At 36.6% G+C, this 72,089-nt stretch overlaps 1 protein-coding gene across 2 annotated transcripts; it reads right to left on the bottom strand.

Annotated features, from left to right (window-relative positions):
- Nucleotides 1-26,440: 26,440 nt before the first annotated feature.
- Nucleotides 26,441-41,978, bottom strand: UGT2B4 (UDP glucuronosyltransferase family 2 member B4). 2 transcript variants are annotated; one of them, XM_045392542.2, is made up of 6 exons: nucleotides 41,211-41,978; nucleotides 38,234-38,382; nucleotides 33,972-34,103; nucleotides 31,187-31,274; nucleotides 29,804-30,023; nucleotides 26,441-27,407 (listed from the first exon to the last, which is right to left on the bottom strand). In XM_045392542.2, exons 1-6 carry the CDS (start codon nucleotides 41,929-41,931, stop codon nucleotides 27,131-27,133), a joined length of 1,587 nt encoding a protein of 528 aa, XP_045248477.2. In that variant the 5' UTR covers nucleotides 41,932-41,978; the 3' UTR covers nucleotides 26,441-27,130. The 2 variants fall into 2 exon arrangements, with proteins under 2 accessions (XP_045248477.2, XP_065401197.1); XM_065545125.1 differs by lacking the exon at nucleotides 29,804-30,023.
- Nucleotides 41,979-72,089: the final 30,111 nt, after the last annotated feature.

Here is a 72,089-nt window from a genome sequence, read left to right as displayed (position 1 = left end):
AATAGTTTTATGAGTGTGCAAAACATTATGTTTTTAGAATTTGATGTCTACTAAATATTAAATGAGCTGGACATTTCTCACTTAGGTGTTCTGTATAATTATCTGGTTGTGTGCTTTTTCTAGCAAATAATTATTATGTACTGAAACCATATGTTTTGAACACAAACTTTCTCATTTCAATTCTAAAATGCACCAAAATATAAGGACCATATAACTATGTATATGACAACTTCAAAATTTTATTTTAGAAGTATACATAAACTATATTACTCTATGTGGTATTGCGTCTTTATAATGATGACAATTTCTTCTCTGTAGGAAATGGAATAATTTGTCTGGAGCTTTGATTAAGTTAGTGTTGTTGTGTTTTCTCTGGAGTCAGTTGTGCAAAACCAACGACATTAGGCACCAATACTCAGCTCTATGTTTAGATACTGCAGAATGATCTTCATGGTAAGGTTATTACAAAGTAAAAATAAAGAATTTCATGAGGTAAACACTGAATAACAGTTTAACACCTAATAAATTTAACAAAACTTTAAAATGTATAGTTTGTTACTTTACCTTTAATTTTAAAGTATATATAATTAATTCATAGGTCATTAATTTTTTTTGATTCTTACTTTCTATTTTTAAAGTGAGTTTCAAGCAATATAGAAATAAATTAATGCCTCTTTTCTTTAACGTAGAAAATGTATTATGTAATAATGCCCTTTTTGTTCACTTTTGTAGAAAAATTCTGCCCTCTTCAGTGAGACACTTCATTGATTTTTTTCCCTACATATCTCTGAAATTCCTTTAAGATATGATAATAAAAACCTTACTTCTCACTCTGTTCCCAAACTAGATCATCCCCAAACTAAAACTTTTATCACTCTTGGTGTTATAAATTGGATCTATGAAGTTATTTACCGTGGAGTCCCTATGATGGGAGCTCCCATGTTTGGTGATCAGCCTGATAACACCTCTCACATGAAAGTCAAAGGAACAGCTGTGGAGGTGAACATGAATACAGTTACAAGGGCAGATTTGCTTAGGTCTTTGAGAACGGTTATTATGATCCTTTGTAAGAATTACTGCTTTAAAAGGCTTATCTACCATTGATTATGTTATACATCATATTAGAAAATGAAGGACCAGAGTGCCTGGACTTGAGAAGTGTCCTAGATCTTGGACCAGTGCCTGACCAAACAGATGAGGGCTATCCCAAACCCTTGAGGCAAGGCTATCCAAGTATATTGGGATGTGTGGTCTGTGGGATCCTCAAAGGCAAAGAGAAACTGGGAGTCAAAGTGCAGGGGAATACAGAAGAAGGCATCCTTGAGGTCCAGAACAGTGAACCATTTTGCTTCCTCTGGTATTTGAGAGAGCAGGGTACAGGAGTTGAGTACAATTGGATATAGAGGAATTACTACCTCATTGATGAATCCAAGATCTTGTACTAGTCTCCTCTTACCGTACGGTTTTTGTATTCCTAAAATTGGGGTGTTACAGGGACGGCTGCATTTCCTTACTAAGCCTTGTGCTTTTAAGTTTTTAACAATATCCTGTAATCCTTTATGAGCTTCAGGTCTTAAGGGATGTTGCCTTTAATAAGGAAAAGTGGTTGGATCTTTTAGCTTAATTTACACTGTGTGGGCATTTTTTTCCCTTCCAAATTGTCCTTTCAATGCCTAGACTTCAGGGTTGATTCCCTCCTCAAGTAGGGGACAACAAATCGGTAATTTATTCCCCATATTCATGTAGATAATAGCTCCAGCTTTGGCTAATATATCCCTACCTAATAAGGGTGTGGGACTTTCAAGCATAACAAGAAAGGCATGTGAAAAGAGCAAAGTCTCACAATTGCAACTGAGGATGTAGGAGAAATACCTGGTTACAGGCTGTCCCAGGATTCCTCGGATGGTAACGGACCTTGAGGACAGTCATCCAGTACAGGAGATTAACACTGAGAAGACAGCGCCAGTGTCCAGGAGGAAGTCAATTTCCTGACCCTCAATGGTTAGACATACCCGGGGCTCAGTGGGGGTGATGACACAAGCTGGCACTTGCCCCAGGCACCCTCAGTTCTGTTACTGGATCATCTGGTTGGGGGCTTCTGTCCCAGAGAACCATTGCACTCTGGGACAGTGCACCTTCCAGTGATTGCCTCGGCATAGCAGACATGGACGAGGGGGCAGCTTGTTTCTCATTGGACAATAGTTTTTTAAAGTGTCCTTGTAAAGCACACTGATAACAAGTCCTACCAGGTTGCTGACCTGCTACATTTTCTGTCCTCTCTGAACTACCAAGATTTGTTTGTTTGAGGGCCATGACTAAGGCTGTGGCCTTTCTTTGATCTTGCTTTTCCTTTTGGGCCTGTAACTCTTGATCCCTATTATAGAACACCGAGGTTGCCAGGTTTAATAATGCCTTCAGATTTTGTTCAGGGCCCAGGCCTTGCTTTTGGAGCTTTCTCCTGATAACTGCGGGTGATTGGGTAATAAACTTATCTTTTAGAATCAATTGACCCTCTAGTGAGTCGAGTGACAGGGGAATATATTTTCTTAAGGCCTCCCATAGCTTCTCAAGGAAGGCAAAAGGATTTTCTTCCTTTCCCTCAGTTGCAGTAGACGTCATTGAGTAATTCATGGCCTTTTTCCTAATTCTCCTTAGTCCTTCCAGAACACAGGTCAATAGATGTTTGTGACTCCAGTCCCCTTTATCTGAGTCAAGGTACCAGTGGGGATCCATACTGGTGATGGCTTGTTGACTGGTAGCGAATTTGCCCCTTTCCTCAACTGTCATTCTATCATTTACTTGACTAAGATACCAGCTATCTCCAAACTCTCAGGCTGCAGCTAAAGCCGCATTCTTTTCATTAAAGGCCAGGGTTTGATCTAATAACACCATGACATCCCTCTAAGTGAGAAAAGGTTTGCCCTAGACCCTGTAGGACATCTATGTACCTATCAGGATCATCTGAAAACTTCTCCAGCTCTGCCCAGATCTGCTTCAAATCAGAGAGGGAGAAAGGGACATGTACCTGGGTTGGGCCAAATTCCCCTCCCCCTACAGCTTGAAGGGGACACAACTGATAGCTTGGGGGTTTTTGTGATCTTTTGGAGATTTGTTTGCTTATTTCCTTCTGGGTGGGGGAGATTAGAGGAGGCTTATCATTAACAGGAAGGGGAGCCATAGGGAGGCTACGATATGGGGGTAAACTGAGAGGTCCTCTTGAGGGATGTAAATTGCAAGCTGTGCATAGTTGTGGATTATCCTTCAATGAAAAGAAAGCTTGGACACCAGGTATTTCATTCCATTTGCCATCCATCTTGCAGAAAAGGTCAAGCTTCAGGATAGTATTGTAATTTATACTTCCCTCAGGTGGCCATTTTTTCCCATCAGAGAGAGAATATTGGGGCCAGGCTGTAGTGCAGAAAAAAATGAGCTGCCTCTTTTTCAGGGTTTGTGGGTCAAATTGGTCCCAATGGCTTAGGATACATTTCAAGGGTGAGCCTGTTGGTGCTTAAGTGTTTCCCATCTGAAAGACAAAACCACCTGTGGTTTTGGTTTCTTTGTTTCTCCCCCTGCCCAAGCACCCGCAACAGTCCCTGGACCCTGCTGATCAGAATAGTTGTGCTCACCAACACAGCAGCAGCTCACCAACACAGCAGCAGAGACACTAGTTTTTCTCCTAGACAACAAGGAGGACCAAGGAAGGTCAGATTTTCTGTCCCTTGCTGATGCATTCTCAAAAGTCTATTAGAGTCCTAAGCATTCTCCTGTTAGTCTTGGGACTTTACCTGTGTCCTATAAGGATGTTGTGCCCCAAAAGTGAAGTGGAGGACCATACCCTGAGGGAGGGAAGAGATCTCCAGTGTTAGAAGAGTGATGCCTTTTGTCCTCACTTATATGAATAGGAAGGATACAATTTCTGAGTTTCCCCATATCCTAGCTTCTGGAATAGCTTTTGTTAGGTCTGCTTGTCTGAGGAGGGATGCTAAAATTCCAGATAGTTCCCCCTATGATGGAGCTTTGGGCAAAAATTATGTCTGTCTGATTGGTGAGCCCTGGTGCCTAAAGAAGGTAATAGAGTCCTGGAATTTATACTAGAAGTCATTCTTATAAGAGAAACTAGAAAAACACCAGAGACAGGGAGTGATTTTTAGTTCCATCAGAGGAGTTTGAAGTTAGAAAGGGCTTCAAAGATCCCCTGATGGTACCTTAGCTTCAAGTTCAGGCAACGTTTTGGGGGTCCTGAGTTTTCTCTAAGTTCCCACATGCTCAAGTGTCAAATTATTGTGAAGAAATGAGTCAAACTCTGTAAAATATTCAAAGAGATTTATTATGACCCAAATATGAGTGACTGATGGCCCATGACACACCTTTCAGATTTTTAGAACATGTCCCCAATGTTCTGAGGCTACAACTTGGTTTTATACAACTTAGAGAGACATCAGACATCAATCAATACATATAAATGGTACATTGGTTTGGTCTGAAAAGGTGGGGCAACTGCAAGTGGAAGTCTGAATGTCATAGTTAGATTCAAAGATTTTCTGATTGGCAATTGTTAAAAGAATTATCTTATTGTCTAAAGCATTAGAATCAATTAAAAAAACAATTCTGCGTTAAGATGAAGGGCTGTGGGTAGCAAGGTTTTATCACGCAGATGAAGCCTCCAGGTAACAGGCTTCAGAGACAATAGATTATAAATGTTTTTTATCAAACTTAAAGAGTGTATTCTATCAGTCTTTTGTTCTGTGGTGATGTAGTCCTGTCAGCTTTTCCTGAATTACAAAATGGAGGAGTCTGTAATGGAGTATGCCCCATTTCCCCCATTTCCATCATGCTTGGACTAGTTTTCCAGGTAAACTTTGGAATGCTCTTCATGAGAGGAAGCGTTCATCATGTTATTACATTTGTTAGCATAGACATTTTTAGATGTGGGAAAGAATGGCATCTTATAAATAACAGTGCTGTTGAAAAAAATTCTAAAATGTAATGATGCTAAATTTTATTCAAAGACTGTTAAATCTTTGATGACACACTCCAAAGCATTGACAGCAGTGTTTAATATGGTTGTCTATAGCTAAGCCATTTGGTACATGCATACTACCATAATGAGGTATTAATTTTGGAACTACCAGGCAATCTTCATAAACTAGTGCATAATTTACAAGTTTTTAAAATGTATTTTATAAGTGAGTGTTAAAAGTAACTTCAGGTTTGCAGCCAAAAAAAATTATAGGTAATTACAAAAAGCTACATAGAATACAAAAATAAAGAGTATTTCATAAGTATTCAAAGATCATAGTTGTGTTTACATATTAGAAAGTTAGTTATTACTACATTTTAGGGGTTGGGACATGTGAACTTCTCTCCTTGCTTGATATTTCATCTCCTTCTTCTTCCTTTTTTTTTTTTTTTTTTTTTAATTTGAAACAGTCTCACTCTGCCTTTCAGGCTGGAGTGCAGAAGTCTGTTCATAGCTCACTGCAACCTTAAACTCCTGGGCTCCATCAGCCCTCCTGCCTCAGCCTTGAGAATAGCTAAGACTACAGGCATGCACCTCTGCAAATTTCTATCTATTATTATTATTATTACTTCTTTTTGTAGAGACAGGAGCTCTGTATATTGCCCAAGCTGGTCTCAAACTCCTGGGCTCAAGGAATGCCCCGACTTCAGCTTCTCAAGTCTTGGGATTACAGGCATGAGCCAGCACACCTGGCCTTAACTCTTTCTTATATCCTCTTTTTCTTCAAGTCGGTGATAGTGTAAATACATGGGTTAGAAGTGGAGTCTTTTGGGGGAACATTTTATACTGGCCATGGTCCACCTTAAGGGCAGGATTCAATCCCCTTCCTTTGTGTAACACCTTCCTTTCAGACATTGGCAAGGTCTAGTCTATCAAGCCAGGTTAGTTTTTCTATTTCTCTAAATCTACCTGGCTGAGTGTGTACCTAGACTCAAGGTGGATGAGCCTCAGGCTTTCTTTCTCTGAATAGTCCACTGAACAACATACTGAATAGGCCTATTTCAAAATTAAGGAAAGTAAAGAGGCTCAGATTACTTGGGAAGTCTAAACTCCATAAGACATTTCAGATTTTTTTTCAATACCTACTTATTGTTATTGTGCTAGTGTAGTTACCCATCAATATATAACACCTTTCTGATAACATTTGTAGTGTGTAGAGTACCCTCAGGAATCCTGTAAACAAAGGGATCAAATGACAGGGCAGAATCTGTTGATGTCTGTTACCTGCCTCAAATACCATAATAATACCAAAATGCCACACTGCACTTCTTCATTATATGTCCTTTCTGATCATAATGGTCATGCCAAACTATTGTTAATTAAAAACACTCTTTTTACCATTTTATCATCTATCATATACATTTTTTTTAAATTGACATCTGAGGTGAATTAAAGTTATCCTAAAAACTAACTTTTCAGGCAGGACATTTTCATCCTTTAACCCTTTGCATAGTTTAAGACTCTTTTCAGTAGTTTTCCATCACTACAGAAATTTATCTAAACTTTGGTGAGAAGTGCACAAGGGCTGTTGCAATCACATTGACCCTTTCTTCTGTAATGTTATTGACCATTGACACCAGAGACAAAACTGCAATGCTATTTTCTCCAGGTCTCTGGGAAAGTTTTCATTTCATATGAAGAAATAATTTGCTCTACCACAAAAGAGCAATAACACAGCAAATATTATTGAAAGAATTGCTGCAAGAAACTAAGGAGAAAAAATCAAGTATCAGCCAGAATTGTTAGCGGAGTGGCTATGGTAAAACACACATGAAATTTATCATCACAACCATTTCTAAGTACACAGAGAATGCTAGATATATTCACAATGTTATGCAATCAACTTTCAGAACTTTTTTTCTTCTAAAATGAAAACTCTATACCCAATATACAACAACTTTCCATTTTATGCTCTCCTTTTCACCTGGTAGTCACTTTCTTTTTCTATGAATTTGGCAGCTTAAATACCATATATGAGGGGATTACATTGCTTGTCTTTTTGATTTATTCACTTAGTCTAATGATATCAAGTTTCATCTACATTGCAGTATGTATCACAATTCCTTTTTTTAAGGCTGAATACTATTTTATTTCATGTATATACCACATAGTTGTTATATGTTCATTCCTCGATAGACACTGGGGATGTTTCCAGCTCTTAGCTTTTGTAATAGTGCTGTTATGGACATAGATGTGCAAATATCTCTTTGAGATCCTGATTTTCATTCTTATTAATACAATTCAGAAATGGAATTGCTGTATCACATATTAATTATACAGTTAATATTTTTTGAGAAACCTCCATACTGTTTTGTAGTGGTGTCAGTTTCTCAATGACAACATCACTCAGTTCCTTTGGAAAGAGCTATGTTATACACCATCAATTTTCTCTATTATTAATCTATAGTTATGTAAGTTTGTGCATGTACGTGTGTGTGTGTGTATTTAAGTATATTATATAGTAAGAAATAAATTGGTATCTTTAAACAATAGTGCAGGAAAGATACTGTTAAAAATGGGAGCCATGTTCTTAATTTATAATAATGTAATCACTAATATAGAATCTTTGGAAGACTACCACTGTTTACTAATCTTTAATTTTATATTGTTATTGTTCTCTTAAATGACTTGTGTTTATTTCATGGAGGTTTTCTAAATCATTACTTTAGTGTAGTCATTATAATTTTATTTCCCTGACTATGCCACTGAGGAAAAGTTACTTATGATTGGGAAGACATTATATATTTCTCTCAACTGTATAATTATTTATAACCTGTCTTAAAATTTGTCAGAATTTCCCAAACCATCCTTCTAAATCACTCCTTCATCACATAAGGTAAGAATTACTGACATCCTGAAGTCTGGTGCATGGTTTAGAATTTCTGTGAAATTGTCCTCAAAATCCTGTTGATAATCCAGAAGTAAACCTGTATAGTTGCATATTTCTGCATTTGTTTATGGGTGACACCTGTTACTCTGATATCTTACTGCAAAATTGACATCTTTATGGAATGTGTTATGTGCAACTGGTTTCAAGAGACTCTCATCATCACCTCGCTATGTTCTATGGGGAGGATACACACTTCAGTGGGAGAGGTCCACCAGGCCTTTCTCCGGAAAAGATCTAGTTACTCTCTTGAGCAGCTCACTTTACACTTCAGAAAACTCCTCCTAAAGACTAATTTTCCTGGATTTGTTTGAGAATTATTCTTACTTGTGATCCCTGCTACATACCAGTTTTGAAGTTCAATTTCTTTCTGTAAAAGAGTAATTCCCATGTTACTTGATGTACTTTCCCTCCAAAAAAATATGGAGGAGTCAAAGTTTCCTTGTCAAAATTGTATGCTTATTTTTTGTTATTTCTTGTGTTTTACATTCATCATTTGATCTTTTCTTTCTGTAAAATAATGATCAAACCCTTTGAAAATAAAAAAGTGTACTCTCTGATATAAATCATGGATTTAAATAAAGCTTACTTTAAAAACAATTTTTCACAGAAAAAAGATAAAAGGAACAATGATTCAACTTTTCACTGTGCCAACTATGTATTGTCCAGAGCATTCTTCAGAAGTGTGATTTTAACCTTATGACATTGGTTTCAAAATGAAGGTCACTATGCTAATTATATCACCCACATAAAACATCCAATTATTCTGTATGATTCCAGTTACTTGTGGCAATATTTAAAGTAACTTGTGCTCAACGTTTCATCTCAATGGTTTCCTGCCTAAAATATTTTAGGGGTGGATCTTCTAGTGTTGCAGTATGTGATCTCTGTTTATAGGTTAATAACTAACATGGACAGTTCATTCTCTTTCTGTGATATCCTTATGAGCATTATACAAGAACTTCGTAAGAAAATTGAAAAATAATGAAAAAGGGAGTAAAGTCACTCCACACACAGATATCCTGTTTAATACTTTATGCTTTTATTCTAGTCTTTATTCCTATAACTAAATGTATATTATTTTATATATATTTGGAAAATTGTAAATCCACCATATATTTATTGTATTATTCTATAAGAACAAGGTGATATTATATTTATTTTCTTTGCTACTATGTTTCCAATTAAACATCTATAATAGCTGTTTTAGTGTTATCAAAGATTCTTTGATAAAACAATTGTAATATTGTGATATGTATATGTTATTTATTGTTTCTTAATATTGGGCATTTAGGATACTTCAATGTTTACTTCTGCAAATAACTGCTCTGTTAATTTTGCTTCTCTCTCATTTTTCTCTGTATAGTTTTATATGGTATCTTATATATCCAAAAGGTATAAGGATTTTTACACTCTTGATGCAATTTGCCAAATGACATTTCTTTGATTAAAAAATAATATTTTATATTAATTTTTAATTATAATGTAATAATATCAGCACATCTTTGAACTTTGGTTTTCTAAGGGAATGAAATGTTTCTGAGAGAATGTCTGAATATCTGGTACCTTGGAAAACCAAGATTCAAAGATGTGTTTGCTAAACAGTAGAAACATAGACTGAGTACTCCTGGGAAAGCTGTTTCCTGATGTTAAGATTACTTGATTCTAGAGCTAATATAATTGTTTACATTTACACCTGTTATTTTTGCAATGGATTTGTTAGGACTTAATAAAAAATGTGTAACTATTACAAACCTCAAATTGTACTATTATTATTAGAGGTTTTTGAGTATCCGAAAGAGACAATGTACTATTTACCAGTATACTATTTACCAGTGAACAAATCCATTAATGAATATGAAATATATATTTTCATTTTCAATAAAGAGACTGAGGTACACAAGGTAAAACAATTTCCTCAGTGCTACATAGATGGAAGTGCTACAAATATACGTGTCTCTCATGAATTTATAACTTTATCAAAAAATTAGGAAGATGTCTGCTGAATTTTTATAATATGAAAATAAATGTATAGTGAAGTGTATATGTAATTGCTCACAGACATCCCTGTTGCTTCAATTCATAGTTGTATAACTTTCTAGAGTGTCCTGTGTGAGTGATGGCCACAGGATTCTAACAGACCCTATAACATCAGCCTTCCCATAATGTCTGTAAAATAATCATTTTGTCTTTTTATTTCATCATTTCACCTACAAAACACAATTTTCTGATTTTATATTTATATAAACTTATCTTCAAAGGCATAGGGAAAGTTAGGACTTTATACTATTAAGTAAGAACATACATAGTTCTTCATTATAAATTGATCTCACTTCTTCTCATTAAATGTTTGAAACCAAAAGTCAAAATAAATTACATATATATTTTGAGTTCTCCGTATATGTCACATTTGGTTACCTAATTCTGACAGAAGAACAGGTATGTGAAAAGGAGGGAATTGCAGTCCTCAACTATACTTCTCCAGTATGTAACCAGGAAAGAAACAGAAACTGTAAACAAAGGATGATTTAAGTAGCTTAGCTAGCACCTCACCACAGGGACCGATGGCATGTGCAAGAAGTACATAGAACAATGACTTTTATAGTTTTTTCATAAGTTTCTTGTTCAAAACCAAAACCAATTTTTTACAAAGATTTTCATAACAATCAGCATGCTAAACGAACTACATATGGTCTGAGGACTTTGTACTTTTACATTTGAGTGCTTTGGGATGAATTGCCACCTATCTTAATAGGTAGACAAAACTGAAAACCTAACTTAGGAGTATGTGCCTGTAAAGATAACTGAGTCTTGGCCAATCTCAGTGGCCATACTTCAATGATTCATACACTGTTGAGTGTTCAAATAAGGCAAATGCCAACCTGTAATCAATCCAGTTGTTGCACACATAACTTCCTATTTCTGTACATCATTTTCCTTTTTTGTCTATAAATCTTCTTCCACCACGTGGCTGTGCTGAAGTCTGCGTGAATCTGCTGTGTTTCTAGGGGCTGCCAAATCTGTGAATCATTCATTGCTCAGTTAAACTTCTTTAAATGTAATTTGGCTGAAGTTTTTAGTTTATCAGATGATGTCACAAGCAGGATCCGAAATGGAGCTTCTAGCGACCCCCAGGAGCTCTTAGCGAACAAGCAAAGTACTTGCAGGACCCGCTTGTGTCCATTGATCTCCAGAGTGGCTGGGGATTGTGTTTAAACTCTCTAGGATTTCAGAAATCCACAGATTTGGGTTTTGTTCTCTCCAAGTTTCATTGAGCAAATTTCTGCTCCAAACTGGGTTTGGAAGTTGTGACAGAAACTGGGCTGGGTTCAGAAATGGATTTGATCTGGGAATTAACTGGCTTAGATACAATTAGAGGCCTCTTATATCTGACTGGGGCAGAAAGCAACTAGTTAAGCATTTATATGGCAGGGATTACAAAATTTGGCTTTGTAAAATTTACACAGATTTTTGTGTTCCACCCTTTGTTTTATTTTTCTTGCATGTTTAGGTAGGAAAAAAATCACTGCTTAAGTTAATCAAGAGAATTTGAGAGTAAAGCCAACATTTTAGGTAAAAATGGGACCTTTAAGTTCCTTCCTTCTTGTGCCTGAGGACTGGGAGGCAGTAAAGTCTTCCAGAAATGACAAAATCTTACTAAAGGTAACTAACAGTGGAACGTTCTGAATGAACAAAAATGCCTTGAAGTACATTTAAAAATGAGGGCTCTGAATAAAGTCCCTTTTGGCTAAGAACTGGTTTGACACTATGCGAAGTTAACTTCTATTTTCTTTGGGTTAATCTGTCTTACACTTATTGCTGACTGCTGTGGGTGACAGGATTAGGCATGTAGAAGACCATGGGACATGGGGAGCTTTTTCCTCCCCAAAAGGGGAAACTTGATAGCTGATGGAACTGGGTCCAGAAGTGGTTCCTTCCAGTGGGTTCTTGGTTATGCTGACTTCAAGAGTGAAGCCACAGACCCTCACGGTGAGTGTTACAGTTCTTAAAGATGGTATGTCTGGAGTTTGTTCCTTCAGATGTTCAGATGTGTCCAGAGTTTCTTCCTTCTGGTGGGTCCATGGTTTCACCTGACTTAGGAGTGAAGCCGCAGACCTTTGCAGTGAGTGTTACAGTTCATAAAGGTAGTGTGGGCCCAAACAGTGAGCAGCAGCAAGATTTATTGTGAAGAGCAGAATAACGAAGCTTCCACAGCATGGAAGCGGACAAGACCACATTGTTCCTGCTGGCACAAGTGGCCAGCTTTTCTTCCCTTATTTGGCTCCACCCACGTCCTGCTGATTGGTCCATTTTACAGAGTGCTGATTGGTCTGTTTTTACAGAGTTTGATTGTGCATTACAAACCTTTAGCTAGACACAGAGTACTCACTGGCGCATTTTTACAGAGCGCTGATTGGTGCATTTACAAAGCTTTAGCTAGACACAGAGCACTGATTGGTGCATTTACAAACCTTTAGCTAGACACAGAGTGCTGATTGCTGTGTTTGTGATCCTTTAGCTAGACAGAATTAAGTTCTTGGAGTCCCCACTCATCCCAGGAAGTCCAGTTGGCTTCACCTCTCAGAACCACTGGAAAAAATCCCCTCATGACAAAAGAGCAGCTGCCTAAACTTTTGATTCAGTGTCAGCTGCAATGGGTGGGTCTAGCTGTGGCTTCTTTGAACTCTTTACCTTCCCACCCTGCTACCAGCAATACTTTTCCTTTCCTATATTTTTCTATTACTTAGGGCAACCCTCTTGCCAAGAGACTACTTGTTGAAACTCCTAGTCAGAGGTTGGATTAAATATAAAAGGGCTCATCTGGGGGCAAATTTAAGTCTTGACAGTTTGATATTGGGTGATAAGCAGAGTGGCTAATGTCTATGTTTTATCACATATATTTTGCTTTGACCAGAATGAAAAAAGGTAATTTTCCTTTATGATGCAGCTTGGCCCCCAGGGTGATGGTGTGGCAAGTTGGGTCACTAGGGCCACTCAGGGAAAGAAAATCTAGAAGTCTGGTATACTGGTGACACAGCTTTGATGACTGGAGAACCACCAGGATCCTTGGTATTGTGCTAGTTTAGGTAAAAACACAAGGACAAATGTGGAGCGGTTTTAAGGAGTGAAAAATTTAATAGGTAAGAAAAAAAAGGAGGAAGAGGAAATAGCTCCCCTGTTCAGAGACAGAGGGAGGGGCAATTTGAACAAAGAGAAAATCTCGTGTGCGGCAGAAATGTGGCTACTTATATTGGGATGCTGGAGAGGCGGTGTCTGTTTTCCATACTGCCCGGGGGATTGGTTTGACCACATATTCATTTATGTAGCCTGTGAAAAACCTGGTCCTACCACCTTAGGACTTTAATATGCAAATGCAGTTCACCATGATGTTTGAAAAGCACGGTGCTATCTGGAAGTGGCCATGACACTTGTTACACCTGGTGACAAGAAAAAGACTGTGAAAATCACCATGTTGAGTGAATCCATTTTCTAATGGTTGGCATTTGTATATCAAAGCTTGCAGGCCCAGCCCTTGAAGACACCTTTTCTGTTAGAAAAGAGATGGTTTGGTCTAATGAGGTGGCTCATGCCTGTAATCCCAGCACTTTGGGAGGCTGAGGATGACAGATCACAAGGTCAGGAGTTTGAGACCAACCTGGCCAAGATAATGAAACATTGTCTCTACTAAATATAAAAAAATTAGGCAGGCGTGGCAGCAGGCACTTGTAGTCCCAGCTACTCAGGTGGCTAAGACAGGAGAATCGCTTGAACCGAGAGGTGGAGATAGTGCTACTGCACTCCATCCTGGGTGACAGAGTGAGATGCTATGTCAAAACAAACAAAAAAAAAAAAAAAAAGGAAAAGAAGAAAAGAGATAGTTTGGGAGTTGTTTCTAGTTTTTTCTTTTTTTTTTTCCGCTCTGTCTCCCAAGGTGGACTAGTGCAGTGGCCTGATCTCGGCTCATTGCAACTTCTGCCTCCTAGGTTCGAGAGATTCTCCTGCCTCAGCTTTTATAGTACCTGGGACTATAGGCACCCACCACCATGCTACTAATTTTTGTATTTTTGGTAGAGACAGGGTTTCACAATATTGGCCAGGTTGGTCTCGAAACCGTGACCTTGTGATCCACCCGCCGAGGGCTTCCAAAGTGCTGGAATTACAGGCGTGAGCCACCATGCCTTGCCTGGGAGTTGTTTCTTATTAAAGGAAAGTTTTCACTGAGAATCTTTACCCTGACTATCTGCCTGACAATTATTTCTTAATAACTCCTGTATCACTGCCAAAAGGGTAATATTAATTTATTACCAGTCAGATTTCTGGCTTGTCTCCCTCTTTTTTGCTGTGCAAACTGGTTAAATGAATGGTAAACATCACTGTTTATCTCCTCTGTGATGTTTTGATTAATACAAAAAAAAATTTGAGATTGATCTTAAGCTGTAGTGAATCTGGTGTGCTTTTTGTGTCTTTGTGTATTGTTCTATCATAAAGAGGGGTACCTTAGGAAAAGGTCTGCCTTTTCCTAATGTGTGCCTAAAACCTTATAAGCCTGCTGTGCAAGATGGCCCAGCACACTTGTCAGTTACGTCCTTGGGAGCTTGACCTTGTAACCACATGGCCATGCTTTCTCTATTCACAATGGCAGCCTAGGTTCAGGGTTTAATCCCTAGCTTAGGGGGTGAGCCTTTCTGATTGATATTTGGATGACCTTTGCCACTTTTAATTTTCTTTTCTTCCACAAATCATCTTATTTTTTTCTTTTTCAGAGAACCTGTAAGGTTACTTTAGGTAAAGTTTAAAAGCAGGAAATATTGGAAGTTTAGTCTGGTATCTCTTCAACTGGAATGACAAGAGCCAAAGAAATGTGCAACCATGAGGATATCATACCTTTTGAATATCATACTGAGACCAGAAACCCAAAATGATGGTACAAAGTGTGCTAAGGCCTGTTTTGGTCACACTCTCAACTAAGAGACAACCCGAACAAAAAGGGGGAATTTTTTTTAACAAAATTATAGGAGGCCATTATTTTTAATGAAGCTCTTGTCCTAGGCCCCAACAGACCAAACCAAACTGAAATGGAGAGTCACCTGTGCTAAATGTGATATAATCAAACTAAGACTTTTAAGGAAACACAGATCCTAGAACAGACCATGTTTTCTTTTTCTCCTTTAAGCAGGATGTTCCAGAATAAAAATGTACCCTCTACTCATTCCTTTTTCCTAACTTTGAGTAACTTACTGTTCTACTCTTTCCCAGTGAGTTTCAAGACCAAATAAGTACATTTACAATGGTGAAAGTGACATCAATAACTAAAGTTTTGGTCAATATCTCACAATTGGGAAAATGACCAAAAAGGGGAAATATTAAAGTGAACTAAATATGGACTGAGAAGGACTCCATGCTTTTATATTTGAGTCCTTGTGAACAAACTGCAACCTAGCTTAACATGTAGACAAGATCAAAAACCTAACTAAGGAATATGTACCTATAAAAATAGCTGAGTCTTGTCAATCCCAGAGGCCATGCTTCAATCATTCATATACTGCTGAGTGTTCAACCTTTAACCAGTCCAGCTCTTCTGTACCTGACTTCCAATTTCTGTACGTAATTTCCTTTTTTAATCTATAAATATTTTTTCCATGACATGGCTGTTCTGGAGTCTCTGTGAATCTGCTGTGAATCTGGGGGCTGCCTGAATCATGAATCATTTATTGTTCAACTAAACTCCTTTACATTTAATTCAACTGAGGTTTTTTTTTTTTTTTTTTTTTTTTTTTTGGCTATATGTGTTGGATTTTTTCCATTGTTTTGTTTTGTTTGTTTTTAATCAAGCATATGCCCATAAGTTTTTCCTCAATAGTGGAAAATACGTTCAAATATATCTTTGGGCACATCTTTTATCTGTGCATTGATTGATCCTTTAAAAACATTCTACAATTTAACTTTAGTAGTGCAGTATGCAGGAAAGAAGTCAAAATTTAATACTATGTGGTTTGTTGAGATCAAGGAAAATGAAAGATAAAGCTCTAGAACAGTCAATTCATGACCTTTCTGGACAAATTCCTCCAGTGCTTACTTCACATTGACCAATGTTTGTGTTTCACCAGCATCTTTCCACAACTCCACTAGCTAAAGTAACAACTCAACTGTAGGGGGAGCAAAACCAAAGTCCATTTCATAGACACTCTGGTTAAATGCAATGTATCTTTTTGAATTACTCTTCTCTGTGCCATTGCTGTTGTTTATATCTAAGGAGAAATCATCAAGAATTTAAAATAAAACTTTTTCACATCTGTATTCAACAGGTTTTCTGGTTATAACAAGATACTTGAGTCTGGATAATTTACAAAGAACAGAAATTGATCTCTCACATTTCTAGACGCAGAGAAAAGCAAGATCAAGGTACTGGCATCTACAGAGGGCCTTCTTGCTGCACCCAAACATGGTGGAAAGTGGAAGGGCAAAAGTAACCAACACTTCAGCCTCACATGATGGAAAAGCAGAATAGCAAGTTCACTCAATGTTGCATGAACACTTTTGTGTGTGTGTATGTGTGTGTGTGTGTGATGTAGTTTTGCTTTTCTTGTCCAGTTTGGAGTGCAATGGTGTGATCTTGGTTCCCTGCAAACTCCACCTCCAAGGTTCAAGTGATTCTCCTGCCTCGGTCTTCTGAGTAGCTGGGATTACAGACAACCACCACCATGCCCAGCAATGTTTTTATTTTTAGTAGAGACCAGGTTTCACCATGTTGGCCATACTGATCTTGAACTCCTGACCTCAGGTGATCAACTCACCCCCAAAATGCTGGGATTACAGATGTGAGCCACCGCGCCCTGCCATGAAGCCTCTTTTATAAGGACTGTCATTAACATTTACAAAGAAAGCAATATCACTTCTCTGAGGCCCCTAGTCTTAATCTGTCACATTGTCAACACCTGAACTTTGGAAAGACTATATTCAAACCATAGCAATGTCAAAGTAAATACATTATGTGAACAATCACAGTTTTTGGGTGGCAAGTGGATAAAGAAAAGGTAGATGGCCTCATGCTTACAAAAGCATGTTAATGTCTCTTAAATTATTAAAAGTGGTTTACCCCCCAGTAGAAGTTAAATTTGCATATGCTAGAAACCTAAGTCATGTAAGAGGATTTTAAGTGGCAAGCCCAGTGGCAAGTGTGCGACTTCCTTGCCTGCAGTCTTCTTTACACGGAACTGGAAATAAAGTAATTATACAGCTGAATCAACATTTATTAGATATCATGGTTTGATTCATTTTGTGTGCAAAAAAATTGTACACATACAATTTACATATTATGTATGTATTATTATACATATATAATTACAATTTACATATTGAAAGTGACAATTCAATGGAGGGGCATGCTGGTTCATGCCCATAGTCTCAGTACTTTGGGAAGCTAAGGCAGGCAGATTACTTGACCCCAAGGTTTCAAAAGCAGCCTGGGAAACATAGTGTAATCCTGTTTCTTCAGGGAAAAAAAAAAAAAAAAAAAAAAAAATTAGCCATGTGTGGTGGTGAGCGGCTGTAGTCCCAGCTACTTGGGAAGCTGAGGATTCCTTGATCCCAGGAGGGCTAGTCTGCAATAAGCAGAGATTGTGCCACTGCGCTTTAGCCTGTGTGACAGAGCAAGGCCCTGTCTCAAAAAAAAAAAAAAAAAAAAAAAAAACCTCTACAATTAAATGGTTCGTCATATATTTAGAAAATTGTGGAACGACCAGAACAATAAGATTTAGAGCATGTTCTCAACCATAAAAGAAATACTATCCCATCAGGTACGGTGGCTCACATCTGTAATCCCAGCACTTTGAGAGGCCGAGGTGGGCAGATCATGAGGTCACGAGTTAGAGACCAGCCTGGCCAACATGGTGAAACCCCGTCTCTACTAAAGATACAAAAAATTAGCCAGGCATGGCGGCACTCACCTGTAATCCCAGCTACTTGGGAGGTGGAAGCAGGAGAATTGCTTGAACCTGGGAGGTGGAGGTTGCAATGAGCCAAGATCACGCTATTGCACTCCAGTCTGGGTGACAGGGTGACTCCATCTCCAAAAAAAAAAAAAAGAAAGAAAGAAAAAGAGAAAAACAAAAAAGAAACAGTTTCCTTAGCTATTTCTTGTACTCCAATCTAGGAAACTGCTAACCTACTTTCTGTCTTCTGTCTCTATACATTGGCCTATTTTGGGATTTTCATATTAAGGCAATTATACAATATGTGATCTTTTGTTTTTGGCATCTATAATTAGCATAGTGTTTTAGAAAGAGTCATCCATGGCATAGCATGTGTCAAGACTGTATTATTTTTACGGCCCAATAATGTTCTGCAATATGGATATATCACATTTGCTTTATGCATTCATCAGTGATAAACTAGTTTTTCATCCAATTTTGGCTACAATGAATATATTGTTTCTTAACACTCATGTATTAATTTTGTGTGGACATGTTTTCATTTCTCTTGCATGTATTACTAGAGGTGGAATTCCTGAGTCCGATGGTAACTCTGTGTTTAACCTTTGATAAACTGGCAAGTTGCATCAAAGAGCTTGAAATATTTTCCACTCATGTGAACAGTGTGTGAGGACTCCAATTACTTCACATCTTTGCCAACATTTTCAATTATTTGTCCTTTTGATAATAGTCATGCTAGTGAGGGGGAAGTGACATCTCATTTTAGTTTTGATTTACATTTTTCTATAATAATATTGAGCATAATGATGTTGAACATTTTTTATGTTCTTATTGTACATTTACATATACCTCAGTAAAATTTCTGTTTAGGTATTTTGCACATTTTTGATTAGGTTATTTGTCTCTTTATAATTCACTTGTAAGATTTCTTTATAGATGTTTCATAAAAATCACCTATAAGATATGTAACTTGCAAATATATTCTCAAATCTCCAGTTTCTCTCTTGACTGTATTGATAGTGTTATTTGATGTGTAAAAGTTTGATTTTGATGTAGTCCAATTTATCAATTTTGATTTTATTTCTTCTGTTTTTGGTGTCATATCTAAAAACCTTGACACATTCGAGATTACAAAGTTATACTTGTATTCTTTCTGCTAAAATGTTTATAGTTATAGTTTTTATGTTTAGGTTTTGATATAGTTTGAGTTCATTTTTGTATATGGTTTGAGGGAAAAAGTTCCATTTCATTCTGTTGCATATAAACAATCAGTTAGCTCATTGGCATTTGTTAAAGAGGTTATACTTTCATCATTGTCTATACAATGACATTCTTGTCAAAAACCAGTTGACCCTATGTGTGGCTGTATTTTTGGATTCCGAAGTCTATTCAAATGGTGCATATGTCTCACTGTATACCTGTACCATACCATCTTGATTAATGTAGATTTGTTATATATTTTCTAGTTTTGTTCCTTTTTTCCAAGATTACATTCATTAGATTTAGATTTCTTATATTTCTATATGAATTTTAGAATCAGCTTGTCAGTGTATGCTGAGAAACCAACTGAAGTCTTGATAGGGCCTTGATAGGGTCTCGATAGGTTCAATCTATGTATCAAGTTGGCAAATAAAGGCAATGCTACTATAATGTTTTTCAAATGAGGAATCTGAGATGTGTTTTCATTCATTTAGATAATTAATTTCTTTCCACAAATTTTAGTAATTTTCAAAATTTACATTTTGTATTTCTTTTGTTAAACTTATCCGAAGTATTTTATTCTTTCTGATGGTATTGTATGTAAAATTGTATTCTTAATATCATATAGAATAGTTTATTGCATTATTGCAATTATGTGGAAATACAAATAATTCTTATATATTGATCTTATGTCTTAAAATTTTTGTTTTTTTGAGCAAATATTTTTATAGTGGATTCATTAAGATGTTCTCTATATAAGATCATGCCATATACCAATAAAGACAGTTTTATTGTTTTCCTTTCCAATATGGATTTGATTTATTTCATGTTTTTGACATAGTGTTGCCAAAAAGCTCCAAATCAATTTTGAATAAAAGTGAAGAGTTGACTTCTTTCTCCTGTTCTTTACCTTAGAAAAAAACAATATCACTTAGGCTTTCTCTGTTAAGTGTGCCATTAGCTTTTTTTTTCTTTCTATAGATACTCTTTGTATTACCCTGTTTTCACACTGCTTTAAAGAACTACTTGAGACTGTATAACTTATGAAGGAAGAAGGTTTAATTGACTCACAGTAGTGCAAGCTTAACAGGAAGCATGACTGGGAGGCCGCAGGAAACTTACAATCATGACGGAAGGCAAAGGAGAAACTAGAACCATCTTCTCATGGTGTCAGGAGAGTGGGAGTGAAAGAGTAAGAGCCACACAGTTTTAAACTGTTATATCTCATGATAACTTATTCACTATCATGGGATCAACAAGGGAGAAATCATCTCCCATGATCCAATCACCTCCCACCAGGCCCCTCCTTCAATTCGACATGCATTTTGGGTGGGAACAAAAATCCAAACCGTAATAGTGTGCCCCGTCTCCTCCCAAATCTCGTGTTCCCTTCCCAAATCTCATGTTCTTCTCATATTACAAAATACCATCATGCCTTCTAAACAACCCCCAGTCTTAACTCATTTCAGCATTAACTCAAAAGTCAACAGTCCAAAGTCTCATCTGAGACAAAATAAGGCACTTCCACTTATAAGCATGTAAAATTAAAAACAAGTTAGTTAATTTCAAGATGTCATTAGAGTACTCCCATTGCATAAATGCTCCTGTTCCAAAAGGGAGAAAATTGCCAAAACAAAGAAACTACAGGCCCCATGCAGGTGTGAAACCCTGCAGGGCAGTCATTAAATTTTAAACCTCCAAAATAATCTCCTTTAACTCCATGTCTCACTTCCAGGCCACATTAATACAGGAGGTGGGATTTCTTTTTGGTTTATATCCATTGCTGGTGAGCTAGTGTGATTTTGGGGGGTGGTAAAGAACCTTGTTTTGTCGTATTACCAGAATTGTTTTTCTGGTTTCTTCTCTTTTGGGTAGGCTACGTCAGATGGAAGATCTGGGGCTCAAGGCTGCTATTCAGATTATTTTGACCCATAGGTTGTTCCTTTGATGTAGCAACTGCTGTGGGGGATGGGGGTGTGGTTCCCAGGTTAATAGAGTTGTAATCCCAGAAGGATTATGGCTGCCTCTGCTGTGTCATGCAAGTTGTCAGGAAAGTGGAAGAAAGCTGACAGTTACAGGCCTCACCCCGTGCCCATGCAACCCAAAAGGCCAGTCTCACTATCACCATGCTCTTCCCAACAGCACCAAGTTTATTTCCAGTCAATGAGTGAGCAGGGCTGAGAACTTGATCCAGGCTACCAGCCTCCCAGCTGAGAAAGCAAGCAGGGCTTTCACACCTCCCCACCTGTTGAATCTACACACCAATTCACACAATCTCTGGAGTTCTGACCAGGAGACTTTGCATTCTGTTGGAATTGTTGCAAAGTTCAACTGCAGATTTCCTTCTCCCTGTGGTCTTTTCCCAGTTCCTCTGCCAGCCCTCCCCAAGGACCCCTGTGAGACAAGACAGAAATGGCTTCCCCAGAAACCCAGAGATTCCACAAAGACAGAAATGGTTTCCCTGAAAACCCAGAGAATCCACAGGGCTTTTCTCACTGCTACTGTACCCCTGTATTTCACTCAGCTCTCCAATTTACTCAGCTTCAGATCAGGTCAATTCCTGTGGTCTGAAACTTTATGTTTCCCAGTAAGGGTGTGTGTTCCAAGGCAGATGATCTCCCTTTCCCATTTTCACAGTTGGAGCACTCACTGTATTTGGGCTGTCTCCTGGGTTCTGCCAGATTAATCCCTTTTCTAGCTTCTTGTCATACATTTGTTGAATATAGTCGCTGCCTCAGCATCCATTTTTAGGCTAAACTTGAGTTGTTTAAGAGCTAGTCATAGCCTGTCACTTTTGGCTTTGTGAAAACTTGTCTTCCTTGTGTAGTTGTTTGTGACAGAGTCCGCTTGTTTCTCATCCCACTAACCCAGAAATGCAACATACCACAGAGCTGATTACCATGAGATAACCTAATGATCAATACCAACATCAAATAATAACTTGCCCCTTCATGTGTGTTTTCTTAAGAGAGCCATGCCAAAACTCCTGCAGACAAGGCTAGGAAATAATGCCCATAGACCTTAAGAAAAGCACCCCCACAGCCTCCTGCACAGGGATTCTCTCTACCACTTCCAGGCGGCTGGTTGAGCTCTCTGCCACTTCTGAACTTTCTGTCAGTTTTCTGTCATTATCCTTAACATCTCTAAGAACTGTCAGTAATACATTTCTTCTATTTTATGCATTTTGGTTTTACTTTTTCATTTCATTGTGTTTTACCTAACACACACATCTGAATCTCACTTCCTCACCTCCATCAGAGCTTTCCAGGGTCTTGGTTTACTGCAATTCTCATAAGACAGACTTCAATACAAAATTCGACAGAAATCATAACAATATAAATCACAACACTGCTGAATATATTTAATAACAGAGCAATTAAGAAATTAAAACTTATTATAATACATCACAGAATTTTCATTTATGAACAAATAAGAGATGTAAAAATAATGTAAAATAAAACACTTTTGTTGAAGTTGTGTACCTATTTGGCTTTAAAAAAATATTATCTACTTGGCTATAGAATGATGCCAACAGATAATGCCAGGTTGCAGGAGATGGAGGATGGGAGAATGCGAGATGACTGTCTAATGGGTACAAAGCTTCCTTTTGAAGTGAAAAAATACTTTGAATCTAGATAGTGGTGGTAGTGGCAAAATATTGCAAATGTATTAAATGCCAATGGATAGTACACATTAAATGATTAAAATGTTTAATTTTTGGCATAAAAATTTTTAATCAATTGTTTAAAAAAAAAAAAAAAAACACAAGTGGATGGCCAGATTTGACTAAAAGACCAAAGTTTATTAGCCCTTGCTTTATATCCCACATGTTTGAAATAGAAAATAGTAAATTGTCATTTTTATAATTTACATTACAAACACATGTTTTTGAACTATACTATGCTTTTTTTTTGAGACGGAGTCTCACTCTGTCAGCAGGCTGGAGTGCAGTGACCTCAGTTCACTGCAACCTCTGCCTCCTGGGGTTCAAGCGATTCTGTTACCTCAGCCTCCCAAGTACCTGGGACTACAGGCACACTCCACTATGCCCAGCTAGTTTTTATATTTTTAGTACAGACAGGGTTTCACTATGTTGGCTAGGATGGTCTCGATCTCTTGAGCTCATGATCCATCCACCTTGGCCTCCCAAAGGGCTGGGATTACAAATATGAGCCACCACGCCTGGCATGTACTATGCAATATTATCAACAGTAAAATTGTTGTGGAAATTTTTTGACTTGTTTAATTATGAGTGCAAATTTTATTTTGATGTATACAAAACTGTTTCTAGTGCTTTGCAATATTAGTGAATTCCTTCTTTCAGTAACCCTATGAGGTAGATAATACTGTGACCACCAATGCCATTTCATTGATGAGAAAGCTGAGGGAAATAAGGTTTAAATACCTTGTCCAACACACATCACTACGTAGTGGTTTCTCAGAGATTTGAATCAACGTGACCTGAATTCAAACTGCCAGCTTTTAAAAACCATGTTATGCTGACTCTTCTATTTGGGAATTTTATAGCAAAATTTATTGGCATTATTTCTATTTATTGGAGCATCAGTAACTTTATCATCTTTTATATGTTATTTGCCATTTTTACTTTGAATTATCTATTCATACTTTCATCAACTTTTATATTAGATCGTTTGTCTTTTTTGGTTGTTGTTTTGTAGTTGCCACTAAACAATGAATACCAATCTATTGTTACATGTGTTGTAGGATAGGTTTAATGTAAATAAACACAGGTTTATAAGCATGATAAACAACATTATTAACCTTTGGCACTGTATTAGTTCTGTGTTTCTTTGTATATGTATCAGTTCCTGGATGATTTGTATGAAATACTCTGTTACAAACTCTTCCTATAATTTCTCTAGTATCAATGTTATACTGTGTGTGTGTGTGTATAGTCATGATTTATATAAACATATATAAAATATATACATATGTAGTGATATATATATGTGTGTGTGTGTGTGTGTGTGTGTGTGTGTGTGTGTGTGTGTGTATTTAAATCATTCCCTAGGCTGGAGAACACTTGTGTGATAATCAGTAAATAGTAATGATTCTTACCAACAAAGACAACTAGGTTTCTGTCCATCTGAACCACATTTATCATAAAGTGCTTCCCTGATGTGTACATTAAAGAAGGTTTATGGCTTGATTTAGCTATTTTGCACAACATTTATAAAGTCATTGTATACTTTGCACACTTTTTGTCATTCTAAAGGATTTCATGTTTCTATTTTATATTTGGAGAGGAAATGGATCTAAAGACCCTTGGAAAAAGAGAAAAATTAGACATGATTATTTGAAGTATAGTATGTGGAACAATAATGATTATTTCAAACTGTCATCAATAAACATATTGAATTTCACCACATATCTATTAGGTAACTAAGTAAGAACTTACATTTGTCATTAAAGGTCAAAAATGAGAATAAAACCCATATAAAATTTAGAATTTTTTTTTTTTTTTTTTTTTTTTTTTTAGTTCTGTGAATAATGATGATGGTATTTTAGTGGAAAATGCAATGAATTTATAGATTGCATTTGGCAGTACAGTCATATTCACAGTGTTTATTCAGGCCATCAATGAACACGGAATGTGTTTCCATTTGTTTGCAATATCTATGATTTATTTCAGAAGAGTTTTGTGGTCTTCTTTGTGGAGAACTTTCACCTTCTTGGTTAGGTATATTTCTAGGTATTTTATTTTATTTTATTTTATTTTATTTTATTTTATTATTGCAGATGTTGTAATAGGGGTGGAGGTTTTGATTTGATTCTCAACTTTGATGCCCTCATAGCCAAAGCAAGACTAAGAAAAAAAAATCTGGAGGTGTCACATTACCCTACTTCAAACTACAATACAAGCCTATAGTTAACAAAACAGCATGGTACTGGTATAAAAACAGGCATGTAGACCAATTAAACAGAAGAGAGAATTCAGAAATAAAACTAAATACTTATAGCCAACTAGTCTTTGACAAAGCAAACAAAAACATAAGGTGCGGAAAGAACACCCTATTCAACAAATGATGCTGGGATAATTCGCAAGCCACATGTAGAAGAATGAAATTGGATACTCATATCTCACCTTGTATGAAGATCAACTCAAGATGAATCAAATAATTAAGTCTAAGACCTGGAAGTGTAAAAATTGTAGACAATAAAATTGGAAAAACTATTCTAGACATTGGCTTAGGCAAAGACTTCATGACCAGGAACCCAAAAGCAAAGACAACAAAAGCAAAAATAAATAGATGGAACTTAATTACACTAAAAAGCTTCTGAACAGCAAAAGAAATAATCAGCAAAGCAAACAGACAACTCACAGAGTTAGAGAAAATCCTCACAAACTGCACATCCCACAAAAGACTAATATCCACAGTCTACCAAGTACTTAAGCAAATCAGCAAGAGAAAAACTAGTAATACCTCAAAAAGTGGCCTAAGAACATGAATAGACAATTTTCAAAAGATATACAAATGGCGAATGTCTATAATTTAAAAATCCAAAAAAATAGATGTTGGCATGGTGCTAATAAGGGAACACATTTAGAGTGCTGGTGGGAATACAAACTAGTAAAACCACTATGACAAACAATATGGATATCCCTTAAATAACTAAAAGTAGAACTGCCATTTGATCCAGCAATTCCACTGCTGGACATCCATCCAGAGGAAAGTAAGTCATTATATGAAAAAACCCATATACACACATGTTTATAGCAGCACAATTCACAATTGCAAAACTGTGGAACCAGCCTAGGTTCCCATTAACCAATGGGTGGATAAAGAAAATGTTATATATATATACACACACGCACACAAATACGTGTGTGTTTGTATACACATACATATTTATACTATGTATATATTGTGTGTATATATATGAGTGAGTGTGTGTGTGTGTGTGTGTGTGTATATATATATATCTCACATTTACTTTATCCACCCATTGGGGGATGAATAAATATATATATACTATTCAGCCATCAAAAGAGACAAAATAAACCTGGATGCAGTTGGAGACCATTATTCTAAGAGAAGTAATTCAGGAATACAAAATTAAACAATTCAGGCTCTCACTTATAAGTGGTACCAAAGCTATCAGGACACAAAGGCATACGAATGATATAATGGACTCTTGGAACTCAGAAGGAAGGGTAGGAGGGGGGTGAGGGATAAAACACTACACATTGGGTACAGTGTATATTGCTTGAGTAATGGGTGCACCAAAATCTGAAAAATCACCACTAAAGAGCTTATCCATGTAACGAAAAACCAACTGTCACCCAAAAACTATTGAAATAATTTTAAAAAATGATTAAAAAACAGATGAATGTTTTTAAATGACCAGAAAAATAGAATTGGCTCAAAAAACCAAACGCATTGTAAAATTAGTTTATTTTGTAGTAGAAACCAGGTATGAGTTGCTGTATTTCTAATTTCACATACTTTCCACTGGGAAATGACCGAAACTCTAAAATGGTAAGCATTTTTATCATACCTTTTAGGAAGAAAAGTGATGCTGAAGCTGGATGCACAATGAAAGCCAAGCAGCACCACTCATCTCAAAATATCAAGAGGAAGAGAGAGACTATTTATACAATCTAATTATTTAATAGTTTCCTCAGAGACAGTTAAAACAATCCTGCATGAAATTAATCCAAAATATGCTGAGTATGTGCAAAACAGTATTGATACTGTCAGTGCACTTCTTAATGCTCTTGTTTCCATGTACAGTGTGTGATATGTAATTAAATTTAGTATATTTTTTTCATAGAAACTGTGAAGTAAAACAATAAATTTCAATATAAACTCAATAAATTTCAGTATAAGTTTATATGGCTTTATATCATTTTTACTTTCTCTAATGTTTTCCTCCTTGAAGTGAAATATGTCTAATGGTTAATCAGGTACTAAATCTCCAAAAAAAGAAATTTAGACTTGAAAAGGTAAGTTTTGAAAGATGCTTTGTGACAAGAAGAAAGGAATCTTGTATCACGACCTCTTCTTGTTGTAATAAACTGAAGGAGTCTCATTTATCGGATTTTGCAGCTTCCAGCCTCAGATGTAATTAATCTCTTTTTCCCTTCTTTCCTGTTCTAACAAACTTCAAGACACAAAACAGACATTTTGTGATGATGAAAATCACAGTTGCCACACAGGCCAACAGGAACCCAATCACATCCAAAGAGTGGTACTGGAACCAGGTGAGGTCGTAGGCAGCAACCCGAAGGTGTTTGGCTCCTTTATGGCGCATGACAAATTCAATCCAGAAGACTGCTCGATCCAGGGGCTTCACTGGTTGATCATGATGAATGCTTGATAATTTCATAGCATTCTCTTTATATCTAAATGATAAGCATAAAGGTATCAACATTGACATGTACCCTAGAACTTAAAGTATAATAATAATAATAAATTTAAAAAATAATAAAAAAAGAAAGTAAGTTAATTAGGCCAGGCATGATGGCTCACACCTGTATCCCAGTAATTTGGGAGGCCGAGGAAGGTGGATCACAAGGTCAGGAGATCAAGACCACCCTGGCTAACCTGGTGTAACCCTGTGTCTAGTTTAAAAAAAAAAAAATTACCCAGGCATGGTGGCACACACCTGTAGTCCCAGCTACTTGGGAGGCTGAGACAGGAGGATCACTTGAACCCAAGATGGGAGGTTGCAGTGAGCCAAGATCACACCACTGCACTCCACTCCAGCCTGGTGACAGAGTGAGACCCCCTCTCAAAAAAAGAAAAAAAAAAAAAAAAAAAAGTAACTTAATTTGCCTGAGCATATCGTCAATGAAAGGTTTTTCAAGTATCATATGATTCAAAGTAAATGTAATAGAATTGACATAGAATTTGTGTATTTTAACTTGAGTCATCATAGAAAGTTTAGATTTTAAATTGGATTTCATAATTGACAAATATTTTTAAAGTAAAAATGGAAGTTCAGGTGAGAGAGTTAATTATTGAGGTAGAGAACATATGAGCATTTTATTTCTTTTAATTTTTAGTTTTTTTGAGTACATAGTAGGTGTATATATTTATGAGGTACATGAGATATTTTGATGCAGGCTGTTATGTGAAATAATCACATCAGGAAGAAAAGGGTACCCATCGCTTAGGCATTTATCCTTTGTCTTATGAAATATACAATTACACTACTCTAGGTCTCAAACAGGCATTCAAAATCACGCTCAGCATCATGAGCCATTTTAAGTGGAGAAAGATATATAGTTAAAATACAATTTGAGAATTATCATCCTTAAGTTTCTAAAGATGTATTGTGTTATATGGGTGAAATGCCTCATAGCCATGAGCTCTGCTTCTATTCTAATATTTTGTGTCCTACTGTTTCTCACCCAGTAGCCAGAATGATTTTTTTTTTTGAAATAAAAGTCAGATTATGATACTGCCTTGATTAAGACTTTTGCCTGAACTTTCATCATATCAAGAATAAAATCCAAAAAATTATTTGGTCCTCAGGATCCTCCAATATCAGACACTAGTAAGCTCTCCTTCAGAAACTTTCCCATGCACACTAGGTCTTCTAGGGATGTTGGCCTTATATTTTTCTTTAAGCTCCCATCTTAGCACCTTACACATTGTGTCCCCTCTACCCACGGTTGGAGTATTCTTTCTTGCAACAACCCAAGGCATGCTTCTATCTCTTTTTGAGGCAACCCTCTAAATGTTACTGATAAGAGAGGCTTTTCCTGGCCACACTATGATAGAATACCTAGGATTTCCTCTATTTTTTGTGTTTATTTTTAAATTATTTGAGGCCTAGAATCTTAAAATACATTATATGGCTTCTAAAATACACATTTAAGTATAAAACACATAAAATAAATGTACACACACTACGTGAGACAGCTCAAAAAGGTAAGATCATCTTAAACATTATTGTGAAATGAAAACACCAATTTATCTATCTCTCAGATCATGATAGAGACAAATAAAATGTGGCATACCCATATGATAAAATATGTTGCTGTAAAAAGAAATGAAATGTTAATACGCGCAACATAAATAAAGTCAAAAACCATAAAAACAACAAAAATTGTAATTGGTGAAAGAAACATCATAAGTTGTATGATTCAATTTGTATGAAATATGTAGATAGAATAATCGACAGAGAAGGAAAGCAAATTGGTGTTAGCCTAGGGCTAAGGGGTCATGGGAAGTGACTTCTATACCATTATGATTTCTTTTATGTTGATCAAAATGTTCTAAAATTATATAACAGTATTGGCTTCATGACTGTAAGCATACTAAATACATTAGGATTTTATACTTTAAGTAGGTGGGTTTTATGCTATGGAAGTTAAATTATCAAATCTGTTACAATAATGATAGTAAAAATAAATTTTTCTGTGAGAAAAAAGATATACTTTGGGGCATTTTAGATATTGAGTTAAAATATTTTATTCTATGATTTCAAGTTTATCCTTCCTTTCTATTGTGGATTGATTATGTCAAATTTATTTTAAAATATCTTATTATGTATATTATTTTAAATTTTTTTGTGTAGAAAATTATTTCAATAATTGGTTATTCATTAAATGTATGTGGTTCAAATAAAATTTTTGAATAACAACTCAAAAATAAAAGCAGATTTCAGATTGTTTAAATCATTTAAATTCTTTCAAAATCAGTCTCTTATAAAAAGGATAAGAGCCATACTCACTATTGACAGGAGAACCTATCTATAAATACCACCGAGTAAAGAAAAAGTGATACTCACAAAGGGTCATTAATTACTGTTTTCAGTGCATGGAGTAAGTCTGTACTCGACATTGTGTTGAAGTCCAGACTAACAGCTGCGCCCTTGGCCTTCATGTGTGCAATGTTATCAAGCTGATCTGCAAACAATGGAACGCCCACCATGGGAATTCCATGGTAGATCGCCTCGTAGATGCCATTGGCTCCACCATGAGTTATAAAAGCTCTGGTTTTTGGATGACCTAGGATTGGATGAATTTTAGCAAAATTATTCATAGGAATAAAATGAGAAATGCACGATAGAAGAATATGAATGTGGCAGTGTTTCCTAGATAACACACTGAACTGAAATAAAATTGTTTTCAGACTTCAGAAGAAGGAGCACCTACTTCTGCTGGAGATGTAAGTGAAGGCTATGTAGTGTGTTCAACTTCAGACCAAAAAAATAATACAAGATTACCAGTTGGACTAACAAAAAAGTGCAATTTAGATAAGGAAACACAATGTGCAAAAAGGAAAAAGCACAGAAAAGGGATGGGCATGTAAGAATGTGTTCTTGTTTTTTGTTTTGTTTTGTTTTAATGGAGATAGAATCTCCCTCTGTTGCCAGGGTGCAGTGCAGTGGTGCAATCTTGGCTCACTGCAACCTCCACCTCCTGCGTACAGGCAATTCTCCTACTCAGCCTTCTGAGTAGCTGGGACTACAGGGGCAAACTGCCATGCCCGGTTAATTTTTGGTATTTTAATGGAGACTCAGTTTCACCATGTTGCCTAGGATGGTCTTGAACTCCTGAGCTCAGTCAATCCGCCCATGTCAGCCTCCCAAAGTGGTAGGATTACAGGTGTGAGCCACCTTGTTTGGTCAGAATGTGTTCTCTTAAGTACAGTCATGGAGTGTGATATGTGGGGTGTGCAAGGCAGCAGGCAGTGAGGTGGTGGTGGTGCTAGAATTGAGGAAGGACAGGTCACACTTCATTATGAAATGTGTCAACACTTTTTGATTCAGATTAGGGATTTAATCTTACACAAAATGCAGTGTCCATGGTGGTAGCAGAAGAGCTGTTATTTTTAGTGACATTTGAAATAACCCTACAGAAGAGTAAAGTAAAGTTGTAGAAATATGAGAAAGGAAGACAACCCAGGAAGTGCCAGAAAAATTTTGTGAGAGGAAATAACACCTGAAATAAAGATACTCTGATCATAAAGAATGTGGGTGCCTATCATAAAATGCCAACAATTATTGTTTATTCTTTTCACCCTAGGACTGGAAAATAAATATACAGAAGTTTCATTTTATTTTTAAGTTTTTCCATAACAAATGTTCAATAGGCTTGTTTCATGATGACTATTAACACTCTAATAATCTGTCACTAATATATTCAATATTTGCTCTCCAAAGACTTACCAAGAAGATCATTCTGGGGTAGCCACTTGTACAGCTGAGTATTGAGTCCTAAGGTATCTGGTTTATTCCCATCAAATCTCCACAAAACCTGTTACAGAGAAGAAAATATCTTATTCTATAAGAGGAGCTCAAAAGTTATAGAATGTTAGAACTCTAAAGAGATTAACAATGAGAACAAGGGATGTTAAGTAACAAAAACTACTCAGACTGATATAAATAGAATACTCACATTTCATTTCCTTAATTTTATAATTAGTTAGGTATATAAGGAAATCATGATTTTTCAAAATAGTAGCTTAGACAAATAAGATTACCAATGAAAAGTTCAAGTATTCAAAAAAGTTGTTACACTTTTCAAAAGAAAACCTATATGGGGCCAACCTCTATATGAAAAAAAGCTTAACATCACTGGTCAAAACCACAAAGAGATACCATCTCACATCAGTCAGAATGGCCATTATTAAAAACTCAAAAAATAACAGATGCTAGTGATGTTGTATAGAAAAAGAAATGCTTGTACTCTGTAGGAGGGAGTGTAAGTTCAACCACTGTGGAAGACAGGGTGGTGATTCCTCAAAATCCTAGAGGCAGAAATACTATTCAACCCAGCAATCCAATTACTGGGTATGTATCCAAAGGACTATAAATTAGAACATGCCCACATATGTTCATTACAGCACTGTTCATCTTCACAAAGACATTAAATCAATCTAAATGCCCTTCAACGATGGATTGGGTAAAGAAAATGTGGTATATGTACACAGTGAAATATTATGTAGCCAAAAACAGAACAAGTTCATATCTTTTGCAGGAACATGCAACTGTAGACCATTATCCTTCACAAACAAACACAGGAACAGAAATCCAAATACTGCATGCCCTCACTTACAAGTGGAAGCTAAAAGATGAGAATGCATGAACATATAGAGAGGAACAACATACTCTGGGACTTATTGGAGGGTGGAGGTTGGGAGGAGAGAAAGGATCAGGAAAAATAACTAAAAGGTACTAGCTTACTACTTTCATGACGAAACAGTCTGTACAACAAATCCCCAAGGCATAAATTTACCTATGTAACAAACATCCCCATTTACAATGAAATTAAAAGTTAACAAATGGAATTTAATTTTAAAAAGATAAACAATTTTAATAATTATATGCATTGAAAATTTTAGGTAGTCATCATTCTAGTGTGGAAAATCTGTAACAACTTACTAATGACCTATATGCTTATTTTGTGTTATGTATTTTATGAGTTTTCATCTACCAAATTTAATATTAATGTATTCATTTTTTGAGTAATATGGGAAGTAGTTCACTTATATCTACTTGTCTGTAAGTTATTTTAATAGAGTTTGATGTCTTTGATAAAAATGCAAGTCTATAAAATAAGCCACCTGGAAGAAGTCAATTAATGCCTCAAAGGTAGCATATATAACTTCTTTGAAATTACAAATTATCAAGCACTACTTCCAAGAAAAATTTCAAGTGATAGCTTTTGACACAAATTCAGAGTATTCTCAGTATTGCTAATTTTGGATATTTTTTCAAGATAGAAATGAGGAACCTATAGGTACTACAATTAAAAATACAACTCTAGAATAAATTTAAAATTGTATTTTGCTGAATTTTGGTCAACTGATTGTTAACACTTAGACAATGTGCTACAAAATTTTGACAACAGAGATTCATATGTTCTGCTGTAGCTAAGACATTTTTATGTTTACGTTACTAATTTTGGAACTCCCAAAGAATCCTTATAAATTAAAAAAAAAATTTACAGTGTTTAAGTTCTATTTGTTACATCCATGTTAAAATAACTTTGAGATTTTGGCAAAATATTAGCATAGGCCATTATAAGAAGGCTATAGCAGACAGGGAACTAAAAAGTGATCGACACATTTTATTCTATATCAAAGAAAATATGTTCCTACTATGTTCTATGGAGGCAGCATCTGAACCTGTTCCCCTGCCTGGCTTCCTTCTGCTTGAGTCCTTCCTGTATTTCCTTCTGCTGCCTCCACTGGGAGGAGTTGTTAATCTCACAGTGCAGCATCCTTGTGGGGCTACATATTATACTACACAAGGTCCACCCTCAGAGCAGGATCCATCTCCATCCTTTTTCTTTCATCTTCCTACTTCAGACATTGGCTGGGTCTGGTCCAGCAAGGCAGGCTGCTTTTTCTCTTTCTCCAAACTTACCTGGCCATGTAGGTCTTTATATTAGTTGTCTGACTAATCCTGTCCTTTCTCTGAATAGTACCCTGAATATCACTCAAATAGGCCTACACCAAATTGTACCGGAAGTACACGAGACTGGGTAACATGGCAACGCTAAACTGCATGATGCATGTCAGACTTTTTAAATACCTGCTATTGTTATTGTTCTAGTGAAGTTACTAAAATGTAATGTTTTCTAACATCTGGAGGGTGTACACTGCCCTCAGGAAATCTTAAACAGAAGGATTAAATCACAGGGGCAGAATTTGGTGATAGCTCTTACCTGACCCCAATGTCATGATAATACCAAAACTTTGCCTGCAACTCTTAATTATATTGATTCCTGATCACAATATTAATGCCAAATTAATTACCAATGAAAAACACCCTCTGTATTATTTTAGTATCTTCCATATATATTTTTGATTTTGAATTAATATCTGAGATAATTAGTGCTTTCTCAACAGCTGAATTTATAGGCAGGAAGTTTCTACAGTTGGATTCTTTACAAACTTTAACAACCTCTTTCAGTAGTTTTTCACAATATTAAGACATTTTATCTAACCTTTTGTGGGATCTTGGCGAGTGCTGATGCAATTACGTTGGCCCTTTCTTCTGACATGTTACTGATCATCGACCCCAGAGAAAACACCACAACACCATTGTCTCCAGAGCTCTGGACAAACTCTTCCATTTCCTGTGAAAAAAAGAACGTGTTCCATCATAATAGATTATCAGCACAGCAAGCACTGTGAAACAATTGGTATACAAACTAAAAAGAGAAAATCAACTACTATCAGGAATAATTGTAATAAAGGATGTTTTTTCACTGACTCAATTATTCAGTTTTTTTTGCAAGATGTATACTATGAGATTGGTTGCCTCTGTTAAGAGTATTTGTGTAAATATGTGTATATATGTGCGTGTGTGTGTGTGTGAAAGAGAGAAATGAAATAGAGCTATTACATTGTATATGGGGAGATACCCGAACTCTTCATTTATAATATTTTAAGTACTAATGTAGGCTCCTTAAAGTGGCACCATTGGCTTTAATGCTATATTGTTGTTCTGCTAAATCACATATGTTTATTTTACACAGGTTTTCTGCAGAATTATTTTAGTTGGAAGTCATTAGTGGTTGACTTCCCTGACTCTGAGCACTGAGGAAAAGTTACTCACAGCTGGGATTATGTAAATCTACATTTATCTTACTATAATCCTTTACACGTCACTTAAAGTTTGTCAGAGTTTTCTAGTCTTTTTTCAAAAAAGAAAAAAAAAGTAACTGAAAAAGTGGTGGTTAAGAATCACTGACATTCTGGAGTCTGCTATTGTGGTTTGGAATTTCTATGAATTAATTCTAAGAGTCTCATTTATAATACAGAATTGTACAGTATATAGTTAGACAGTTGAATGATCATAGTTTTCAGCTGATTGTTTAGGTGGAACACCTATTGCCCTGAAATCACACTGTTAAATTGATGTGCTATCTTTAACTGCATGTGAGGAACTCTCATCATCTCTTTGCTGTGTCTCAGAGGCAGCAGCACTTGCACCAGAATGGAAGAGACTGCCAGGCCTTTCTGCAGAGGAGATTTGGTCACCTTCTTGAGTAGCTCACTCACACCACATACAAATCTTGGTGAAAACGTACTTGGCTGGAATTTATTGAGAATCATTCTGACTTGTGTTCCCCAATCTATGCCAATTTTTAAAGTTAAATAATTTCAGATGTAATCATTGGGGTAAAACTTTCTCTTAAGTGTTCTTTACAAAACAAAGAGCAAAAATCCAAATGTTTATTTGCAGACCACATATGGCTGAGTATTTTTTAAAATATGACTTCTAATCTTAAGAAATTAGTGTTAATGATATCAGAGTTATTGTAGTACTGTTCCAGATAATACATGGGATACCCAGGTATTGTGTGTGATTGCAGTGAACTATAGCCACATTTGATGTAACTTATGTTCAGTGTTTTGTCTCAGTGGCTTGATGCTCAGAGCTTTCTTCATCCACCGAGTGTTAAAAAAATATAACCACGGTTTAAAGATTAATTATTGATGTGGACTAATTGTTTCCCATTCTGTGACAACTTAAAAAAAAAACAACACTATTTATGTAAGGAATTTTATAAAAGTATTAAAAGTTCTAAAAAGAAAATAAATTTTTAAATAAAATTTCTGTCTAGAGATGTTATCATGGTAAACTATGTTTTCAACATGGCTTTTGTTCTATTTTTATAGCTCAATGTACACTTGTGACATTTACTTAGACAATTTTGTTCTTATTGTATGTGCTTTTCCTCCTACAAAAAACGTGTAATCTTGTAATATTTATTATTTTCTACTTCGCTTTACTTTTATTATAGCTGACTGTAATTGAATATTGTATTGATAAAATTATTATAATGTTACATTATGCATCTAATATAAGGTTTTAATTATTCCTTCATTTAAGATGTTTGATTACTTCCAGTGTATATTTTATGAATATTTTCCATAAATATTAAATATGTATATCTTGATTTTTTTCTCTGTATGAATTCATGTAAATTTCTTATAAAACCAATGGCTATATGCATTTTTAACACTTGATACATTTGCCAAGTGTCCTTTTCTATTAAAATATACGTAAATTATCTGAGAATCTAATATTTAATTGAATAGAAAGCAACTTGGGTTTACAATTATTTTGCATAATAAACAATTAGAAAATGGGTTTCACAACCATTGACTTGCATTCAAAGCTTTCTTCAAGTTAATAACAACAGGTAGTATAAGTAATTAACGACAGCTAGTATTAGTAACTATCATTGTTATACTACTAGTCATCCTTTTTCTTACCCTTCTACACCTCCTACTTTCTTGCTCCTCCTACTGGCACTATCGGTTTCCCATAATGTGAGTGGGGAAATCTTTCAAGAGTAGGATAGGGTGGCACAGAATTTCCAATAGTCTCACTTCAGCTTTTGTCTCTTTAGAAAGTTACCAATATAAAGCCCATACAATTTGAATTCAACATAGATATTAAATTTTAACTATGGAATAAAATATCAGCACCATGTTGCTGCTAATAAGGAGGTAGAAAAAAAATGATCTCTTAAGAGATTACATAATAATGTGATAAACAATGCTTACTTTCTACCTACTTCTTAGAACTGTGATATCAATTTAAAGTATATGAGGTTCTTATGTTTCTTCATAAAGATTATAACGTTACATGATGACAGAATTCTTTTGTTATTGTAAACTAAGGGCACTATTCAGATACAAGTGGTAGAAATTATTGGGTATTTATTATACATGCATTGTTCATTTTTTCTGTGCTTCTCTATCAGGCAGCTATGATGTTGAGACACAAGTTACCCCAGGAAGCTTTACTGAGTTGCTTGTTTTAAGGCAGAAAACACCTGCTCTAATAGGGTATGTTTATGCTAAGAGGTAAACCTCTGGAATCTCAATGCAGAATGATTTAAATATTTGAAGAAAATCAAGTGAACACTGGGTCTTGCTTCAAATATTATTAGAATAACACATTTATATTCTTAAGGAATTATTTTCTTATAAGTTAGAATACTGGTGAAGATCCTTATCATTTATGGTAGAATTTTACAATTTCAGCTCGTTCATCTTACTGTCGGAACTGACATGTCTTCTTTTAATCAAGTCCACAAGGTAACTGTCATATAGAAGACAGGTAGGACTTTGTTAGAGAATGCAATCTTGAAGCACTGAATAATTAGTTTCTATTACATGTGAAATGATATCTCAAGTGACTTACACATGTTAAGTAATTAGTAGTATTCGTAATAACAACAACAGCCATAATTGCAAAATTAATAACTTTTCTGAATCACTAACTATATGCCAGAGACATTTTAAGTGGTTTATTTGTATAACTTTTTTCCACACAACACAATATGAGGTTAGCACTATTACTGCAAAAGTAGGCATAATTAATTCTATCCACTCTCTAGTTCACTTTTCCATCATCTGCTACCTGAATTCATACAAAATTTTCTGAACGATCAGATCTTCCCAGTCTGGCCCTTCTGCGATTTAATTCATTGATCATCTTGGAATATTTTTTAAAATATAATCTTATCACATATTTTCTTTTCTTAACTCTTTTTAGTAGTTCCTGAATGTACTTAATACATATTTCAGTTCCTAAGGAGTATCTGGCTCTGTCAGCGTCATCTGATTCTTACTCAGTATCTCCCTTGCAAACTAAACTTTGAGTCTTGAGAACTGCCCTGAACATTTTGCCTGCTTTTCTTTTTGTGCTTTTTTCTCTCTTTGTTTCATCTATTCCCGCATATTGTTCGGCTCTCATCTAAATTATTAATATCAGTGACTCCAGGATACTCTATTGTCTACACTGAATGCTTCCTTAGCATTGGTTTTTCCCTGGAGATAATAGTTTTTGCACAGTTTCTATTACTTGCAAATATTGTATCTTTCAAAGTAAATATAAGGTGTGTTGGGACAGAAACTGTGTCCAACACACTTACCTGTGGTGTGTGCTAATCTCTTTTATAAATATTCTTTTAATGAACATCCAGTACCTTCTTAGGTGTTGCATAATCAAAGCTTTAATTTACCCACCCTAATGTCAAAGTCTCCTTAGTATCCCTCTTTATCTGTAATAATGATGAAATTCACAAACTTGTGATGGTATCAACATGTATGTGAGTTTTTAATTGGTATGTGCTTTACTTTCCCACTACCCATGTTTCTTCCAGTCTAAGTCAAACACTCTGAATGAATGTAGAACCATTTGCACTGAAAATTCAAAGCAGACAAACAAACAGTAATAGTTTACCTTAGGTAGGGGTTTGGCAGGTTTGCAGTGGAGTCCTCCAACTAACTCAACATGTGGTAAGAGTGGGTGAGGAAATTGAAAATCCCAGTAGTTTCGAATCAGCCATATTTCAGCTTTTGCCATTGTCTCGAATAATGTAGTAGGTCTTCCTGAAGGGAAAATAAAACAAGAAAAGGTAGATGACACAGATCATTTGGTAATTTCCTGAAAGAAGTTAGAATAATGTAGGCAAAAATGCAAGTGAAGTGTTTGTGCTTTGAAATATATATACATACATTCATATATAGGCATAATTTAATTTTTATGTATCATATATTTTGCCCCTGTGTATTTACAAGAAAGACAAAGTGGTGAGAGGATCATGAGGGAAAACTACATCCCTTATGTCACATCAGTATATTCACAACCATAAACAAGCCATGGAGAATTAATCTCCATTTCTTTATTTTTTAAACCTTCATAGTAACAAATATACATAAAAGTCACTCTTGGAGCTCCATTATCAATGAATTCTACTGTACCCATGAAAATAATTTTCTAAGAAATACTCTCATTTCCATAATTCATTAATCTAGTCCTTTTATCTTTGGATCTTTAAGTGAACCGTTGATTATTTTGAAATTATGGCTGAAATCCTTGTACCTGCAATTGATTTGATTCATGCTAAGATCTTAACAATATTAGTTTGTAAGTAAATATATTTGCAAATTACAGCTAGAAAGCTTTGAGAAATTATTAAAATAGAAATGTGTGTTCAATATTAATTTGGCTCATATTTTAAATAAAGATGCATAGTTTCAAAAAACTATACAGTTATAACTTTTTAAAAATTATTACTATACTTTAAGTTCTAGGATCCATGTGCACAACATGCAGGTTTGTTACATATGTATACTTGTGCCATATTGGTGTGTTGCACCCATCAACTCATCAGCACCCATGACGTCATTTACATCAGGTATAACTCCCAGTGCAATCCCTCCCCCCTCCCCCTCCCCATAATAGGCCCCAGTGTCTGATGTTCCCCTTCCCGAGTCCAAGTGATCTCATTGTTCAGTTCCCACCTATGAATGAGAACATGCGGTGTTTGGTTTTCTGTTCTTGAGATAGTTTGCTGAGAATGATGGTTTCCAGCTGCATCCATGTCCCTACAAAGGACACAAACTCATCCTTTTACATGGCTGCATAGTATTCCATGGTGTGTATGTGCCACATTTTCTTAATCCAGTCTGTCACTGATGGAAATTTGGGTTGATTCCAAGTCTTTGCTATTGTGAACCGTGCCACAATGAACATACATGTGCATGGGCCTTTATAGCAGCATGATTTATAATCCTTTGGATATATACCCAGTAATGGGATGGCTGGGTCATATGGTACTTCTAGTTCTAGATCTTTGAGGAATCGCCATACTGTTTTCCATAATGGTTGATCTAGTTTACAATCCCACCAACAGTGTAAAAGTGTTCCTATTTCTCCACATCCTCTCCAGCACCTGTTGTTTCCTGACTTTTTAATGATCGCCATTCTAACAGGTGTGAGATGGTATCTCATTGTGGTTTTGATTTGCATATCTCTGATGGCCAGTGATGACGAGCATTTTTTCATGTGTCTGTTGGCTGTATGCATGTCTTCTTTTGAGAAATGTCTGTTCATATCCTTTGCCCACTTTTTGATGGGGTTGTTTGTTTTTTTCTTGTAAATTTGTTTGAGTTCTTTGCAGGTTCTGGATATTAGCATTTGTCAGATGAGTAGATTGCAAAAATTTTCTCCCATTCTGTAGGTTGCCTGTTCACTCTGATGGTAGTTTCTTTTGCTGTGCAGAAGCTCTTTAGTTTAATTAGATCCCATTTGTCAATTTTGACTTTTTTTTTTTTTTTTTTTTTAACAGGAAATGGGGAAAGCATTCCCCATTTAAAAAATGGTGCTGGGAAAATTGGCTAGCCATAAGTAGAAAGCTGAAACTGGATCTTTTCCTTACTCCTTATACGAAAATTAATTCAAGATGAATTAGAGACTTAAATGTTAGACCTAATTACATAAAAACCTTAGAAGAAAACCTAGGTAATACCATTCAGGACATAGGCATGGGCAAGGACTTCATGTCTAAAACACCAAAAGCAACGGCAACAAAAGCCAAAATGGACAAATGGGATCTAATTAAACTAAAGAGCTTCTGCACCGCAAAAGAAACTACCATCAGAGTGAACAGGCAACCTACAGAATGGGAGAAAATTTTTGCAATCTACTCATCTGACAAAGGGCTAATATTCAGAACCTACAAAGAACTCAAACAAATTTACAAGAAACACACAAACAGCCCCATCAAAAAGTGGGCAAAGGATATGTACAGTTACAACTTAATGTTCACACTTTGACAAGATGACTGGCCTTAAAATGAATAGTTTCCAATCCTTAAGTGAAGCAGAATAGAAGCATTGGAAACTTCAAATCATATGCATTGGTTTCTGTTTCTGAAATGGAGACATTATTTCTCTCAACTGTGGAGGAAACCTCCTGGTAACATGGGTACATATTGCAATTACTAAATAAGGAGACAGGTATACAAGATAAAAACAATTTCTGCAATGTTAAACAGGTAGTTCTAGAAAAATGTGTAACTACTCAGTCTACCAGTATACAACCCCCAAGATGTTTCTTGATGAGTCTGACTTTTTTTAAGACAAAAAATTATAATACAACAGATGTGTGATTGCTTAAAGAAATCTAAGGTGCACTAATATACAGGTTTATGACTTCTTGGAGTGTTCTGTATGGTTAATGGCCACAGTGTTTTAACAGATTCTATGATTTACCTTTTCTATAGTGTTTGTGAGTTTGATAATCTTTTTCTTTCATTTGATAAATTCACTTGCAAAAAGCTCCCACTGCCCTGACTTTATGGCTTTATACAAGCTCAGCTTCAAAGGTACAAGAAAGTTAGATCTCCATGCTACCAAATGAAAAAATTACTTACCTAGAACTTCACTGTAAAACTGATCCCACTTCTTCGTATCCCATGCTTGAAACCAAAAGTCAAAATAAACCATATAGATCATATTTTTTACTCTCTCCATGAAAGTCATTTGATCACTGAATTCTGACATAACAACAGGTACGTAGGAAGGAGGGAACAGAAATCCTCCACCATGCTTTTCAATCGCGTAGCCAGGAGAGAAGCGGAGGCTGTACACAAAGGGTATTTTAAGTAGCTCAGCCAGCAGCTCACCACAGGGGGAAATAGCGTCCGCAAGAACAACATCAAATCTTGACTCCTGTAGTTTCTTCATAAGTTTCTTATTAGAAACCACATCTTTACAGAACTTTCTAATCATGTCACCATATGTCCACATCATTTCTTGTACTTGTAAAAAATGTGGCCAAAATGTGTCTTTTGGAATGTCTGACCATCTCTTAACCAGTTGTGTGACGCTATCCTCAAACTCAGTTTCAGTTAAAGATGTCGGACAAATTTCAAATTTAAGAGCAGATGGGTTGTTGGGACCAGGAAGAATGGAAGGTGAATATGCCAGTACAGTCACCTCATGACCTCTCTGGACAAGCTCATCCAGGATTGTCTTTATATTCATCCAATGGCTGAATTCTGTGGGCCACACCAGGACCTTTCCACAATTCCCAGAGCTCAAGTAACAGCTCAGCTGTATCAGCAGAAGAGCTGAAGTCCATTTCATAGACATCCTGATGCAATGCAATGCTTGTTTTCCAGTTGCTGCTCCTTTCTGTCATTTCTCATAGTGACATCCAAGTATAAATCACTCAAGAAGTTAAAATGTAACTTTTACACGTCAAAGTAAACACATTATATTAGCAGTCTGAGCACGTGGATAACAAGGAGACAAATAAACGGTAGAAGACCTGTTTATACAAGTGGGTTTATTTTCCTTTTCATATTTTTAAGTGCTATAATTCAGCTAATATCAGTGATCTTGGATGGACACATCACCTGACTCATGTAATATATTTTAGAATAGTGTCCATAAGAGTAGCTGTGAAAGGTTCATGTTCCTGCAGTGTCTTTGACACAGAACTAAAGATAAAATAGCTAAACATGGTTCAGTTTTAGAAAACTCTTATCTCCTAAAACTAAAACCTATACTCTTTATCCTTTTACTCCCTACCCCTAATTTTTGCATTTGTCCTATCTTGGACAAATGCTAATTGAATTTCTATCTCTATAGATTTGCCTGTTCTGGACATTTTTTAATACATGGAATCATACAATATGTGATCCTTTATGACTGGCCTATTTTACTTAGTATATTTTAAAGGTTCATTTATGATAGAACATTTAAATGTTGATTCTTACTACCATCAGGAATGATTTAGAGAGTTTCAAGATGACACTATTCCTGTAGACTTTGTTGAATTTATCAAGGATAAAGGGAGGGGAAGATATAAAAGTAAACCAGGCCTGCAGTACATTCAGCAGACAGCTTTCGGTTAGTTTGCTCTCTGACTCACTTCTTCATAGTTTTTTGATTATTATTATATAATTATGCAGACACTTACAAGATTATAGTTCATCTTAACTGTTCTATAGATAATAACTTAAACATTTTGAAATGTTGTTTTCTCACCTTCAGTTCCTACATACTGATGAAACCACTGACTCAGCTGGTCTAAAGGACTTCACTGATGCCAGCTGGTCTCAAGGACACCACAAGGAGCTGACTCACCAAAGACTGCAGTTTCCAACTCCTGATGATTTTAGCCACTATCCTGACTAATCTGTGACCCCAACTTTTCAGTCCATCACTCTCCATTATCCCCTTAAAAAATCCAGCCCAGAACTCTTTAGGGAGATGAGTTTTAGGGTCTCCACCTATCTTCCTGCTCAGTGCCCTGTAATTATTAAACTCTTTCTTTGCTGCAAGACATAATGTCTCAGTGTAATTGGTCTATTATTGCAGAGTGGGCATGTGAACCTGTTGGCCCTATAACAAAGAATCCAGTGGAGGAAATAATGGCAAATATGGTGGAAATAGAAAGATAACTCAACTTGAAGATGTAACTACATTGCTGCAATCCCGTGATAAAACAAATACATGAGGAGTTGCTTCCTATGGAAGAGCAAAGAAAGTTGTTTCTTGATATGGATCTACTACTGGTGAAGAATATGTAAACATTGTTGAAATGATAACAATGAATTTAGGATATGACTTAAACTTAGTTAATAAAGCAGCATTACACTTTCAGATGTTTGATTTCAATTTTGAAAGAAGAACCACCATGGGAAAATTGCTATCAAACAACAATGCATATTAAACAGAAATATTTTGTGAAAAAGAAGGGTTAGTGGATGTGGCACCTGCTGTTGTTTTCTTACTTTTAAGAAAGTGCCACAGCCATGCCAACTACTAGCAGCCACTACTCTGATGAGTTAGCAGACATCAACATTGATGCAAGAAAGACTCTCCACCAGCAAAAAATTTACAACTCACTGAAGGCTCAGATGAGTGTTACCACTTTCTAGCAATGAAGTGTTTTTAATTAAGGCATGTACTTTTTTTGAATCTTAATACTACTGCAGAATTAATGGACTGCAGCATTGTGTAAACATAAGTTTTCTGTGCCAGAGAAACTAAAGCAAATGGTGTGACTCACTGTATTGCATGTTTTGTTTTATTGTAGTAGTCTGGAACCAAATCTGCAACATCTCAGAAGCATATTTTGTATTAGCAAAATCACTTAATATGAGATACACTCTTGAAACTTATTACAAGTGGGGAGAGGACAAGATGACCAACTAGAAGCAGCTAATATGCATGCCTGTCATGGAGAGAAACAGATGGAGTGAGTAAATACAGCACCTTCAGTTGAAACATCCAGGTACTTACACTGGGACTAATCAAGGAAGCAACTGATCCACAGAGAATGGAGAAATACAAGGCAGCTGTGAATCCATCTGATCCTGGGCTTTTTTTTTTTTTTTTTCTGGTTGGTTTGTAGAGTATTTATTACTGCCTCCATTTCAGAATTGTTATTGGTCTCATCTTATTCTCGGTTCATCCTTGGGAGGATGCATGTGTAAAGGAATTTATCCACTTCTTCTAGATTTTCTAATTTATTTGCACAGAGGTCTTTATAGTATTATCTGATGAAGGTTGGTATTTCTATGGAGTCAGTGGTGATATCTCCTTTATCATTTTTATTGTGTCTATTTGATTCTTCTCTCTTTTCCTTTTTTTATTAGTCTAGACAGCTGTCTATTTTATTTCACTTTTTCAAGAAACAGCTCCTGGATTTGTTGATTTTTGAGTAATTTTTCGAGTAATTTTTCATGTCTCTATCTCCTTCAGCACCACTCTGATCTTGGTTATTTCTTGTCTTCTGCTAGCTTTGGAGTTTGTTTGTACTTGGTTCTCCAGATATTTTAGTTGTGATGCTTGCATCAATTTGAGGACTTTCAAGCTCTTTGATGTGGGGATTTAGTCCTTTAAATTTCCCTCTTAACGATATTTTAGCTGCATCCCAGAGATTCTGCTACATTGTCTATTTGTTCTCATTGGTTTGAAACAACTTCTTGATTTCTGCCTTAATTTCATTACTTACCCAAGAATCATTCAAGAGCAGGTTGTTCAATTTCCCTGTAGTTGTGGGGTTTTAAGTGAGATTCTTAATCTTGAGTTCTGATTTGATTGTGCTGTGGTCTGAGACACTGCTTAGCATAATTTCAGTTCTTTTGTATTTTCTCAGGAGTGTTTTACTTCCAATTCCGTGATTGATTTTAGACCAACTGCCATGTTGTGCCGAGAATAATGTATATTCCTTGGTTTTCTGGGTGGAGAATTATGTAGATATCTGTCAAGTCCACTTAATCCAGAGCTGAGTTCAAGTCCTGAACATTGTTGTTAATTTTCTGAATTTTCTGCTTCAATGATCTGTCTAATATTGACAGTGGGGTGTTAAAATACCCCACTATTATTGCGTGGGAGTCTAACTCTCTTTGTAAGTCTTTAAGAACTTGCTTTTATAAGTCTGGGTGTTTTCTGTATTGGATGCATATATATTTAGGATAGTTAGCTCTTCTTGTTTAATTGAACCCTTTATGCTTATGTAATGGCCTTCTATATCTTTCCTGATCTTTTGGTTTAAAGTCTGTTTTGTCAGAAACTAGGATAGCAAGACATGCTTTTTTCTGCTTTCTGTTTGCTTGATAAATTTTCCTCCATCCATTTCTTTTGAGCCTATGTGTGTCTTTGCACATGAGATGGGTCTCTTGCATACAGCGTGTTGATGGGTCCTGACTCTTCATTCAGCTTGCCATTCTATATTTTTTAATTGTGGCATTTAGCCCATTTACACTTAAGGTTAATATTGGTATAATCCCATTACTGAGTATATACCCAAAGAATATAAATTATTATATTTTAAAGATACATGCACACATATGTTCATTGCTGCACTATTCACAATAGCAAAGAGATAGAATCAACCCAAAAGCCCATCAATGATAGACTGGATAAGGAAAATGTGGTACATATACACTGTGGAATACTATGAAGACATAAACAGGAATAAGATCATGCTGTTTGCAGGGACATGGATGCAGCTAGAAGCCATTACCTCAGTAAACTAATGCAGAAACAGAAAACCAAACACCACATGTTTTCACTTATAAGTGGGAACCGAACAACGAGAACACATGGACACATGAAGGGGAAGAAAACACAATGGGGCCTGTTGGGCTAGGGAAGGGAGGGCATCAGGATAAACAGCTCATGCATTCTGGGCTTAATATCTCAGTGACAACTTGATAGCTGCAGCAAACCACCATGACAAATATTTACCTATTTAACAAATCTGCACATCCTGGACATGTATCCTGGAACTTAAAGTAAAATAAATACAATGAAGAGCAACAAAAATAAATTATGAATAAATGACATCTGAACTAAGAAAGAAGAAAGAAAGAAAAGAAAGAAAGAAAGAAGGAAAAATGAAAGAAAGAAAGAAAGAAAGAAAGAAAGAAAGAAAGAAAGAAAGAGAGAGAGAGAGAAAGAAAGAAAGAAAGAGAAAGAAAGAAAGAAAGAAAGAAAGAAAGAAAGAAAGAAAGAAAGAAAGAAAGAAAGAAAGAAAGAAAGAAAGAAAGAAAGAAAGAAAAGAAAGAAAGAAAAAAGAAAGAAGAAAGAAAGGAGGGAGGGAGGGAGGGAGGCAGGAAGGAAGGAAGGAAGGAAGGAAGGAAGGAAGGAAGGAAGGAAGGAAGGAAGGAAGGAAGGAAGGAAGGAAGGAAGGAAGGAAGGAAGGAATCAGGATGATGGCCCACCCAGGAGCAATGCAGAGACAAGTGAGCCTCCCTGACCCAGGGAAGTGAAGAGTGAATGTGCAACCCCAGGTAACATTCTTCTCCCACAGATCTCTGCAACCCTCGGATCAGGAAATCCCCTCATGAAACCACTCCACCAGAGCCTTAAATGTGACACACAGAGCTACATGGAGTCTAGGCAGAGCAGCAGCTCAGCCATGTGTAGAGATCTGGGAGTTTTAGATACCCCAGCTTTCTGGGCTTCCTGGCAAAACTAGCTGTAGCTCTGGCAAAGTGGGAGGTTAGGAATGAATATATACTCCTAGCAAAGAGGCTTAATTCGGGAGGCCAAGCGGTGACAGTCTGCAGGCACCACCTTCACAGCACATCACAGGATAAGATCCACTGACTTGGAATTCCAGACAAGCATGGTAGCAGTGTTGTGCCTACCCGAGATGAAGCTGGAGTTGGGTGAGGAGGGGAAGTGAGCAAGGCGGGTTGCCAATTTTGCTATTTGGGCAACTTAGCTGTACTGCATTTTTAGCTTTCGAGAGTCCAAATGGACTAGAGGGATGGAAGGAAACCCTCAGCTGTTGCAAATCTGTTCTACCTAAACTTGGCCAGACTGCTTCTTTAAGCAGGTCCCAGATCCTGTTCCTCCCCATTGGATGGGACCTCCAAACAGGGGCTTCTAGCCACCCTACCCAGTGCTCTCCCACCAATAGAGATTTGAAAACACCCTGGGAGGGAGCACCCAGGAGTTGTGGGCTGCCTTCTTTGCTGTTTGGGCGACTTAACAATTCCAGCTTGGATGTTTTGAAGAATCCAAGATGACTAGGGTGAAAGTGATGGCCCAGCACAGCAAAGCAGTCCTACAAAAATATGTGACCAGACTGCTTTTTAAAGTGGGTCCCGGACCCTTTTCCTCAGCACTGGGTGAAGTCTCTCAACTGGGATTTTTGGGTACTGCCACTGGTGTTCCTCAGCTGACAGAGTTTTCAGGTCTCCCTAGTACAGAGCTTCCAGGGGAAGGGGCAGGCTACCATATTTGCTGTTTGGACAACCTAACCATTCCTGCCTTTGAGCTTTGGAGGTTCCAAGGTGACCAGAGGCTGGATGTGTACCCGCAGCACAGTACATCTGCTCTATGAAAATGTGGTCATATCACTTTTTGAAGCAGGACTCTGATCCCGTTCCTTCTGACTGTGTTAGAACTCCCAACTGAGGTCTCCAGACACCTTCTAGAGATGTGTTTGGGCCAGCAGCAGGTCTGTACCTCACTGGTACAGAGCTATTAGAAAAAAGAGCAGGCTGCCATGTTTGTTGTTTCTCAGACTTAACTGGTGATACCTTCAGTTACTGGAAAATCTGAGGTAACTAGAGACTGGAGTGGGCCCCCAGCATACTGCAGCAGCCCTACAGAAAAGTGGCCAGATTGTCATGTGGGTACCTGTTCCCATATCTTCTCACCAGGCAGATCTCCCAAACCTGGCCCTCTAGCCACCTCCTGCCAGAACTATTGATCTAGTAACAACTTGGAAACTCCCTGGATAGAGCCTCCAGGGGCACATGAAAGCCTCTCTGCCGCAGCCTCTGCAGTCGAACTTAGCTTGCTAACCTCAGACTACCACAGGAGCAAAGACCCTAAATGCCATATCCACAACTCCAACAATCTCCAGTTGATTCAAGAAAAGGAGGCCAGTTTATCTCCCATGGATTCTACACATCACACTGCTAGTCACCAAATGGGGAGCCCCTGGCTTAGACCCCCTGAACAGCCTGTCCATCCTGGGATTATTGCAATGAGTGATTGCTGACCAGCATCTCTCTGGTATGGCTCCTTCAGGAGACAAGCAAAGTGGTGGAGCAGTAAGTCAGCTGATGTGGAGCCCGGAGGGGTTGGTGTGGAGCCCAGAGCGGTTGGTGTAGAAGCATCTGTAGGAAACCATCAACGGCAATCTCTCTAGGCTCAATTTGCTCACATTAGCCCTAGGGGAATTGTCGGACCTGGTCTTTGCAGGGCAATTCTGCACATCAGATGAGGCTGGTCTGACTGGAGTACTCCTTGGACTTCCGCCCTCTTCCAGGGCCCCAGCCTGGCCATGACTACTTACACGGTAGTCTTTGGTGCCCTAGGATCACACATCATAGCTTCTGCAACAGAGGACTGTGCCTGACTGGGGAGCTCCAGTGAGATGGCCCCCATAGCCATGCACCAGTCTACATGTTCTCTCTCAATACTGCAGCTTCCTTTTAGCCCACAGTAACTCCCCACACCGCTGTTCTGGTGCAAGTCTGCATGAGTGGGTTTTGCTTTGCTTGCCCCAGCAGCACACAGGAGTGCAGTACAATCTCCCACTGCACCGCTCCTCCCTGCCGACAGCCTTTGCAGACATAGCCTTGGTGGGCACAGAATCAGAAAGCCCTGCCCCTGCCAGTCCCCCAACCTTGTGCTAAAGCCGCACAGAGAACAGGAAATCCTCCCACACCCTGAGTGATCACTTTTGCTGGTGGGGCACAGAGAAGAGACCCAGAACTATGCTGCCCAGCAACCCACCCTACTCCAACACCATCTCCATGGTAACAGCACACAGTCTCCAGCAGGGGCTTTCCACTCCCCCTCCAGTTGCCTCGCTTCAGCCTTCGTGATGAGCAACGATAGTGAGGCAGACACCTCTGCATTCACTAGCACTCTGCTGCAGCTGCTGCACCTCAGTCACCTCAGCTCAGATAACTCAAAACCTTGAGGAGCCAGAGAACAAAGTTGGGACCCAATAGAAGTCCACTGGAGTTAAAGCACGTGGTACAGGACTTGGGAACAGTAAGTTGGCCCCCCAAACTCTTCCAGAAACAAAGTCAGTTGGCTGAATTCACCTAATATCACCATGAACCCTCAAGGTAATTAAGTAAGATAAAGAAAAACACAAGCAAAGTCAACAACCTCAAAAATTTAAGATACATAGGCCCAAAAAGATAAAAAAAGTATTGTGAGAATACTGAAAACTCAAAAAGTCACAGTGCCTTCTCTCATCCAAATGACCACTTCACCTCTCCAGCAAGGGTTCAGAACCAGGCTGAGGCTAAGATGTCTGACATGACAGAAGTAAAATTCAGAATGTGGACAGAAATGAAGTTCACTAAGCTAAACAAGTTCATTATAACCCAAAAGCAAGAAAGCTAAAAATGATAATAAATTATGATAGGAGCAAAATATAGTATAAAGAACTCACTTTACATAGTAACCAGTATAAAGAGGAAAGTAAACAATCTAATAGAGCTGGAAATTATACCACATGAATTTCATAATGAAATCACAAGTATTAATAGCAGAATAGATCAAGGAAAGAAAAGAATCTCAGAGTTTGAAGAATGCCTGTCTGAATTAAGACAGGCTGACAAAAATAGAAAAAGAAAGAATGAAAATGAAGGAACGAAACCTCCAAAAAATACGAGATTTTGTAAAGAGACTGCATCTACAACTAACTGGAGTACCTGAAAGATATGGGGACAATGGAATCAACTTGGAAACCATATTTCAGGTATCAACTCTGAGAACTTCCCCTACCTAGCTAGAGAGGCCAACATTCAAATTTGGATAATACAGAGAACCCCAGGAAGGTACTCCATGAGAAGATTATCATCAAGACACATGATTATCAGGTTCTTCTTGGTAGAAACGAAAAAAAAAAAAAATAAACAAACGTTACAGAAAGATAGTGAGAAAGACCAGGTCACCTACAAAGGGAAGCCCATAAAATTAACAGTGTACCTCTCCGCTGAAACCCTACAAACCAGAAGAGATTGGGGGCCAATATTTAACATATGGCCAAACTGAGCTTTATACAAAAAGGAAAAATAAGAGATTTTTTAGACAAGCAAAGGCTGAGGAAATTTGTTACCACCACACTTGCCTTACAAAAGCTTCTTAAGGAAACACTAAATATGTAAGGAAAAGAAAAAAATTCCAGCCATTACAAAAGCACACTGAAGTATACATACCAATGACACTATAAATCAACCACATAGACAAGTCTGCAAAATAACCAGCTAACATCATGATGGCAGGATCAAATCCACACATATCAATATTAACCTTAAATGCATATGGGCTAAATGCCATAGTCAAAAAATACAGAGGCATAAGCTGGTTAAAGAACCGAGACCCATTGGTATGTTGTATTTATAGCAAAGACTTGGAATCAACCCAAATGTCCATCAGTGACAGCTTGGATTAAGAAAATGTGGCACATATACACCATGGAATACTATGCAGCCATAAAAAAGGATGAGTTTGTGTCCTTTGTAGGGACATGGATGCAGCTGGAAACCATCATTCTTAGCAAACTATCACAAGAACAGAAAACCAAACACCGCATGTTCTCACTCATAGGTGGGAACTGAACAATGAGATCACTTTGACTCGGGAAGGGGAACATCATACACTGGGGCCTATCATGGGGAGGGGGGAGGGGGAGGGATTGCATTGGGAGTTATACCTGATGTAAATGACGAGTTGATGGGTGCTGACGAGTTGATGGGTGCAGCACAGCAACATGGCACAAGTATACATATGTAACAAACCTGCACGTTGTGCACATGTACCCTAGAACTTAAAGTATAATAATAATAAAAAAAAAAAAAAAAAGAAAAAAAGAAACCAATCTCACCTGCAATGGCATACATAGGCCCAAAATAAATGAATGGAGAAAAATCTACCGAACAGATAGAAAACAGAAAAAAAACATGTTTCAATCTTACTTTCTGACAAAACAGAATTTAAACAAAAAATAAAAAAGACAGAGAAGAACACTGCATAATGGTGAAGAGTTTAATTCAACAAGAAGATCTAATTATCCTAAATATAAATGCACCCAACACAGGAGCATCCAGATTCATAAAGCAAGTTCTTAGAGACCTGCAAAGAGACTTAGACTCCCACACAATAATAGTGGGACACTTTAATACCCCAGTGATAATATTAAACCTATCATCAAGACAGAAAATTAGCAATTATTTAGGAAATGGACTCAGCACTACATCAAATAAACCTGATAGCTATCTACAGAACTCTCCACCACAAACAGAATAATATACATTTTTCTCACTGCCACAGGACACTTTCTCTTTAATTGATTACATAATCAGAAGTGAAACCCTCTTTAGCAAACACAAAAGAATTGAAAGTGTAACAAATAATCTCTTGGACTACAGTCCAATCAAATTAGAAATCAAGACTAAGAAATTTACTCAAAACCATACAATTACATTGAATGACTTTTGGGCAAATAATGACTGCTCCTGAATGACTTTTGGGCAAATAATGAAATTAAGACAGAACTCAAGAAGATCCTTCAGACTAATGAGAAAAGATACAACACACCAAAATCTCTGGGATAAATTCAGGTAGTGTTAAGAGGAAAATGTATAGGACTAAATGCCCACTTCAGAAAGCTAGAAAAATCTCAAGTTAGCAACCTGAAAATCATAACTAAAAAACAAGAGGGCTGGGCACGGTGGTTAACGCCTGTAATCCCAGCACTTTGTGAGGCCAAGGCGGGCAGATCATGAGGTCCAGAGATCCAGAACAGCCTGGCTAACGTGGATAAACCCTGTCCCTACTAAAAATACAACAAATTAGCTGGGCGTGGTGTCTGGTGCCTGTAGTCCCAGCTACTCGGGAGGCTGAGGCAGGAGAATGCCATGAGCCCGGGGAGGCAGAGCTTGCAGTGAGCCAAGATCATGCCACTGCACTGCAGCCTGGCAACAGAGCGAGATTCTGACTCAAAATAATATTTATTTTATTTAATAATAATAATTATATAATAATTAATAATAATAATTATTATAACAACAATAGAACAAGAGAACCAAGAGCAAAAACAATTCCAAAGCTAGCAGAAGGCAAGAAATAATGAAAATCAGAGGTGAACTGAAAGAGATACAGACACAATAAAAACATTCAAAAGAACAATGAATCAAGAATCTGAGTTTTTTTTTTTTTTTGAAAAAAATAAAATAGACTCCTAGCTGGAATAATAAATAAAAAAGAGAGAGAAGATTCAAATAAACACAATCAGAAATGACAAGGAGGAGATTACCACAGACTTGACATAAATAAAAACAACCATCAGAGAATATTATGAACACCTCCATGCACAAGAACTACAAACTGTAGAAGAAATGATTCTTGGAATTTTACACCCTCCCAAGACTAAACCCAGAAGAAATTGAGTTGCTGAATAGACCCGTAACAAGTTCTAAAATGGAGGCGGTAATAAATAGCCTACTACCCAAACAAATCCTGGGACCAGATAGATTCACAGCTAAATTGTGCCTGACATAAAAAAGAAGACCTGGTATTATTTCTACTGAACCTATTTCAAAGAATTGTGGAAAAGGGACTCCTCCCCAAGTCATCTTATGAGGCCGGCATCATCCTAACACCAAAACCTGTCAGAGATATAACAAAAAATGAAAACTTTAAGCCAATGTCCTCGGTAAACCTCAAAGCAAATGTCCTCAACAACACACTGACAAACTGAATGCAGCAGCATATCAAAAAGCTTATCCACCTTGATCAAGTAGGCATTATCCCCAGGATGCAAGGTTGGCTCAGCCTATGGAAATAAATAAATGTGACTCTTCAGATAAACAGAACTAAATACAAAAACTACATGATTATCTCAATAGATGCAGAAGAGGCCTTCGATAAAATTCAGCATTAATTTTTGTTAAAAACTCTCAATGAACTAGGTATTGAAGGAACACACTTCAAAATAAGAGACATCTATGACAAACCCACAGTCAACATCTTACTGAATGGGCAAAAGCTGGAAAGATTTCCCTTGAAAACCTACACAAGACAAGGATGCCCTCTTATCACTCCTAGTCAACATAGTATTGGAAGTTCTGGTCAGGGCTATCAGGCAGGAGAAAGAAAGTGCATTCAAATGGGAAGAGAGGAAATAAAATTATCTTTATTTGCAGATGACATAATCCTATATCTAGAAAACTCCAGCGTCTCGGGACAAAAGCTTCTTAAGGTGACAATTTGAGCAAAGTCTCAGGATGAAAATTCAATGGGCAGAAATCAGTCGCGTTTCTATACACCAGCAAGAGCCAAGCCAAGATCCAAATCAGAAACAAACTCTTATTCACAATTGCCATAAAAAGAATGAAATACAAAGGAATACAAATAGGTGAAAGATCTCCAAAAGCAAAAAAACAAACAAACAAAAAACAACTACTGCCCAAAGAAATTAGAGATGACACAAACAAATGGAAAAACATTCCATGCTTATGAATAGGAAGTCAATCTTTTTAAGATGGCCATACTGTACAAAGCCATATGCAGAAGACTAGAACTGGATCCCGTCCTTACACCATATACAAAAATCAAGATGCATTAAAGACTTAAATGCAAAACCCAAAACTATCAAAACCCTGGAAGACAGACTCTGCAACAGCATTCAGAACATAGACATGGGCAAATATTTCACGATGAAACGCCAAATGTAATTACAATGAAAGCAAAAATTGACAGATGACATCTAACTAAACTAAAGAACCTTTGCACAGCAAAAGAAAATATCAACAGATTAAACAACCTACAGAGTGGAAGAAAATTTTTTTGCAAGCTATGCATCTGGCTAAAGTCTAACATTCATCACCTATAAGATACTTAAACAAATTTACAAGGAAAAAAATGAAAAAGTGGTCAAAGGATATAAACAGGCACTTTTCAAAAGAAGAGATACATGCATCCATCAGTCATTTGAAAAAATAGCTGAGCATCACTGATTATTAGACAAATGCAAATTTATACCACAATGAGATACCGTCTCACACCAGTTAGAATGACTATTATTAAAAAATCAAAAATAAATTAAAAAAACAGATGTTAGAGAGGTTGGGGAGAAAAAGGAACACTTATATCCTTTGGGGAGTATAAATTAATTCAGTCATCATGGAAGACAGTGTGGTGATTCCTCAAAGGCCTAAATACAGAAATACCATTTGACCCAGCAATCTCATTACTAAGTATATAGCCAAAGAAATGTAAGCAATTCTATTACAAAGAAACATACATACATATGTTCATTGCGGCACTGTTCACAATAGCAAAGACATGGAATCAATCTAAATGCCCATCAGTGATAGATTGGATAAAGAATATGTAGTACCTATACACTATAGAATTCAATGCAGCCAGAAAAAAAAAGAATGAGATTATGTCCTTTGCAGGGACATGGATGGAGCTGGATGTCATTATTCTTAGCAAACTAACACAGAAACAGACAACTAAATACTGCAGGTCCTTATTTGTAAGTAGGAGCTAAATGATGAGAACACATGGACACATAGAGGGGAACAAAAGACACTGGGGTCTATTTTAAGCGGAATAGTGGGAGGAAGGAGAGGATCAGAAGAAATAACTACAGAGCACTAGGCTTAACACCTGGGTGATAAAATATTCTGCACAGCAAAACCTCCATGACATAAGTTTACCTATATAAACTTGTACATGCACCCCCGAACTTAAAATAAAAAACACATTTTTAAGTGTAAAATACAATACTGTTAACTAGAGCCACAACACTCTGCAGCAGATCTCTAGAACTTATGCATCTTGTTTCATTAAAACTTTATACCCATTGAACAGCACCTCCCAATTTCTCTCTTTCCCTAGTCTCTAGGAGCCACCATGCTACTCTCTGATTCTATGAATCTGACTGTTTTAGATGCCTTACAGAAGTGGAAGTGTGAAGTGTTTGCTTCTGTGTTATTTCACTTCATATTATTTTCTAAAGGTTTTACTATGTTGTCACATATGCCAGGATTGTTAGGTCATACAGAAGATGTATGTGTGTGTGTGTGTGTGTGTGTGTGTGTGTGTGTATAAATTAATTATTATTATTATTTTTTGAGACAGAGTCTCACTCTGTTTCCTAGACTGCCATGCAGTGCCAGGATCTTGGCTCACCGCAACCTCCGTCTCCCAGGCTGAAGCTATTCTCCTGCCTCAGCCGCCCGAGTAGCTGGGATTACAGGCTCATGCCACTACTGCCTGGCTAATTTGTATATTTTTAGTAGAGGCGGGGTTCACCATGTGGAAGTTCTGTTTTTAATTTATTAAGAACCTCTACATTGTTTCCATAGTGTCTGCAATATTTTATATTCTCACCTACAGTGTACGAGAGTTTCAATTTCTCCATATCCAAGCCAACAATTGTTGTGTGTGTGTTTGCTTGTGTGCATCTGTGCTAATAAATACATCCTAAGAGTTGTGAATTGACATATCATTATGGTTCTGATTTTTCTGATGATTAATTATATTGAGCATTTCATCATACAGCTGATGGCCATGTGTATAACTTCTTTGGAGAAATGTTTTTTTCAAGTATTTTTCCATTTATTTTTTCATTTAGTAATCAGAGTTTCTTTATCTTATTTTATTTTATATTTTTGCTTCTTGTTATTAAGTTTTCACAGTTACATAAATATTTTAGTTTTTAACCCCTTATCAGATACATATCTTGAGAGTATGTCTCCTGTTTCATATAATTACCTTTATACACTATTATTTTCTTTGCTGTGTAGAATATTTTTGTTTGTTTGTTTGTTTCATACAATTCCAACTCCTTGTATTTTCTTTCTTGTCTGTGCTTTTCAGGTCATATTCAAAAATATTGTCCAGACCAATGTTATGAAGCTTTTGCTTTATATTTTCTTTTGGGAATTCTATAGTTTCAAGTCCTATGATTAAGACTTGTACCATTTTGAGTAGATTTTTTGTGTAGTAAATAGTAAGGATAAAATTTTAATTTTCTGTTTATGGATATCCAGTGTTCATAGTACCATTTATTTAAGAGGCTGACTTTTCTTCATTGAATGTACTTGGCACCCTTGTTGAAGATCAGTTGATTATATATTTGTGGCTTTATTTTTGGGCTCTAAAAACAGACTATTTTAATTACAGTAGCGTTTAATATATTTTGAAATAAGAAAATGTGATGCCTCCAGCTTTGTTAGACTTTCTCCTCAACATTGTTTTGGCTCCTTCATGAGTCTTTAATGAGCATTCATGGCTCATTATGAATTTAAAAATAATGTCTACTTTTATAAAAAAAGTCATAGGTCTTTAATAGGAATTATATTAAATCCATGAATTGCTTTAGATGGCACGAATGTTTAAACAGAATTGTTTTTCAGTCAACATATCTTTCCAAAATAATGTATTCTTTAATTGCATTCATCAATGTTTTGTAGTTTTTGATACACAACACTTTCACCTACTTGTTTATTTCCATGTATTGTTTCTCTATAGGATATTTTTTCTTAATTTCTTTTTCTAATTGTTTTTTGTTAGTATACAGAAAGATAACTGAATTTTGTATGTTGATTTCATATTCTGCAAATTTACTGAATTATTAGTTTTAAGAGTATTTTGGGGAGTATTTAGGGTTTTTCACATACAGTATCATGTTATCTTCAAACAGAGGTGATTTTCCTTTCTGTGTTATAGACTTTTATTTATTTTTATTGTCTAATGGTTTCAGTTGGTTCTCCAGTACTATGTGGAATAGAAGTAGCAAGAGTGGGGTCCTTGCCTTGTCCTGATAAGAACATTTCAGTTTGTTTTTGTTGTTATTGTTTACCATTGAATATGATAAGCTGTGGGCTTTTCATAAGTGTTCTTTCGTTTCTTTTATTTTTTTTGAAACGAGTCTTGCTCTGTCTTCCAGGCTGGCGTGCAGTGGCATGGACTAGGTTGGCTCACTGCAACCTCTGCCTCCCAGGTTCAAGCAATTCTCCTCCTTTACCCTCCCGAGTAGCTGGTATTACAAGTGCATGCCACCACGCCAGCTAATTTTTGTGTTTTAGTAGAGATGGGGGTTTCACCATCTTGGCCAGGCTGGTCTTGAACTCCTGAACTGAGGTGATCCACCCGCCTAGGCTTCCTAAAGGGCTGGGATTACAGGTGTGAGCCACCACGCTCAGCCTGTTATTTCTTATTTTAAGGTAATTTACTTCTATTTCTATTTCGTTGAGACTTTTTTCTCTTTTATTCATAAACAATTTTTCAACTGTGTCAAATGCTCTATCTGCATCTACTGAGATGTTGGTGTGGTCTTCATTCATCATTCTGTTACTGTGTATCACATTTGTTGATTTTTGTAATTTCAACAATCCATCATTCTAGGGATAAATTTCGTTTAGTCATGACGAATGAACCTCTTAATATGCTGCGGAATTAAGCTTCCCAATTTTCTGTTGAGGAATTTTTCATCTATGTTTATTAACAATATTGGACTTTTTTTTTTTCTTCTTCTTCTTCTCCTTATTCTTCTATTTCTGTCATATGTTTGTCTGGGTTTGTTATCAGTAAAATGCTGTCCTCATAAAATGAGTTTGAAAGTGTCTTTTCCTTTTCAGATTTTTGGAAAGGATTGTAAAGAAAAGGCATTAATTATTTTTCAAGTGTTTGGTAGTGAAGCCATCTGATGCTGGCTTTTCTTTATTGGGAAGTTTGATTACTAATTCGATCTCCTTATTCATTATTGTTAGGTTCTAAAAATATATTAGTAGGTTTTATGATCTTATGAATTTATAAATTTCTTCTAAGTTGTCCAATTTGTTGGTTAATAATTGTTCATAGTAGGCTCTTACAATCTTTTCTATTCTGAGGCATTACTTGCAATGCCACTTTCATTTCTTTATTTTATTTGATTATTCTATTTTTAGTTTTAGTCTAGCTATTTGACAATTTATCTTTTCAAAAAAACTCATATCTTAGATTTGCTGATTTATTTTCCATTTTTCCATTCTTAATTACATGTATTTCAGCTCAAATATATTTTGTTTCTTTTTTTCTGTGAACGTTGGGCTTAGTTTGTTCCTTCTTAGCTCTTTTATGTGTAATGTTAGCCTGGTAATTTGGACATTCTTTTTTAATATAGTCGTGATTACTATAAACTTCCCTCTTAGGGGTGCTTTTGCTGCATCCCGTACATTTTGGTAGGTTGTATTTTTATTTTCACTTGTCTCAAATTTTTTATCTAATTTTCTTTTTCACTTGCTCTTTTATGTATTGCTTATTCCACAGTGTGTTGTTAATTTTTTAAATAAGTTTGACTATTCTATTTTTGTTTCCACTATTGACTTTGAGTTTTATTCCAGATGTCTAGAAAACAGTTGATATGATTTCAATCTTAAATTCATTAACATTTGTTTTATTACTTAACATGTATATACCCAGTAAGGAAATTGCTGGCTCAACAGTGTAAAACCATTTCTTTATCTCTGCAGCTTCACCAGCATCTGTTTTTGTTTATTTGTTGGTTTGTTTTTTGTTTTGTTTTGAATTTCGAATAGTAACCATTTGGACTGGTATGAAATGATGTCTCATTATGGTTTTAATTTGTATTTCTTTAATGATTACCGAAGTTGATCTTTTTTCATGTTTGTTGGCCCTATATATATCTTCTTTTGAAAGTGTCTGTTCATGTTCTTTGCCCACTTCTTACTGGGGTTGTTTGATTTTTTCTTGTAAATTTATTTAAGTTCCTTGTAGAATCTGTATATTAGACCTTTGTCAGGGGGATAGGTTGCAAAAAATTTCTCCCATTCTGTAGGTTGTGTGTTCACTCTGATGGTAGTTTCTTTTGCTGTGCAAAAGATATTTAGTTTAATTAGATTCCATTTGCCAGTTTTTGCTTTTGTTGCAATTGCTTTGGGTGTTTTGGCCATAAAATCTTTGCATGTGCCTGTTTCTTGAGTGGTATTCCCTAGATTTTCTTCTAGGGATTTTGCAATTTGGGGTTTCATATTTAAATCTTTAATTCATCTTCAGTTGATTTTTGTAAATGATGTAAAGAAGGTGTCCAGTCTGAATTTTCCACTTATGGCTAGCCAGGACTCCCCACACCATTTATTAAATAGGGAGTCCCTTCTTTGTTATTTTATTTTATCAAGTTTGTTGAAGATCAGTTGGTTGTAGGTGTGTAGTCTTATTTCTGACTTCTCTATTCTGTTCTATTGGTCTATGTGTCTGTTCTTGTACCAGTACAATGCTGTGTTGGTTACTGTAGCATTGTAGTATAGTTTGAAGTCAGGTAGTGTGATGCCTCCAGCTTTGCTCTTTGGGCTTAAGATTGCTTTGGTCTCTTTTTCCTTTTCATATAAATTTCAAAATAGGTTTTTTTCTAGTTCTGTGTACAGTACAAATGACAGTTTAATGCAAATAGCATTGAATCTCTAAATTACTTTGGGCAATATGGCCTTTTCCAAAATACTGATTCTTCCTATCCATGAGCATGGAATGTTTTTCTATTTGTTTGTTTCCTCTCTGATTTATTTGAAGCAGTGGTTTGTAGTTCTCCTTGAAGAGTTCCTTTGCTCTCCTAGTTAACTATATTGCTAGGTATTTTATTCTTTTTTGTGGCAATTGTGAATGGGAGTTCATTAATAATGTGACTCTCTGCTTCCCTGCTGTTGATGTATAAGAATGCCAGTGATTTTTGCACATTGATTTCATATCCTGAGACTGCTGAATTTACTCATCAGCTTAAGAAGTTTTGGGGCTGCGATGATGGGGTTTTATAGATATAGAATTATGTCATGTGTAAACATATGACTTCCCCTCTTCCTATTGGAATACCTTTTATTTCTTTCTATCCTCTGATTGCCGTGGCCAGAACTGCCAATACTGTGTTGTATAGGAATGGTGAGAGAGGGCATCCTTGTCTTGTGCTGGTTTTCAATGGAAAGACTTCCAGTTTTCACCCATTCAGTATGATGTTGGCTGTGGGTTTGTCATATATGTCTCTTCTTATTTTGAGAAAGGTTCCCTCAATACTTGTTTTATTGAAAGTTTTTAACATGAATAAGTGTTGAAATTTAGTGAAGGTCTTTTCTGGATTTATTCAGTTAAACATGTGGTTTTGTCTTAATTCCTGTTTATGTGATGAATCACATTTATTGATTTTCATATGTTGAACCAAACCCACAGACACATCTCACATGCAAAGACACATATAAGCTTAAAGCAAAGGGATGGAAGAAAATCTAGAAACAAACGAAAAACAGAAAAAAAGCAAGGGTTACAATTCTAGTTTACACCAACAAAGATCGTTAAGGAAAAAGAAAGGCATTACTTAATGGGGAAGGGTTCAATTCAACAAGAAGATCTATCTATCCTAAATACATATTCATCCAACACAGGAGCACGCGGATTAATAACGCAAGTGTTTAGAGACCTACAGAGAGTCTCAGATTCCCACACGATAATAGTAGGACACTTTAACACCCTACTGACAGTATTAGAAGATCATTGGGACAGAAAATTAACAAATGTATTAAGGGCCTTAATTTAGCTTTGGATCAAGTGAACCTGATAGATATCCGCAGAACTCTTTACCAAATTTAACAGAATATACATTCTTATCACCGCATGGCACTTTCTCTAAAATTGATCCATAATCAGAAGTAAAACAATCCTCAGCAAACACAAAAACTGAATTCATGACAAACAGTCTCTTAGATCGCAGCACACACAAATTAAAACTAAATATTAGGAAATTCACTAAAAGCCACATCAACATATGGAAACTGAAGAACCTGCTCCTGAATGACTTTTTGGTAAACAATAAAATTAAGGCAGAAATTAGTAAGTTCTTTAATGAGAACAAAGGGGTAATGCACCGGAATCTGGGACACAGCTAAAACAGTGTGAAGAGGGAAATTTATAGCACTAAATGCCCACACCAGAAAGCTAGAAAAATCTCAAGTTCATAATCTAACATCTCAACTAAAAGAACTGGAGAATCAAAAGCAAACAAACCCCAAAGCTCACAAAAAACAATAAATAACTAAGATTAGAACTGAACTGAAGGAGATACAGATATGAAAACACACGTCAAGCTTCAGTGAATTCAGGAGCTCATTTTTTGAAAAACCTAATGAAATAGATACACCACTAGCTAGACTAATAAAGAAGAAAATAGAAAGAATTTAAAAAATTAAAAACAAAAGAACCAAACAAATAAACCACTATTATTACTGGAGATAATTTAAAACATGGGGTACAAGTGCATTATGTGCAGGTTTGTTACATAGGTAAACATGTGCCATGATGATTTGCTGCACAGATCAACCTATCACCTAGGTATTGAGCCCAGAATTCATTAGCTATTTTTTTTCTGATGCTCTCCCTCCCCCTGCTTCTCCTTCAGGTCCCAGTGTGTGTTGCTCCTCGCCATATGTGTATGTCTTCTCATCGTTCAACTCCCATTCATAAGCGAGAACATGTGGTGTTTGGTTTTCTGTTCCAACATTAGTTTGCTGAGGGTAAGGGCTTCCAGCTGCATCCATATCCCTGAAAATGACATGATCTTGTTCCTGTTTATGGCTTCACAGCATTCCATGGTGTGTATGTACTACATTTTCTTTATGCAGTCTACCATTGATGAACATCCATGTTTCGCCATTATGAATAGTACCGCAGTGAACATACATGGGCATGTATCTTTGTAATAAAATCATATGCATCCCTTTGGGTATATACCCAGTAATGGAAATGCTGAGTCAAGTGGTATTTCTGGTTTCATGTCTTTGAGGAATTGCCTTACTGTCTTCCACAAGAGTTGAACTAATTTACATTCCCACCAGCAGTGTAGAAGTGTTCCTTTTTCTCTGCACCCTTGCCAGCAACTCCTGTTTTTTTGACTTTTTAATAATTGCCATTCTGACTGGTGTGAGATGGTGTTGTAGTTTTGATTTGCATTTCCCTAATGGTCAATGATGTGGGCAGTTCATATTTCCTTATTTATTTATGTATTTATTTAAGATTGGGTCTTGTTCTGTCACCGAGGCTGGAGTGCAGTGGGGTGATCTCGGCTCACTGCAACCCCCACATCTTAGGTTCAGGGGATTCTCGTGTCTCAGCCTCCCTGAGTAGCTGGGAGTACAGGTACCCACCACCATGCCTGGCAATTTTTTGTATTTTTAGTAGAGATGGGGTTTCACCATGTTGGCCAGGCTGGTTTTGAACTCCTGACCTCAGGTTAGGAGCAGGAGCAGTGGTGCCTTGGGCTCCCAAAGGCTTTCTTTTTAACGTATTTTTGTTAGCTGTATGTCTTCATTACAGAAATATCTGTTCATGTCCTTTGCCCAATTTCTAATGGAGTTGTTTGTTTTTTCTTCATAATTGCTTTAAATTCCTTATAGATTGTGATTATTAGACCTTTGTCAGATGGATAGATTTCAAAAATTTTCTCCCGTTATGTATGTGTTCTGTGGGGAAAACCAAAATCATTTTCACCTGAAATGGAAAATAATTATAAAGAAGAAAAATGTGTACATCAGTGAAGTAAATATTCTACTATATTTTGCTCCTGTAGAACCAAAGTCTTTTAGAGTTTTCTAATATTTTCTAAAGTTTTTGTTTAGCAGTCCCCCAAGAGGTATAAAGCATCCTGGGAAATATTTCAATATAGCCAGCAATAATAAAAGTATCAAGAAAGGATTATCTGAAAATTCTTCCAAAATTTATGACAGATATAAGAATGGTGACCATCTTATTTTAATAGAAATGGAGTAAAATTGAGAGTAACAATCAGTAATTCTCAATGCTCTGTGGTGTACTCAGTAGACTAATTAAAGAAACAACCAAGTTAAATATCTGTATTAATGCTGAATATTTCAGTTTATTATTGGTATCAGAAAAGTTGGCTGTTCAACTCTTAAAACAAACATTATACTCACCTTAGCAAGAAGAGCTACAACATGTTCTAAAATAAAACCTTACTATACTAAACATATATGTGATATGCTAAATGACATTTTTTATTCTATTTTGTGATGCTTAAGCTAAAAATAAAGAGTTTCTTACTTAATTATTTGTTGTAAAACTGTTCTAAAATCTGAAAGTAATAATCTTGGAGCCACAAGTTAAAGAAGATGGACAGCACTGTATTTTTTGCTCTTTCCAGAAAGGTCTTTATGTCTGTTTGTCCTGTCATAGGCACAGATACAAAGGAAGGTGGAGGTGGAAGTTTCCCAGAGCTTCACTCAATATTGCCACCTATAGAAGCTCTAAATTTGAGCACAAAAGGAACTGCAAGAAACTCAGCAATCAGCTCCCCACAGGGAATGGCAGAGTCTATAAGCATTACAATTTAGTTGGGTTCCTGTCGTGTCTTCATGAGTGTCTGATTGTAGAAAAAACACAGACTTTTACAAATTTCTCTAGATTCAAAAGAATTATTCAGTTCTTTTGCTGACTGCCAGGAGGTCAAGCTTGACAAGACATTCAAGACTAGGTCCAGAAATTCATTGTGTACATTCTCAAAATTCACTTTGTCATGTGGCGCTTGGACCACCTCGAAGTTCAATGCAGAAGGCTTCCTGTAGACAACAAAAAAGCCTGTATGTGTGAGTCAACAGTCACCTGGCAGCCCCTCTCTGTGAGTTCTTCCAAAATATTCTTGATATTAAGCCTATGGCTCATGTTACAGTGCTGCCCCAGTACCTGCTCACAGAATCCACAGCCAGCACAGCAGAGCTGAGGTAGCAGAATTGTGAAAACCCACTTCTCAGACACCATTATGGCAGCTCCCGCACACACTGCTCTAGAGGGTTTGAGTGTTTACGGAGCAGAGTTAAAATGACAATTTAAACACACAAGTTAAAAGTTAATTTTTAAGTATTAAAGATTATTAGCTTTTTGTGAGTTGAATATTTGTGGAGGAAATCAAACAGAAATACAATATGTCAATGAAAAATTTTAGGAACTGTCTAGAACTTGGAATTAAAATACATAAAATAGAGATAATTTTGTTACCTAGATTGGTGTCAAGAAAAATTAAATAATAACTTTTAGAGTTAATGTTTTACATACTGAAACATGCACACATAAACAAATTTACATCCAGTACATAAGAAGCTCAAGGTTACAGATGGTTTAGGGGAATACTGTTTCACATTAGTTGCTCACATTGACTAGCCAAAGATTTAATAATAAAAATACATTTCAAGACCCATAAGAACCATTTTGATAAATTATATATATTTAGTACAGGGTGTTTAGAATTCCAGAGAAAAAACACAGTAAGTTTCCTATGGAACAACTAAGAAAAGTTTTAGCAATGCTGTTGACTTATGATGTGAGATGAAATGTTTGGTAGGATTTATACAATGTTTCCCAAAAAAAAGGATTTCATAACAATTAGAAGAAATATAAAAGAACTAGACAAGATATTTGGAAATCTTTCCAATGGGTATGGACCACAGAGAAAGTTGAGAGCAGAAAGCTACAGAAGAAAGCTAACTTGAAACAGGAGAATGTAGTCTGAGATGACAAATTGTGGATTTTAATTCCAGTTTATAGGTACAAAAAAATTACTCAAATTTTAAAGGACGGTCATAAGCTCAAGCTTTTAGCAAGCAATTCTAATAGGTAAACATGAATTGACATATAAAGGCAAAATTTTTAGAATGACAAAAAGATTAAAAATGTACCTTAGTAACCTAAGTATGCCATCCAAATGACCTTATCAAACATGAATTGATTATACTAAATGGAGAAATTGATTGGATTTGTGATTTTTATTATACCTGAGATCAGGAAAAAATAAGAAAAAACACACATGTTGATTTGTGTGAATAAGCAAAAGTTTAATAATGTCATTTGGAAAAATATTATGTCCACAATTAGCAGGAAGTTTTAGAATAAATATAATCTTTCTGGCATTTTTTTTTTTTTTCTGCACTGATTGACTTAGTGATTAAAACCAACTCTATATAAATGTTTTTATGGAATATGGATATGCAGATTTAGGTACATAAACAATGTTTATGGACCTTCAATATTCAGGGTTAGGCAAACAGGCAGTGTTTTAAGATAGGGAATGAGTAGCATTCCTCTGTCTACTCAGATAGCTATCTTTCTGTGAAAGGAAAGTAAATCTCAGAGCCCCAAAATCACTACCATGGAGCTACCCACGGGTCTTCTCAAATGTTGGGCACTCAGTGGGATGACCTACCTGTGGAAAAGTGCTGCCCACTTAGGGTCTCCTGAGAGCTATTATGTCACTCACTGAAGCTCTTCTCTGCTTTGCTCACCCACCATTTGACTGTGGACCTAATTCTTCCTGGACATGGGACAAGAACTCAGGAACCAGTTAATAGTGGGACTGAAACATCTGCAACACAAGCACACATGCTTGGGACTAAGTCAGAGTGAACAGCCAAGCTGGGAGCTGTGTCATGCAAACCTGCCTCCCATTTTATTCCTAAATAAGACAACTATGAAAATAAAATATCTAAATACCTCCCTCATAATTTTCTCGCTATGGTCTTCTTTGTGTGCAACAAGATCTTTACCCTAAAACAGTTCTGTTGAATTTCACCCCAGCAATGTAAATTAAGAGTTAATCTTCACAGGTATGGGACAAAGGACAGAACTCAAAGTAATTCCTCCACTCACCTGAGACAAATGTGTACCTTACTGCTTCCTCTGCCCTTTCAATATTATCATATGTAAAATTGCAGATTCACTGAGCTAGGCGAATGCATAAATGAATATTGCTCTGCCCCATTCTCACAAAAGAAAGATGAGGAAATATAATCAGAAAAGTGTAAAGTCTTTTAAAAGATATTAAAAATGAAATATAGCATCTCACAAATAAACACAAGTAGCTATACATTTTATGTTTAGAAACTACACATAAAACAGTAGATTTTTTAAAAAGTCTACTTATATCCTATCAAAACCACTATGTAAAACATTAAATTATAAAAACATTTGAAGTAAATTTAAGAAAAATATAACACATATATTTTCACACATATATCACAATATATCACATATACTTGAGAAAATTACGGACATTAGAAAATGACTGATTTTATTTCAAAAACATTACCAAAAATAAAAAAATTAATGAAAATATTTAATTCACTAGTGATGACAACAGCAGCCCATAGAAAGCAGCAACTGCAAAGATGCCAGCTGGAGTTGGGAAGCGCTGCTGAGGTTACCTGTTCCACAGACTCAATAGGAGACAAGAACAGGCAGGAGCCCCATCCTTTTTTGAGTTAGCAGCGTGGTAGCACTGTGCTCCCAGATGCTGCTGCAGCTGCCCAGCCATAGCTGTGGACTTGGGCATCCCTGTATTTATGGGGGCTCAGGAAGGTCCCCTGCCCCTGAAAGCTCAGAAGTGCCAGCTCCTGCTTCTCCCTATTCCCGGAACCTGCTCTGGCATGGAGCAAAGTTGTGTCCAAGCCTGGGCACTATCACGATGTGGCTGGGCATGTACATGCTTGGGGCAAGGCTGACACAACAGCCCCATGCCACCTCAGCCCCCTCCAGACTTTGAGCACAGATGAACATAGGAAGGCAGCCAAGTGGGGACTGAGGGTGGCTCAGCACCATCCTGCAGGTGCCCCTCAGCATTAACAGCCTGAGTGCCAGGTATGACTTGTTCATGGCACATGAGACAGACAGGTTCCTGGGCAGTAAGAAGCAGATCCCTGATGAAGTCCCACCTTCGAGCTAGGGGCACCCTAAGGCCTAGGGGTTGATATGTCAGTTCAGGATGAAGGCTGTTGCTGGGAGAAACAACTTATGGTGCCCTTTCCATGCTCACCATGTCAGCCTATGGACCAATCAGCAAGCAGTTCCTCTCTTCTAAGCCCACAAAAACCTCCAGACACAGTCAGACTCTAACAGACATTGGGATGACCTGCCTGTGCAAAGGAGCTAACCATAGGTCTCCTCGAGTGTTGGGCACTCATTGGGATGACCTGACTGTGGAAAGGAGCTACTCACTTAGGGTCTCTTGAGAGTTATTATGTCACTCAAAGAAGCTCTTCTCTGCTTTGCTCACCCACCATTTGACTGTGTACCTCATTCTTCCTGGACATGGGACAAGAACTCAGGAACTACCTAATGGTGGGACTGAAACATCTGTAACATAAACAGGCCTGAAACATGCTCCCCTACTTGCCATATTGCAGGTGGCAAGACAGAGAGAAGAGCTGTAGCCCTTTGGGGAGCCCAGACCTAAGGTCTCCCAAGCCAGGGACGTGACACCCTCTTTGGGGCTCTGCAGTTCCTGACGTCTTCAAGCTTCTGGGTGCCACCACATTCCACTCATCCAGATGTGGATGACTGCAGCAGAAGCTGTGTGCACTATGTCGCATCCAGCTGCAGCCTCACACAGAACTGATACCTGTGCTGGTGCCTGGAGCTGCCCACCTCTCTGTAGCAGTCAGCATGCCTGGCTATGCACAGTGGCTGGACCTTGCACTCACTCTTCCACACACTTCTCACCACTTCATGACTAGCTTGATGATGGCAGGTGTGGGATCCAGGCTAGTAGCAAGAGCCAAGCGCAGCCTGCCGGGCCAAGTGGGTGGAATATACCCAGCTGGTACAAGCAATAGTTAGGCAGAAAGTGCCACCAGACCCAGAGGGTTCTGGCTGGTAAGTGACATCCCTAGAATCCCACGACACTAGGAAACTATAATAATTTGTTATATGAAGGTAGCCAAAATGATCACCTTAAATTCTATAAAGCAGGAATTTTCTCAATTATAAGGAGAATATAAAAATTAGCCATCATCGCAGAAATTTTGTCACTGTTCTTTCAGGAACTGATACATCAAACGATGCAACAAGTGTAGTATATTAATTATTTGAGCAAGAAGACTCTAACACTCATGATTTAATGTGCATATATAGCCTTTTTTATCCAAGATTTGGAGACTATGTGTTCCTGAGGAAAAGATTATTGGTTGGTGAATAATTAACTGATATTTATTGAGACATGCAAAAGATGCAAATATATCTGTTAAAAATGTTTCAGCCTTGTAGAATATGAAAATTAAAATAAATAATATAGGTTTACATTTAATATTTAGGTTATTAGTGAGAAAAAATAAGAAATTAGAAATCATCATGTTTACTTCACACACATACACACAATCAAAAACACATTATACACAACCTAAGTTTGAATGTTTCTGATCATTAAGAATAATACAAATTATCAATCATTTTTTCTCATATAGACTATCTGCTTGGCAGGAGATGACAAACATGAAAAATCTACAGGTAAACTTCAGAGATATTAGGGGCTTGGTTCCAGACAATTACAATACAGTGAACATCTCAAAAAACTCAATCACACAAATGTGGTGGTACATATAAAAGTTATGTTTGCAGTATTAGTAAGTCTATTAAGTGTGCAAATAATGTGATATCTAAAAAATAATGTACACACCTCAATAGAAAATATTTATTGCATAAAATGTTAACTATCATCCGATCTTTAAGCCACATGGTAATATTTTTATTACTGATGAGTTTTTGCCTCCATATTGATGGCTGCTAACTAATCAGAATAGTGGTTTCTAAAGATTGAGATGGCTGTGGCATTTTCTTAAACTAATGCAATAACATTTGTCACACTGATTGACTCTTCCTTTTATGAAAGAGTTCTATTTAGCATGCAATGGTGTCTGATGGCATTTTATCCATTGTAGAACTTCTTTAAATTTGAAGTTAATTCTTTCAAACTCTGCTGCTGATTGATCAAGCATGTTTATGTAATATTCCAAATCCTTTGTTGTCATCTCAACAATGTTCAGAGCATTTTCACCATGAGCAAATTTCATCTCAAGAAACCATTTTCTTGTCCAGTGCAGAAGCAGCAAATTCTCATCTATTCGAGTTTCATTATAAGGTTACAAGAATTCAGTTACATCTTCAGGCTCCATTTCCAGTTCTAGTTCTTCTATTTTCACCACACCTGCAGTTGTTTCTTTAACTGAAGTTTTGAACTCTTCGAAGTCATTCATAGGAATTTTAATAAATAAATTAACTTATTCAAAACTCCTTTTAATGTTGTTATTTTAACCTGCTCTCATAAGTCATGAATGCTTCAAATATCTTCTGAAATGGTAAATACTTGACAGAAGATTTTCAGTGTACTCACTCCATATCAATCACTAGTCACTGGAATTATAGTTTAAGATAGCAATATCCTTAAAATTGTATTTCTTAAATGATAAAACTTCAAAGTCAAAATTATACCTTGATCCATGTGCTGCACAATGGATGTAATGTTATCAGGAATGAAAACAACTTTAACCTTGTACATTTTGATCAGAGCTCTTGCATTAGCAAGTGCCTTGTCATTGAGCAGTAATATTTTGAAAGGAGCCTTTATTTTCTGAGCAATAGATCTCCATAGTGGGATGAAAACATTCAGTATATCACACTATAAACAGATGTGCTGTCATCTAGGCTTTGTTTTTCTATTTATACAGCAGAGGCAAAACTGTTTCAGCATAATTCTCAAGGACTGTTAGACTTCTTGATAAATAAACATTGTCTTCAACTTAAAGTCATCAGCTGAATTACACACTAACAAAAGAGTCAGCCTGTGCTTTAGAGCTTTAAAGCCAGGCATTGACTTCTCATCTTTTGCTATTAAAGACTGAGGTGAAATATTTTTTTCAATAAAGGCAATTTTGTCTACATTGAAAATCTGTTGTTTAGCGTGTTAATCTTCACCAATCATCTTGGCTAGATTGTTTGGATAATTTTCTGCAATTTCTATAACAACATCTGCTACTTTACTTTGCACTATTTTGTTATGGGGATATCTTCTTTTAGTAAATTTCATAAGCCAATGTCTGCCAGCTTCCAACTTTTTTTCTGCAGCTTCCTCAACATAGTTCAGCCTTCACATATTAAAAAGAGCTAGAGTCTTTCTCTGGATTGGGCTTTGGCTTAAGGAATGTTTGTGTTGTGGCTGGTTTGATCTATCCAGATTAAATTAAAGATTATGATATAATATGATACAGCATTATGTAAGTAACAATGTAATAAAAATATATAAATAAAAAGCAAACCATGAAGTTGCAGGACAGAAAGGTAGACAAAAAATAATATTTGACTCTCTAGTGAATGAATGTGCAAAGACTATAGAATATAATTACTGATTCCAAAGTATTGGTGACTTTCAACAATTAAGAATAAGAGTTTGAGTCCTTTGTAGGGACTTGGATGCAGCTGGAATCCATCATTCTTAGCAAACTATCGCAAGAACAGAAAATCAAACACCGCATGTTCTCACTCATAGGTGGGAACTGAACAGTGAGATCACTCGGACTCAGGAAGGGGAACATCACACACGGGGGCCTATCATGGGGAGGGGGGAGGGGGGAGGGATTGCATTGGGAGTTATACCTGATGTAAATAACGAGTTGATGGGTGCAGTACAGCAACATGGCACAAGTATACATATGTAACAAACCTGCACATTATGCACATGTACCCTACAACTTAAAGTATAATAATAATAAATAAATTTAAAAAAAAAAAAAAAGAAAGTAAAGGCGATGAAAGTTTTAAGGGAAGTAAAACTTAGGTAAGGGAACATACCTCAATAAATAATGAATAAACTTAATAAATCAAGAAAGACCTGTCACAATACACTATGTTATAGAAAATGGATATACTATATTTTTATAGTCTGAGAGATTTAACAGTGTTTGTCTTTTTGGATCACCCCTTCAATATGCTTTAATTAATTAAAAATCAACTTGGATTCTCATAACAAAACATTAAGAATAAATGTGAAAATATTAAATTTTTAAATGAAAAATTCTATTGTCAGTGACATATTCTAAGATTTAGTTACAATATGTACACCAAGAATATTCACTGAACCATTCTGATGGCTAATTTTAGGTGTCAACCTGATTGGATTGAAAAGTGCCTAGATAGCTGGTAAAGTAGTCTTTCTGGGTGTGTCTGTGATGGCATCAACAGAGGAGATTGACATTTGAGTCATTGGATTTGAGGAGAAAACCTACCATCAATGTGGGTGGGCATGATCAAATCAGCTGCCAGCATAGCTAGAACAAAGTAAGCAGAAAGCAATAAAAGCTGAAATGCTGAGACTTCTGGCTTTCACCTTTCCCTCATGCTAGAGTCTTCCTTCTATTCCTCTTGCCCTTGGATATGAGACTTCAGGTTTTATGGATTTTGATCTCTTGGACAGATCACAAACCAGTGGTTTGCCAGGAGCACTCAATCCTTCAGCCACAGACTGAAGGTTGCACTGTCAGCTTTCCTGTCTTTAGTCTTTTAGTCTCAGACTGAGCCATTACTGCCTTCTTTCTTCCCCAACTCACAGATGGCCTGTTGTGAAACTTCACCTTGTGATTGTGTATATACATGTATCCTATTACTTCTTTCTCTCAGGAGAACCCTGAGTAATACAAATATTGGTGCCAGGAGTGTTTCTAGAGGAACAGAATTTTAAAGATGGATTTTTAGGGTTGGTTTCGAGGTTTCTGGAGTTGGCTGTTACATTTGATTAGACTCCAAAATGCTAAGAACCCTACTTCAAATAATATGTAGAACCCTGATAACAAAAACTGTTCAGAGAGTTATGCAAAATAACTGCATTTGATACTCCTGATTCACCACTCTTGAGAGGCAAAGATTTTAGTTACCCTATTCAAGATGCCTTTGACCATTTGTGGAGAATCAAGGAACATAATCAAATTAGT

This window comes from Macaca fascicularis, chromosome 5, assembly GCF_037993035.2.
Source record: "Macaca fascicularis isolate 582-1 chromosome 5, T2T-MFA8v1.1".
NCBI lineage: Eukaryota > Metazoa > Chordata > Mammalia > Primates > Cercopithecidae > Macaca > Macaca fascicularis.
The sequence above is the reverse complement of the archived record's forward strand: the minus strand, read 5'-3'. Positions and strand labels throughout refer to the sequence as shown.

Coding starts and splice junctions, on each gene's coding strand:
- UGT2B4 (XM_045392542.2), bottom strand. CDS start 41,931: ATGTCTATGAAATGGACTTCAGCTCTTCTGCTGATACAGCTGAGCTGT. Junction 38,383..41,210: donor GTTTTACAGTGAAGTTCTAG/GTAAGTAATTTT, acceptor TTTTCCCTTCAG/GAAGACCTACTACATTATTC. Junction 34,104..38,233: donor CTGCCAAACCCCTACCTAAG/GTAAACTATTAC, acceptor TTTTTTTCACAG/GAAATGGAAGAGTTTGTCCA.